General features: G+C 35.8%; 2 protein-coding genes, 1 long non-coding RNA gene and 1 pseudogene across 4 annotated transcripts in view; 1 reads left to right on the forward strand and 3 right to left on the reverse strand.

The window, feature by feature from the left end:
• Positions 1–2,559, reverse strand: part of LOC125828355 (1-acyl-sn-glycerol-3-phosphate acyltransferase 2) — a 525,228-nt gene extending 522,669 nt beyond the window's left edge. Inside the window, exon 1 of one of the 2 annotated variants that reach the window (XM_049507668.1) lies at positions 2,201–2,410. The gene's annotated coding sequence lies outside the window, so the exon portion shown is untranslated. Of the gene's footprint in view, positions 1–2,200 lie in introns of both variants that reach the window. The other variant, XM_049507667.1, reaches the window with a different exon arrangement.
• A 22,844-nt stretch (positions 2,560–25,403) lies between these two features.
• On the forward strand, positions 25,404–25,817 carry LOC125828364 (uncharacterized). The gene is made up of 3 exons (XR_007443044.1): positions 25,404–25,480; positions 25,577–25,640; positions 25,738–25,817. It is a non-coding gene; the product is annotated as an uncharacterized LOC125828364 (long non-coding RNA).
• Positions 25,818–41,751: 15,934 nt separating this feature from the next.
• On the reverse strand, positions 41,752–44,436 carry LOC125828343 (histone-lysine N-methyltransferase, H3 lysine-9 specific SUVH5-like; annotated as a pseudogene).
• Positions 44,437–70,491: 26,055 nt separating this feature from the next.
• Positions 70,492–71,226, reverse strand: LOC125828327 (uncharacterized). Its single transcript, XM_049507645.1, has 2 exons — positions 70,767–71,226; positions 70,492–70,598 (listed from the first exon to the last, which is right to left on the reverse strand). Exons 1-2 carry the CDS (start codon positions 71,224–71,226, stop codon positions 70,492–70,494), a joined length of 567 nt encoding a protein of 188 aa, XP_049363602.1.
• Between the last annotated feature and the right edge of the window lie 863 nt (positions 71,227–72,089).

Consider the following 72,089-nt stretch of genomic DNA (forward strand, 5'->3'; position numbering starts at 1 on the left):
GTTAAATTGGGCTCAATAAATAGTTGCACATCAAAATTGTCATCTTCACACAAACCCAATGTTTTGAATGGTGTTGATATCACCTTTTGATAGAAAACCAATTTGAAATGCTCTAAGTATATAAACATTTAAGAAAAATACTTACAAAGAGTCGCAACTTAAATTTTTAGAGAAATTAAGAAAAACTCAATTTTAAAAGCCTTAACAAATAAACCTTAAAGAAATGGAGAAAATGGGTAAGAAGGTTCTTATTACTACTTCAATAAGGTATTAGCATTTAAAGTAGCTGCTAAGATGCGGTTATCCGACGATTTAAATTATTTGGCTAACTAGGAAAAATAGATTAAGTAAAACGAAAGATAATTATTTTAAGACATTTGAAAAGAAACTAACTTAACACTTGGAAAAATTTGAAAAGACAAGTTCGATAAAAGGCAATTTATTTTAAGAAAACAAATCAATACAAAGAAACAAGTTCGTCTTTCGGGGAATTTGATTTAAGTTAATTAAAACCAAAGTTAGAGCAAATTACAATCAAAGAAATACAATAATAAGAGAAAGATAGATTTGAGCTCCTGCCCAAATTCAGAATATTGGGCTAACAGGCCCATTTTCATCCTGTCCTAATTCTAAATTCTTCAGTCCTTTAAGACTGTTGCTACTGCTATTTGCGTTTTGGCCTGGCCCATTTACCACACCTGCTGAAATTCATGGGTTTAGCCCATTTTCATTGTGTATTCAATGTAACACTGTTTGTATACGTATGTATATCCGCTGCATATCAGCTTCCTTTTCAACTTCATGACAATCCAATTTTAATGAGGCTGACTCAAGATAAAAACAAGCAATTGGGCCTCCGTGGCCCATTTCAAAGATGCAAGGGAGTTCGAAGGAGAGTCCGGTGGACTCAAAGTTGCTCACATACATCATATAAAGATACCACATAAGACCAGTGCACATTTAAATGAAATCAGAAAGCTGGTAAATAATGTGCATGCTAAAGCTGGTAAATAACGTGCATGCTACTGTTAGAATCTTTAAAGGAAATGAAACATCATGGTAAATAATGTGCATGCTACTGTTAGAATCTTTAAAGGAAATGAAACATCATGAATAAATGAGAAAGCATGATGGAGATTTGATCATAGCATGGGATGAGCTAAATTTAAAGATTTGACACAGCCTATAAGACAGGAAGAATTCTGTTAACTAAATAGAGACAAAAACATAATCTCAAAAGCAATTTAAATTACTCAAGGATTAATAAAATAACCATTATCAAGATCAATCTATAGAAGACCACATCAAAACAGTGATGCATAACAATAAGTTAGAACAGAACTTAAAACAGAGGAATTAACGCAGCAAGGGTCAATTGGAGACACGACAAAAAATTAATCACTATAGGAGAAGGAAGATCAAATATTTACATTGTAGCGTAAGGTTTACACTCCAAAATTGAAGAAACTATATCCTACAACTTGAATCTAAAGATAAGAAAACACACTGATCAAACTGAATCATGTAAGAGTAAGACATTAAGAAGTTATTTTTATGCACCTCTTTAAGATGCAACTAAAGGCTGCCTACTGCATCAACATTTAAGCCAACATGCTATAGGTCAAAGCAAGATGAATTAAAGCATTATGAGTAACAAACAGAGGGGGCTACACATTGAAAGTAATCAAACTTTTATCAAGCTACACTTCAATATTAAATGAAAATAGAATCACACAGAAATGTCCTTAGGAAATATGAAGGGGCTGATCATGTAATGGATATACACATGGAGAGTTCTTTAGTCGTCTAGGAAAGGAGGAAAAATAAACACGGTTTTATCCAAATCATACTCAACTAGACAGTGAGACCAAATGAGTTTGCATTTGAAATGAACTATACAGCTTACACTACCAGATTTAACAACGAGAGGAACCACACATTAGAAGCTTACAATTTCAAAGGGATAAGGTAGTTCATGAGGGTCGAAAACACGAAATCTGTATAATAAAGGAAAGCTAATAGCTAGGCCCCAAACATAAAAGTAAGCAAGTAAAAATTAAGAAATTCTTTCACACTAAACATCAAGCAAGACAAACGAAACCCCTAATCAATCTTAACACATGAAAACTAAAACACGATTAAGAACATCTAAACAGAAAATATAGAAATTAAATAGAGTAAAGCTAAGAAAAGATTTTACCTTAATCTGAAAGAATGAAATTTCAGGCCTAAACCTTCGATGAGAACAGTGTCCTCTCAACTTCGATTCGCAATGAAAACAGGAGAACGAGAGGGCTATTTATAGGGTTCGAAATTTTTGAGAAAATATACCCAAATCAATGTGGGATTCGTCAGATTTTTCGTACGAAATAGTACCAAGATCAAACGGATTTTTGAAAGGGATTTGAGAAATTGCAGGGCGTCGCTTGATTCCGGAACGGATACTTGTATAAGGCACGTGAACTGAACGAATGAGGGGGAAGACAGGCTGAGTTTGAAATGGATTCTGTTCTTGTTGGTGGAGTTTACGAGGAAGAAGAAGTTGAGCAAGGGGCGCATCTGGGGCCTTTCGTGCGTTCTTATGAGGGGAAAAAGAGAGGGGAGCTGAGGCGCGTGGCCGCGTGGGGTTGGGTGTGAATTAAGGTGTCCTTTGGTACAAAAAATTAATAACCAAATGCATGTTTTATTTTTTATCGAAGTATTTGGTTCATTACTTTCGATCTCATCTTGTATCTGGATTAAAATTGAGTGTGTCAATGAAACGGTCGGCCGGTTATTTATAAAAAAATATATTTTTCCAATTTTTTGGGTATTTTATAAAGTACAATTAGAATTAGATTTTTTTTTAAATTATCTCAACCATACCAGTTTCTCTTCGATTTTGTTACAGTTCCATTTTCAATTTTTTTTTACTTTTAAAGTATACCTCAAATTACACCATTGTTAAAATATTTTTTTCGCAAGTGTGCTCTTGAATAAGCACTTCAATCCTTCACAGAGAAATAAAGAATGTAAAATCTTGAAGCCATATTATTTTATCTTAAACTTTTAATAAGAGTGTTTGCATAGATTTGTCGAATTGTTCGATGTAGTATCTATTATAGTATATTTTAGTTTTATACCTCATTAATTAAAGGCTAACTAAAAAGCAAAAAGGTCATGTCCCGTCACTAGAGGCCTAGAGCCCAATTTATATTTATATTTACAAAAAGTTATAAAACATATTTATATATTAAATTTAACATATTTTTAATATAAAAAATACATATACATACATATAAGGTTATTTGATTCGGTACGGGAATTTTTTAGTTTTTTAATAAATTAAAAAGACCATCGAGTTGTTAAGGACGGTTATACACTTAAATTGTCACGACCCAACCCATCATGCCATGCAGGCACCTACTCTAACACCTAAGTAGGAGAACCCTCGATTCCCAAATAGTTAAAGACATGCGAAAGATTAAGAAAACCTGAGATAAAATAACATTCATGAGATTTTTATAAAATAAAGAATTTTCAACAATTCAAGTTAAGACTTGTAAAGTAATTAACACCCCAGGGATCTAGTCTAAACAGGTACAAGAGCTTCTAAGATTTACAAGGCATGTAACATAATAACAAATGACGCAGCTCCCACCACATGGAAGGAAAAATAGGAGTTGCTGGAGATTGTCTTCGTCTTCACCTATGAAATATCACTGACCCTACAACCAGACTATGCCAAAAAGACATAGCTAAAGTAGTATCAATACAAACTACACGTGCTGGTAGGCATCATCGGTCATACCCACCGCATAATATAGGGAAATCGACTAGTAGGAAACATGCAATCAAATTGTACACCCTTCGACCCTCATCCTCCTACCATTACCATTTCCGAACACCTTAAATCGCACTAGTATACTTGTCTCTAACACCTTACTCACTCCGCTCCTGATCATGACTTAGACACTTTATCTCATAGAGGAGACCCCAAATACAATCACTACCAATTCGGTCAACTCCTCATGACATACCCTTATTTGTTCCACATCACCGCTCAACCCTTGACCCCATAGTACATGTTATCAAGGCTCGCTAACTATTTCAATACGAATCTCCTTCCTAGGTACAACCTAACTACCTAACATTTACGACACAAACACCTCCCCACTACTCCACTTTTAAGAACAAAGAGATCATCTCTAAAGTAATACATAGTAACACTTGGAACCTCAATCCCCACTTACCATACCACATCCCGATTGGGCCTGACCATTCACAGTTCATTCAGTAACGAGATATATAACAAGTAAACATGACATGGTAAAAATGCACATATATACAGAATGCATAATTCAATTATCATTCAGGAGCACCATACAATCTCTCATTATCAATGACAGGTAGATATGAACAAAATAATCGCAAGTAGTTCTCTCATAGAACCCACATCCAAACTGTTAGTGTGTCGAAACGTGACACCCGATCCAATATATGTGTCGGGACGTGACACTAGATCCAATATAGGTGGTGGAACGTGACACCCGATCCAATATATGTGTCGAAACGTGACACCCGATCCAGTCAGCACAATCACAATCACAATCACATCCATAATGAACAATACTCAAATAATGTAATCGAGTGATAGGTTTATGGCATGTAATTATTCATAATTAGTCGTTCCCTTGAGTTCGGTTCACGTTTCTCTATTCTCATTCAGGTACACATAACATGGGACCAATAACAAACATGTTCACAAACTAGAAGTCGAAACATCCTCTAAACCTATCCCACAAGACAAGGTTTCTTTCTACGATGTCTATCTTACTCAAGAACTGATAGTATATATCTATAATCATCCCTTTTTCCGTACCTATAGGATTACGCATGAATTCTACCATCAATTAACAATATATTACGCAGTGAACACGGATTTAAGGCTACTCAATTAATAAACCTAGCCTATCTGGGAGCCAAGTAGTTGTAGAGGGATTTTAGCTCCAACCCTTGTTTCTAGACCTTGAGATGGTGGATTTGACCGAGAATCTGCAAGTTATCATCATCATTGCGCTAGAAATCTCTTCCTCCTTCTTTCCCAAGCCTAGAGCAACCTTTCGAGGGTTTCTGGGGTGATCCTCACCTCTTTTGGGTGTTTTGAAAAAAAAAGGATAAAATAAGGTTTTGCGTCATTTAAGTTATTCCCCGACCATCCTGCTCTGGCACTCCCTGTCCTGTTGGAGCACTACCGCCCTAGCGACATCTATCCCGCTCTGGCGGGATGATGGGCCCAGTTCTCCTGATGTTTTTCCTTTCCTAAATAACAACAGTTCGGGTCATTACAGTAGATACCAATTTAACCCTCATTCTTCCCCGAACGACTAGCGAAGGGATGAGCATGAACCCTTTTTGGGGTACTTCTAAACTAACAAGTCGGCTTATTACGGAACCACGAAGGATAGTGGTTTCCAGGTTTTTAAGCACGAAGGGTTCTTTACCCAAGGGACCAGTTAGGGAAAATGAGGCAACACACGGGAAAAAGGAACCACGCCGACTGGTCTAGTCTGACCCTGCCAGAGCGGCAGGCTTCCCGCTAAAGCGGGGCTGTTGTGGCGATCACCCTCTCGCTGTAGCGGGAGATTGAAAATAGTTAAAAGGGGGGAAAAGGGAATGGTTTCCCCATTTCCTCCCTTTCTCCCTAAAAAATTCCCAAAACCCTCTCAATCACTTTGCTCTGAACGTTAGTTTCAAGGTAATGTGTGTGTCCCTTACACTTTTTACTTCAATACTTATTAAGTACGATTGCATGACGTTAACTGATTGATTAGAAAGGCCTTGGGGTAGCTTTTCAAAATTATGAATATAGGTTGCTTGAATTGCTAGAAAAAGCATAACATGGACACTTCCCTTACGTTCACAACAACGTTCTGAGGGTAAGGATTTCGCGAAAATACGATCGAAATGATTCTGAAAAGGGTGGTGGCAGATGAATGGTTTTCTTGGTGTAAAACTAGGATTCAGACATCATTTAGGGATTATTTTGCTACAATAATTACATATTTAGGTTCTATGGTACTGTATAGACTCTGATCTACTAAAAATCTATTAAAAATGAGTTTTTTGGGGCGAAGGGGCGCCATGATCGCGCCTGAAGTTCGTCCTAAATAAAGGTCACTCTGGCGTCCTCCATCCCACTATAGCAGCCTTCTTCATCCCGATGTGGCCATTGCTTCTGTAATAACCAGCCAAACCCAAGAAACTTCTGATATCTATAGGAGAGGTAGGTCCGGGCCATTGCTTCACTGCCTCTATTTTCTGAGAATCCACTTGCATCCCTTCGCTAGACACAATATGCCCAAGGAAGGCAACTGATTGCAACTAAAACTCACATTTGCTAAACTTAGCAAATAGCTGGCGATCTTTGAGAGTTTGCAGAACAGCCCTCAATGAGTCGCATGTTCCTTCTCACGAGAAGGATATAGTGCAGAGTATACATCAGTACTTGAAAGGTATTGAGCATGCATGATAGGATGAAGCTGAACAATAAATACATAACTGAAATAGAGCATACTGATCAATGACATAGATGAACATGAAGAATATGCTAAACATGTTGAATATGAACTAACTGAATGTAGTGACCAAGTACATAACATGCTGAAACTGAATACTGAAAATGTAACTGGTAACTTGGTCAATACACTATAATCTGACTGTGGGAGCTACTAATAACTGACATAAAACCATATGAGCTAAATATGGAGTCTGATGTATACGCCGCATCGAGAGGACCGAATATACCTTGCCAAGGGTATAGAGGCATGACTGGTGTGATCACTAAGTATAATGCCCACAGAGGGGACTTACCTATGGGGGCACGTAGTTTTAGGACTATGAGGGTGATTGACCCTAGTCCAACTCGGTATTAAGCCTACTCCCAACTGATTATGTAAGTAACACATTATAACTGAATTCTGTAATACGGAATAACTCAAATATACTGACATGCTAACTAAAAATGCAACATTAATATACTGATAATGAAACATTCTTAACTGAAGCATGTATAACTGAATAAACTAACCTAGCAAGTGTAATTCATGAACTAAATAAATCTACACAACTAGGGTTCTAAGTTTCAAGCAAGAACTAAGCAATAATTCCACGAAAACATGATAATATAATTTGGATTAGTCTAACAGCTGAATCACAACAATATTCCAAAGTTCTAGAAACCCTATCGTCTAAACATCATAAGGGAATCAAGAATTTGACTGAATTCTAGGGACCTAATGGGTGAAAGGAACCCACTAGTTAAATCCCACATACCTGGTGATGAATTCCACGGAGAAATCTTTTGATTTTGGGGCTGGAACTGGAGGAAACCTTGTTGCGTTCTTGGAGAGGGTTGGTAGACTCTTTCTCCTTCAACTTGATGATTTTTTAGAGAATGAGTTGACTAGGGTAAGTTCTAATTAAGTTACTAGGCTAAAACTGACCAAAACTACGTAGTTTAGGGGTTAAACGACGTAGTTTAGGGGTCCAATGCATAGGGAAAAGACCAAACGACCCTTGACTTAAAAACTGTCGGGGCAACCGATGGAGCTGACCAACGGTCCGTGGGCTGACTCATGGTCTGTCCTGGTTAGGCCTGGCAGGGGGATCGGGTCGGCCCGCCTCGGCCCGCGACCGGTTCGAGACCCGATCCCGTACATTTTCGCGGGTTGGAAGGGGTTCGGGATAGGGGACCGGTTAGAGGCCGGTTCACTCTATGGGCCCGGTCCCGGCCCGGCTGAACTGGCCGGTTCGCGGGATCACTTTATTTTTTATTATTATTATTATTATTTTTTAATTATATCCGTTGGGGCAACAACTAGTGCCCCCCCCCCCCCCCCCCCCCAAACAGATTTATTCATTTTTTTCCCCTTTCCCAACACCCCATACCACCCCTACTTTTAATACTTTAATTTAAACCCTCAAGTTATCATAAATACACTTTAACCCATTTTTAATATTATAAATACCCCTCTATCCCTTATTATTTCTTACAAAATCATCTATTCTCTCATCTATTTTTTATATCCTCTCAATCTTAAGTCTCAATTTTTTATTCCATTTAAGTCTCATATTATATCATAATACATATATTTCAATTCTAAATTTTCATATTATATCATAATATATATAATTCTCATATTTGCTACCAAGTATTGGAGTTCCCAATTACAAGTTACAACAAACTACAAGCTTCAAGAATCGGTTATAACGTCTGCTATTAACGCAGACGTTTGGTACATTCGTTTCATAATATTTATATTTTATTTTTCGTCAGTTGGCTTCAAAGACTTGGATTTGGGTCTCAATCCACGACCCGTGGTATGACCTACGATCCATAGGTCCCGTCGTGGGTCGACCCTTAGACATTTTTCTGGACTATTTCTGGGAAGGGCTGCAGGTGGTCATCCACGGACTCCACCTACGGTCCGTGGGTGGTGCCCGTCGTTGGCACCTGCAACTTCTAAAATCTGCATTTTGGTTTGTCTAGGATACAGAGTGTTACATTATACTTGTCTTGTATTTGTGAAAGCCTTGTACTCATATTTTGGATTAGATGCTCAACTACTAACTGATGCCAGGTCTTGGGATGGTTCATGTATAGTTTTGTTGATTATCCTTTCTCTACTTTGTTCTAAGCTCTTACTTCTTGTTATTGGCTTTCGCTTGGTAGTGTGTTGCTTATGGCTCGGGCTAAGGATTAGGTTTACTTACTAGTGGGGGTGTAGTAGGTTCCATCATGACCTGAGAAATCGGGTCGTGACACTCCGTAATTATGCTCCCCTTGAGGTGAGGATCGCATGCCTAGAAGTTGGGCGTAGATGTGGACCTCAAATGGTCCAAATACCATTCTTGAAAAGTTTTAATTTAGGAGAATTAAGGTAAAAAAAAATGGAATTGATACAATGAAATATAGTTAGAACCGATTTTAGCAAATAAAAGGAAAGGGAAATACCTTTGAATCTCTGGAAATGGGCAAGAAATGATCAAAATCACCCAGACCTGAGTTCCCTCAACAATGGGTTCTTTTTTTGAAGAATAAAAAAGGAGAAAGAATTAAATCCCTAACGATGACTAAAGCTCGCAATCAGACTGAACCGGAAGAACATGACCAGTTTTACCGGAACCGGTGTCCCTAAACCAGACAAATTACCGGAACCGGGTCTACCGAAAATTTTCTGAAGTTTTGGCCCGATCCTATATCTACCGGGTTGGACCGGTACTGGAACCGGCCAACGGGACACCGTTTCGATTTTTTTAATAACTTATTAATTATTACTTTATATTATTATATAATATATACTATTAGTTATTATATTTTAATAGTATTATATTAATATATACAGTATAGTTATATTATTTAAAATATAATAACTTTTATAGTATTACAATTTACAAAAAAGTTTAATTTACTTTAACTTTTTATAAAACTTCAATTTGAAACTTTAAAGTTTAAAGTTTAAAGTTTAAACATTAAACATTAAATATTGAACATTAAAGTAAACTTTGAACTTTAAACTTTAAACTTTAACTTTTTCTAAAAACTTCAATTTGAAACTTTAAACTTTACACTTTAAACATTAAACATTAAATATTAAACTTTAAACTTGAAACTTTATACTTTAAGCTTTATACTTTAATTATAAACTTTAAAGTCTAAACTCAATTTTATATTAGGCTAATATTAAAATAGTTGAAAATTAAATTTATAAAATGACTTGCATTAAATATAAGAGACTATTTAAAAAGAAAATCAAAGCGAATAGCCGTCTATTTATTCAAATAAATAAATTGTACAAATACAAATACAAATACTAGAAAGAGTACCTAATCTACGCAACCACCTTCTAGGAAATGTTCTGTTTGAACTAGGTATCAAATATTTTACTAATAATTGAACATTTTGTGAAATTCTTTTCGTAATTTTTGTATCATTTCATAAGAAACATTTTTGGACCTTGTATTTGTCGTTCTTCCTCCATTGCTTCCATTTCATCATCACTATTATCACAAAGTATTTCATTTATTTCGTCTTCTATTTGGCTACTTAATTATGGCAGTCCATAATATCTTCTTTCGATATTGACTCAATCTCTAAACATTACTAATATTTCCAATCTGATGATTGAAGATCCTGGACCTTCCCTAATTGATGATGAACTCATTAGAGGTCAAAAGTCTATTCTTCCTAAGATAAAGACTGTGGGTAAGGATTCTCAGGTGCAACAAAATGTTGCTTATTACAACAACCTATCTCCGAGAGGTAACTTTGATTCCAATTATTTTGTAGTGGATCAAAGCAAATCTCCAAATCAAATGGATCTGACCTAGACCCAATTTTCCATGATTAATACATTATCATGGAATATAAGGGGTATAGGATCCCTCGGAGCCATTGAAGGAGTCATTTCTCTCAAACATCAATACAAGTTTCCTTATATATTCATTCATGAACGTATGGTGACTCCAGGAAAATTGACAAATTTAGGAGATGAATGGGGTACTAACTGATGAGTCTACGATTTGGACTCATTTAGGGCTTTATTAGGATAGATTTTGTGTCCTCAAATGCTTGTTTTGTGGCAATAACTGATGTAAAATCCTTGATTTCCAGGTATTTGGATTGAGGAACAAAACATGGACACTAATTTGCAAAAAAGAACAAAGTGAGCTGAAAGAACGAAGAAATGAAGGACTGGTGATCGCCGAGTCTCTTTGGCGACTTTCCTAATGGCCATTACCTTACCTAAAGTTCCTGTGTGCCGAGCCTTGAAGGAGAAAATCAAGTTAGTGAGAGAAAGGAGCAGTCGGCGGATCGCCAAATGGTTCCGCGATGCAGTGTTGGATCGCCCAAAGTTACAGAACTTGAGGATGCTGAAGGCCAAAGCAAAAAAGCGATGGAACTGACCAAAGGGCGGATCGCCGACCTGTTCGGCGAGCCCGACTTACTGCGCCGAATGGTCCTTCGCAATATATTTTTGGCGATTATAAATATGTTTTCAAACATTATGCTTAGTATCAAATTTTATTCTAAACATTCATTAGAGTAATTTTTCAGTTTTGAACTCTGAGTTTTTTAGACAACTTTTCCTTAGCTTTGAAGAATTGAAGTTTTCCATTTTTGAGAAATTGGAAGTGGTTCTTTGAGATTCTTCAACTTGGACCTTTGTAAAGACGATATTAATCTTACCAGTTGATGAAAACACAATTTTGTAATGATTTCTATCTTTTTATGATGTCTAGCTAAAACTCCAATTCTTGGGTTGTGATTATGGGTTGATTTAGCTTGTGGGTATTGCTAATTGTTAGTCTAAATGCTGTTTAGAAGTGATTTCATTCAGTAATTATGGTTTAATTTAAAGGGTTGTAGTTGCAAATGCAATTCTACCTTCATTTTTTTGGCTTTCTCGAGAGAGAGGTTTTAAAACCAAGATTACTGAATTGATGGTCTGTGAGTATTGGGTTGTCATGGGTTCAGCTTGAGAGAATGAATCCTAAACCCTTTTCTACTCATTCAGCTCAAGAGAGTGAATGGACTAAAGCGAAGGCAGTTCTTATTTGCTTGCTTGTTGGTGTTTGAGAGAAACCAACTTGATTCGGGGTAAATTGTTCGAGAGAAAGTTTATCCCCACTAAAGTCTAGCATAGTCACTGATTTATAACTATTTACTAACAGTTGCAATCACCCATTTGTCTATTTTATCCTATAGTCCAATCACATCCCAAGAACCCATCTCATTATTGTTAAATTCGTGCTATTTGTTGTTGTTGTAGCTGATAGTTAAAACCGAAACCCCCTTATTTGACATTCGTGTCACCCCTAATTTGAATTATGTTTTTACTCGTAAATGTCTATTCCTATGGCTGATTAGAACATATTCGTACTTTACTTTTGAATCTTAAACACGTACCACTCCCTATGGGATTCAACCCCAACTCATTTAGTTGGGTTATTATACTGACTAACGATCGTAGAAGCTTAGAACTAGATTAAGTGTTGTTGATAGAGTTAATCAAAATGGTGCCACTTCCGGGGAGTGGTGTTGGTCAAGATTCTTTAGTTAAGTTGAATTTTGTTCTTGTTAGTTATAGTTGAATCTACTTACTTTTAGTTTTGTTTTGTGTGTTGCTTCTTTAAACAGGGAGTATGATTGTGAACGGAAGCAATGGTAGCCAAGTGGGCCACCAAAATGACATCGGTAACCTCAACGATGTCAATGAGTAAAATGCTAATGACCCTCATCTTATGGGTGGAATTGGTGCCATTCGCTTGCCTCCGACTGAAGGGAACGTTATGTTCCATATTACAAGCACAATGTTCCAGCTTTTGCAATTGAAAGGTTTGTTCGGTCGGCTGGCTCATGAGGATCCCCATGAGCACATTAGAAACTTTGTTGATGTTTGCGGGCAGTTCTCCTTCAAGAACATATCCCAAGAGTCGGTCCGATTGAGGTTGTTCCCGTTCTCTTTGATGGGAGAAGCATGTAAGTGGCTGGTTGAATTGCCACGAGAATCAATAACTTCTTGGGAAGAGCTGGACATCGCATTTCAAGTGCAATTTTTCCCTCCTTCGAAGATGATGACTCTTCGGGACAACATTCAAAGCTTTAAGCGTTTGGAGGGTGAGCTAGGGGTGGGCGTTCGATTCTCGATTCAGTTTAATCAAATTTTGGTTCAGTTTTTTGGTATTCAGTTTTAGAAAAGTGTGCACCATATTTCATACCAAACTAGATCGGTTTGATTTTTTTTGCTTCGGTTTGGTTTAGTTCGGTGTTTTTAAATCTGTTTTTCGCTGTGAATAAAAATAAAGAGGGAATATGATAAAGTGTTAAGAGTTTCGTGTGTTTAATTTATAATTAAGAAGACGTAGCATAGATGATTCTTTAACTAGAAAAATTCAAATTTTGTTTCTGTTTCTAGACTTTCGTGGGGGTTGAAAATATAATATTTGTCAAAGCATATGATATGTTATTTATTTATAAAAAAATATGGACATAGTATGTATGCGTAAAACGAAGTATACGTGGAATTTGGTCCACCTCTTGTGCACAATGAAGAAGAGCCAGAGAAACCTTGTATTTTTAGAAGCGACTGGAAGGGAAAAGGCAAATATGCCAAAGGATTTGTTAATTAGATGGATTATTTACCCTCCCATATTGCTACATAGATGACCAACTAAATATACAGCGATAGAATCAGCAAACATATGCAGATAAATGGTAAATAGTGAAGACTGAAGACTAAAGTAACGACGGTCGGCGCTTCGTCTAAGTTGAATTGAATTGAGTTTAGTTTAGTTTAGACTTTAGGTCTTTAGGGTTTACACTTTAATGTTTTGTCATTTAGATTTTTGCTATTTAAGTTTAGGCTCTAAAATTTAAAAATTGAAATGGGCCAGGTAAATATTTTGAATCAAAATATATAAGCTTTATTAAGTAATATAATTTAAATATTTTTAAATTTATTTAATAAAACTTCAGTTCTTCGGTGCACCGTAGTTTCGGGACCCTTACACCGAACTCCGAACCGAAGAATCGAAGTTTCAAAAATAAAGAACCGACACCAAACCAAAATAGTTCGATTCGGTTTTCTGATATTTATGCCCACCCCTAGGATGAGCCAATTCATGAGACTTGGTTACGATTCAAGAAGTTGGTGCTACAATGCTCAACCCATGGTTTACCCGACAATGTTTTGTTGTAGTATTTTTATCGAAGCCTTGATTCGGTAAACAAGGGCATTGCTGACCAACTTTCTCTCAGAGGTTTATTGCAGAAACCTTATGTGATAGCAGCCCAGCTCTTGGATGGCATGACCACGATAAATCTAACTTGGTACACCCGCGAAGATCAGGTCTCCCTTCTCACGTTTAAACTGGCCAAGGAGCAGCTTGAGAAAGATCAGGAGAGGACCAGAACATGGCGAAGATCATGACACAAATTGACATTTTGTCCAAAAATATCATGGGAGCTGGTGCTCGAAGTGTTAATGTTGTGGATGTCGGGTGTGTTAACCCTGATGAGGCCAAGTTTGAGGCTTTGTACAACGAAGAGGTGAATTTCCTAGCCAACGAAGGTGGTGGTTATCGTTCAAACTACCTGAGGCTGGGTGGTAACCAAGGTTGGAACAAGGATGAAGGTTGGAAGGATCGTGGTAGAGAGTGGAGGGACCGTAACCCCACTTAGAAAGAGAGAGACAGAGAGAAGGATAGATACACTTCTCCCTACGAGCGCTAAAAGCCAAAGGATTTCGAGGGTGGTCGGTCTGAGGATATGTTATCTCATATTCTCAACAAGGTTGAGAGGTCAGACAAGATTTTGAAAGAGATGAAGGAAGATGTGTCGACCCTTAGCTAGACGGTTACTTCCCCTTCTATCTCGATCAAACAGTTGGAGATCCAAATGGGTCATATCTCGTCTCATTTAAACCCGAGACAATAAGGGGGGTTTCTTAGTGACACTATGGTCAACCCCAAGAATGAAGTTTGAGTGAGGACTTGCGTCGTGCCACGACGTTAACTAAGGCGCTGCTTGGGAGGCAACCCAAGTTTTAGTTGCTTTCTTTTTGGGTTTGAAATAATGGTGTGTTGATTTTTGCAGGTTAAAGTGTGGAAAGTGTTTGAAAAGTTTAGATTGGTGAGCTAAAAGTCCAGTCGGTGACTCACCGAAGAGGTGGGCGAGCCCGACTTGGACTCAAAGAATTTTGAAATTAGAGTTTGTAAAACTCGGCGAGCCTAGGAGCGAATTGGCGAATTACCGACCAGGTCGGCGATCTCAATTTTGTCCATCGTTTGGACCCTCAGTTTAACTGAAGATCCTGTAAAACTAGGCGAGGTAAGTACCCACCCGGCGTGTCGCCAAGTGGGTCGGCTAGCAAAACTAATGTCGCCAAATGGGCGAGAACTGGACGGTTTTAAAGTCCAAAAAAGTTTAAAATCTTTCACATTCCCTCACTTTTAAACTGTCCAACTTTCCAAACTCACACTGTGCTATATTTTCCTATATTCTTATATTTTTATTGCATATTAGTCGTCGATTGTGTGTTCAGAGTTGGATTTCTTTGTCGCCTAGCATTTCAACTGATTTATTCAGCTTCTAAGGTTGGTTTTCCGAACCCCGAACTTACATTTAGCTATTTTGACTCATTTGCAACTGTTCTTTATCTTAATGTTTTGTGTTGGGCCTCTCTGATTGTAATTATATATGTGTGTACTTGTTTTAATTCGAATATCGTGCCTAGAATGCCTATATCGTGATTTCCTGAATTTTGCATACCTTAAAATTGATCAAAATAGTTGGGCTGTGCTAAAATGTTGTTGGGTATAGTCGGGTGAAGTCTGAGTAACCCACATTTATTTGGAATGACATTTTTTGCCCGATGATGGAGCGTTTGACATAATTCCTAAGGGCTAAAGTCGTCAAATGGCCAAATTTGGCCAAACCGGGAGAAGTCTGAGTATCTCGGGGGGATGGGTGTAATGGGTCCTAGTTTAATTGAACGCGTGAATGTTTTGATTTTGTTTTCGGGGGCTGCGGGGTTGAATTTTAGAAGTTGGGTTGAAAGTAGGCACGTTGGGTCGTTTGGCGAGTTGGGTCGAGCTCGCCGAACCACTCGGCGGTTTGTCGAATCCCCCTAGATCACCTTTAATTTCATGCTATATTTGAGTATGGGTTCTGTAACTTTCGACGAGAAGCTTGAGTTCGCCGAATGCACTCGGCGACTCACTGATTGTCTTTCTAGATCGCCTTTTTTGCGCCCCTATCCTTTAAAATGCGTTGTAACTTTCGGCGGGCTAGTCTTTGCTCGCCAAATGCTGTCGGCGATTTGCCAAAAGGACCCTCCCATCGCCAACAAGCCATTTGTCTGAAATTTTTTTGAGCCAATTCTTTTGGCAAACCTGATCTGGCTCGCCAAAACGATTTGGTAACTAGTCGATCCTTTCGGCGAGTCTGTCTGCAACTATTTTTCTGTGTTTTTGCTTGAACTGTTTCTCACTTTCTACAATGTGTTTATAGATATGGCTAGACCTAAATTAACTAGTAGCGACATGTCACCCCGCAAAAGGGCCAATTGACTAAAAATTAACGAGGATGAAGTTGCATCCAAGGCTAAGGCTACCAAACTTCCCACAACTGGTGGGATGGGAAAAGGAAAGGGCAAGACACCTGCAGTTGCGTCACTGGAGGCCAGCTCCGATAGTGACAACATTTATGCCACTCACCCCACCACTTCTGAGAGTGAGGGTGAGCACCAGGAGCATCAGGCCGCCACTTTTGAGTCTGAGGATGAGCTACTAGCAGCCCAGAGAGCATAGCTGCGTTCAAAGAGGCTGAATGATCCGTCTAGGATCAGGCCATCCCAGGCCACTACTCCTTCTCCTGCTCCAGCACAGGTCGTGGTTCTAGCACCTCCTGTACAGGGTCCTTATCCCCGGTCTATGAACAGAGTGAAGACTGAGGGATTGAGGATCATCATAGAAGAGAAGAGGTTGTCTGATGGTGTCATAGACAGATACCCTGAGATCATGAGTTGCTTGAGGTCACACAAATTCCAGCTATTCATCAAGCCCCGTGGCCCATACATTCCAAAATGGGTAAGAGAATTCTACCGTGCTTACAGTGCCTTGATACCACAAGAGAAGAAGCTGGCGGCCAAATTCAAGCCAGTTGACTAGGTGGTTGTCAGGGGTAAAAAGGTGCAGTGTGATTATGCTGCCATCAATGTAATCTTAGAATGTACAACGAGACTTGAGGATGACTGTCAATACAAGATCAGGACAAAAACACTGGAAAACATGAAGAAGTGGTTGGCTCCTTTGATATTAGACGGTACTCCCAAGTGGCTTGATGATGGGGCAACTATTGAAAAGAAGGACCTCAATGTAGCAGCGAGGTATTGATTTGGCATCATCAGCAGTACCATTATACCATCCCAGAAGGAGTCGATTCTTCGCCACGCTAAAACAGTCTGTCTTAGTTGCATCATTGATGAGACGAGGCTGAATTTAGGGATGATTATTGCATATGAGATGCTTATGAGGGCCAAGCAACGCTAAACTTCCCGCCCCTTTCTGGTGTTGATCACTGAGCTGTGCAGACGGGCTCGGGTTCCTAGAGATGAGAAAAAACATATGGAAGTGATTCCCACATCTTCTACTGACATTCGAAGGATTGAGGCGGAGTACTTAAAAGATAAGACGGAGAAGAAGAAGGCAACCCCGGTGGATACATCCCAGTTATTGATCCTCAGACACTACCTGCAGAGGCAGCATCGTGTACTCCGGCCCCTAGGCCTTCAGGCTGCATTACTACAGATGGGGCAGCTAGCCCATTCTGCTAATCGTCGTGCTGCCAGACTGGAGGCCTCCATTTCGGGCATGATTCAGAAAACCCTTGTTGATGTTGTGAAACCTTTGAGTGCTACCATTGATACCCTTGCGGCTAGGATAACAGTGTACGAGCGTGGTCAAGGAGCCACCGATGAGGTGATAGCTCTAAAGGTCGCTATTACTGCGCTGAGGAGAGATGTGGACCAGCTGAAGTCCACTGACATGTCTATGATTTTTGGTACGGTAGAGATCCCAGATATGCCAGTAGAGCCAAATATGCCTCCGGCTACCACCGGAGATGATGTTCGAGTTGGGGAGGTAGCTGATCCAGAGTTTGAGGCTGAGACAGATGAGGAGATGCTTGAGGTTGTTGAGGAGGCTTCTTACGAGGGCCTTACGGAGACTGAGGAGGCCATGATAGATGCAGTTGTGCAGACATCTTTGGCAGACACACCTTTCGGCTACCCCTAGTGGACCTACTACTATTGATGTTACTCCGAGCACTGATGCCCAAGTTCAGAGTGTTACACCAGACACTAATGCGCCGACAAATAGAGTGACTGTGTAGACAGGATCCCTTTTTACCTCCCTCTCTGTCATCTTTAGTTACTTTATGGATATTTTATTTTTATTGCATTTGAGGACAAATTGCTTTTTGTTTTTGGTGGGGTGAGGTATTTTCATACCTACCTCTTGTTTTGATGATATTTTCTGTATATATTGGGTTTTGTGCTTCATATTGTGTTTTGACACTGCTTTGTAGATATTTGAGCTTATGGCTCCTTGATTTAATTGTAAATGGTTTTTGACTCTTTTTGAAAATTTTGTGCCACCTCTTGATTGTGTTTGAATGTGGTTGTTCTTTTGCAAATTTGAGTATCGATCTTGATCAATATCGATGCTCATAATCAAACAAAAATGAATGTGCGGCTACGATGAGGCCAAATAAAATTGCATAGACAATATGTGAACTTTTTGCATCTCGTTGTGGCTAGCCGGTTATCGAATGAGTCTCTTATGATGATCATTGCACACTAGCGAAAGTGTGGAGTCTTGTTTGACTTTGGTGTCAATGTGTTGTGTGATGAGCTTACCGTGAACCATTTGTGATGACACCTAGAATTTGCCACGTTGGTCCGGTTGACCAAGTGATGTGAGCTCTTGAAATGATCTTAGGCAACAAATTTTAAAGAGTAAAACAATTTGACATTATACCTCTTTTGTGGCCTACCTTATGGGTGTGTGATCTTTGTTTGAGTACCCTTTGAGCCTTACCCTTTCTTTGGAAGAAACTTGATGCAAATTGTGACCTTTCTTTATCCACTACAACAAATTTGCCCTACGGCCACACTTATTTTAGACCACACTTAAGAAACGTTGCAAAAAATATTTAAGGGCACACTTTTGAGGCTTTACTTTTGATCAAACCTTTTGGCTACAAAATAATAGACCATGCCTAAAAAACGTGCCCTTAGACAATATGGGTTACACTTTTAAGTGTTGCCCAATCATAAATAATTGGCAACACTTTTTTATATATTTTGCTACGCTTTTCAAGTGTTATTAATTTTTAATTATAATGACAACACTTTATAATTGTGCCTTAAATATTCACTTAAATTTTCAACTAAATTTATATCATTCTCTCCATATTGGGTTTTAAGAAAAATTAGCGCGGTCCTCATTATATATTCTTAAGAAAATTTTTGTCATTCATCATTCAGAAAGTGAAGAGTCACTCTCATCCCTAAAAAATTTCTAAATCAAATCTGGGAATTTTTTTTGTCATTCATTGATTAGAAAAAGAGTTTGTTACTTTCTTCAAAACTATAGTGAGGAAAATATGTTGAATCTTCCACAAGCATTCATCTTCGAGGTAGGGTTTTGAAAAACTTTGAGATTTCATCATAAATCAACGGCTTCTTACGGGTTTCATTATTACACTCGGTAATCTTAAATATCCTTCATTATATTGTTTTAATTTGTGAGCTTTTGTAAGTGTGAACAAAGCTTCGGTACATGAAACCCATAAAAATTGTGAACATAATTTTTTAGGGATTTCTTCTGGGTTACAACTAATATTATGTTAGTTTGTCAACTGGGTTTTAGAGTTTCTATTTTTCCATTGTGATTTCTCGATCTGCTTTACTACGTAGAAGTTCTTGTATTTTTCCTCAATGTTAATTTTTGTAAGTATTTTCTACAGGTTTGTACTTGTTATTATATATATCTTGATGTTTAGATTTTTTCAGTTTTTGCTTTAGCAGAAAAGATTATTAGTCTTTGGTGGTGAGCTTGCTACTTATAAAAATAGTTTTCTGTGAGCTTGGTAGCCTATGGTGCAATGTTGATAGTTTTTTTGTGATTTTGTTAGAATTTTCTCTGTGAGTTTGGTAGCATATTTATCATGTGAGCTTGGTAGCATATTGATTTTGAATAATACTAATTTTAATTTATTTTTTCTCCTAGAAAATTATCCTACACGTGAGAAGATTTAGTGGACTTGAACTTGAATTTTGACTTAATGTAATTGTCATGGCTGGGTAAGAACTTCTTATCCTCTATTTTTTCTTATTGTTCTATTTTTATACTATATATAATGTTGAAGAATCAGTTTCAATTTTAGGATCTATTTATATTGTTAATGCATAAATTAATGTATATCTTGGAGATTTTACATCAGCTTTAAATATTTAGGATCTCAAATAATTTATCTAAGTGTTGGATGGATTATCCAAGGTATAGTAAAGAGTATACTGATTGTGTTCAATCTTTTTTGGACTTTGCTTACTATGTTGGAGATCCTCAAGAAAGAACAAATTCAATACCCATGTTCAAAGTGTTGTAATATCCATTGGTATCAAAGGAACGTAATATATGATCATTTAATATGCTATGGCTTTGTTCAAGGCTATACAAGATGGATCAATCACGGGGAATGGGAAATACCAAAATATGTTGATTCTAACATGGATGAAGCTCACTCATATGATGATATTGATGTATTGTTGAATGATACCTTTAGAGATATTGCACAAGATGAAGGAGCTTATGAAGGCCCAAATGAAGATGCCCAAATTTTTTATAATTTAGTTGATGAGGCAAGCCAAGAACTATATCTAGGTTGTAAAGGTTTCTCTAAATTATCATTCACAATTCGTTTATACTTGTTGAATTGTCTCCATGGATGGAGCAATGCTTCTTTTACTTCTCTCTTGCAGTTATTGAAAGAAGCGATTCCTGAGTTGAACATTCCTGAATCTTACAATAAAGCCAAGGCCGTGGTAAGGGATTTAGGTCTTGACTATAAAAAGATTGATGCTTGTCCTAATGATTGTATGTTATTTAGAGGTGACTATAAAGATGACGAGTATTGCCATGTTTGTGGAGCTTCTCGATTTGTTGAACATCCTGAAGTAGATAGTGAGCTTGACTCTTCTAAGAAACCTCATCGTGTTCCTATTAAAATTTTGAGACACTTTTCGTTGATTCCTAGACTCAAAAGGCTATTTATGAGCTCAAAAACAGCAGAATCATTAAGATGGCATGACGAGCAACGTTCTAAAAATGGAAAGTTAAGGCATCCTGCTGATGGACAAGCATGGAAAGAATTTGATAACATGCATCAAGAATTTGCAAAAGACTCGTAATTTGAGACTTGGCTTAGCAAGTGATGGATTCAATCCATTTCGAACCATGAGCATATCTCACAGCACATGGCCAGTTATGTCAATGGTGTATTTACCTCCATGGATGTGCATGAAATCATAATAACTTATGCTTTCTTTGCTTATACCTGGACCGGGATCACCTGGAAATGACATTGACATTTATCTACAACCATTAATAGAAGAGTTGAAGGAGTTGTGGGAGTTCGGGGTAGAAACATATAATGCTTCAAGAAATTAAACTTTTCAAATGCGAGCAGCTCTTTTGTGGACAATACATGACTTTCCTGCATATGCTATGTTGTCCTGTTGGAGTACAAAAGGAAAGTTGTCTTGCCCTTGTTGTAATTATGGCACTAACTCGTTCTATCTAAAGCATAGTTGAAAAATGTGTTATATGAGCCATCGTGTTTTTCTACATATGGATCATCCGTGGAGACCTGACAAAAAGTCTTTTAACGGAAAGACAGAATTCAGGTCTCCTCCTCCTTTATTGCAGGGAATAGATCTGCTTAATAGCCTACAAAATGTTGAAAATGTATTTGGAAAAGTGCAAAAGAAATCAAATAACGGCCCATGGAAGAAATGATCAATCTTTTTTGAATTGCCGTACTGGCAACACAATTTGCTGCGTCATAACCTTGATGTAATGCACATAGAGAAGAATATAGTTGATAGTATAATTGGAACACTTTTGGATATTTCTGGCAAGACAAAGGATCATCCAAATGCTCGTTATGACCTCAAAGAGATGGGCATTAGGAAGAGCCTTCAACCAAAAGATACAAAGGATGGTAGGAAAGTAAAGCTTCCAACAACGTGCTTTTCAATGTCTAAGGGAGAAGAATCTATTTTGTGGTGTTCTCAAAAAGGCAAAGTTGCCTGACGATAGTGCTTCTAATACTTCTGGATGTGTGAAGCTAGCAGAAAGAAAAATATCTAATTATAAGACTCATGATGCACATTTGATGTTACATTACTTGCTGCCTATACCTATTAAAAGCATATTTCGTGATCATGTTGTTATTCCTTTGATTTGTCTAAGTTCCTTCTTTCGTTGTTTATGTCAAAAAGTTATCACATTGGAAGAACTGGATCGTTTAGAACTAGAAATTAAAGAAACATTGTGTCAGTTGGAGCGAATTTTCCCCTAGCTTTTTTGATATAATGATTCATTTGTCTGTTCATTTGGCGAATGAGGTAAGATTAGGAGGTCCTGTACAACTTCGATGGATGTACTCTCTGGAAAGAGAAATGGGCACTTTTAAGTCATATGTTTGTAACAGAAGGTATCCAGAAAGATGTATTGTAGAGGCACGTCGGGTTACAGATTGTTTGAATTCATGCTCTAGATATTTTCATGAGGGTGTACAAACCAAATTTAACAGAAGACCCCGAAATGATGATGAGTGTGGATCACCAGATGTGCAAACTTCTAACTTGTTTCCTAATAGAGGTTGTCCACTAGGTGGAAAAAATGGTGAGCCAACCTTTCTTGATAACAAGTCACGACATCAAGCACATGGATATATACTGAAAATTGTGATGAAGTTCTAGAATATATTTGGTAAATTGATTCACTAGTATTATATCATTTATTGTATGTACTTCTTAAATTATTTTACTCATCTGATTGCTAACAAATAACAATATTTGTTTTGTAGAGAGCATGAACTTGAGGTTAGTAATCAGGGAAAATGATCTAAATGGAGTAAGGCCAAAAATCATAGTCAAAGCTTCTCTCAATGGTTTGAAGCTCGTGTTATGCATGAGGATGTGTCAGATTTGATAAAACAGTTATTGAGAGGACCCAATTCAGTTGCTAAAAGATATACAGGGTATATTATAAATGGGTATAGATTTCATACAAGGCGACGTGAAGCAAAGCGTAAAACACAAAATAGTGGTGTTACATTAGTTGCTTTATCTACGAGTTTTGCAAGCTCTAAGGATAAAAATCAATTGATGCAAATCTAACTTATTATGGTAAAATAGTGATATCCTTGAGTTGGATTACTATAACCATTTTAAAGCTTGTCCTATTTAAGTGTGAATGGTATGAGGCTAAAGAGGATATTTATGGCTTTACTTATGTCTACTTCAACAAAAGGTGCTCTCAGGAAGAGCCTTTTATATTAACATCTCAAGCTCATCAATGTTTTTATGTGAAGGATCCATATGATGATGATAAGCATTATGTTATGAAAATAGTCCCAAGAGACTTATTTAGTATGAGTGATGAAGCCGAATCTGATGTCCCCCAAAGTTATATAAATGAGCCATATGACCATTCAATGGCCCTTCTATACCTGAAGATAATAGTGAAGTTGACTTAGTGAGGTGTGATATACCAGCCACAGTTATTAAGGTGTATCCACGCGAATTTGTTGCTGAAGAACCTGAACATGAATCTGAGGATAGGATGAATTTGATATTGAGGATACATCATAAGTCTTTCTTTTATTCTACAATTTAACTCTGCCTTACATAGTTAGCTTTAAGTCTTTGGAATTAGGAGTTAAAAATGGTTCAATTTACAAAGTTTTTAAGTTTTTACGTTTTATAGCTGTCACTTTGTTTTCTAATTCTCCAATAAAGTTATCACTGATTGGCTTCTTGGTCTGAGAAATCTTTGAAGGTATACAACATTTTATCTTGTTTGCACTATATTTCTGCATTTCTACATTGTTTTATCTTTTTGCACTATATTTTGCATTTCTGCATTGTTGCACTATCTTTAATTTCTACACTATGTTTCTTTATTTTCTGCTCTGTATTTTTATATTTTCTGCAAATTTTTCACTGCAATTTTGTATTTTCTGCAGCGTCTTATATTTTTTGCACTATATTTCTGAATTTCTGCACTATATTTCTGCATCACTGCATTATCTTTAATTTTCTGCACTATGTTTCTTTTTTTTTGCTCTGTATTTTTACATTTTCTGCACACTTTGCACTGTGGTTTTGTATTTTCTGCATTGTTTTATATTTTATGCACTATATTTCTGCATTTCTGCACTATATTTCTGTATTTTTGCATTGCTGCACTACCTTTTAATTTTCTGCACTATATTTTCACTGCATTTTTATATGTTCTGTACTAAATTCTTATTAGTTGCTATACTAACTATTATTTTTATATGAAGAATGAATCAAGGAGCAGCCTTTAAAGAAAAAGGTTCTGAATTCTAACAACGGTTCAAGTCCAATAAAGAATGTAAGTTTTGATTATCAATTTCGATCAAGTGCTAAGCTGCGCAAACAATTTCAAATTAAGAAGGAAAAACTTGACAATGAACGCAAGAATCTAGTTATGAAAGGAAAAAATTCCGATCAGCCACCACCTTATAAAAGGAAGAATTGTATGTCTGTTACATCAAATGCAAGTGAAAGACAACCTATGCAGAGATCAATTCAGTTTGAGGAGTCAATTCAAATGCAAGAGAGGAGTAAACTACCTATACATAAATCTGTGACCCAACTTTTATCAAGGAAAGAAGTTAACACTTCCCATATGACTGAAAGAACACAAGGTGAAGAAGAAAATCAATTTGATATTGAGGAGCTACAAAATTACAAAAAAGCTAAGAAAAAGTCACTTGTACCAGTGATGAGTCTTAATCATTTTCTAGAAAAAAATGGGATACATGTGGGTGAAGAAAAACCTTATATTCAGCCAGCAGATGATGTTAGATCTATGCCATCTCCATGTATTAATGAAAACAATATCGAAGTGGCTGATGGTGTTGTGCCAGAAGAAGTTGATGAGTGTGTTCGAGATAAAGATATGGACATAAATTGTTCAAAAGATGGTATGTTTTAAATCTTCTTTTGATAGTTATATAAGTTTACTCGCATTGTAAATTTTATAGTTGTATAGTATGTTTTATCTTATTTATTTAATATAACATTTAATCATGAACTTTGGAGAAGAAAAAGGTTCGAGGACACACAACATGTAAGACTATTCATGCAAGAAATTTTTAAGAAAGAGAGGAGGTGACATTTGATCATGGACAAGTTGTCGGACCAATTGGAAAAAAAGTGTCTGATTTGAGCAATTTTCTAGGAACAATTGCTAGGAACTCTAGATTCATCACCTTGTTGTATACTGGTTGGCCTGATGTGCCAAAAGATACTAAACTACGCATGTGGGAATGTGTCAATGTAAAAATACTCAACCTTTTATGTATCTGTTTTTTATGTGTATTTTACTAGTAACATTTAGGTTATTTGTGTAGACCAAGTTTATAATTCCAGCAGAAGAAGAAAAATTGGTGATGGATGGTCTTTGTTATGCTTGGAGGCGAAATAAGAGATATGTTAAGGAGAATTATTTTGATAAGTATAAAACACTGGAAGATAGGCTAAAAAATTGTCCTAGTTGGATACCAGAAGTTCAATTTCGCCAGTTGATAGAGTATTGGGAGCTTCCAACTGTTAAAGTGAGATACAAATAATGCATTTAATTATTTAGCCCATATATATTAATTACTTTTTCTTAAATTACAGGCCATGTGTTCTTTAAATTCTCAAAACAGAAAGAAACAAAAATGAAGGCATCGAATGGGGCCTGTTAATTTTGGAAGAGTACGCATGGCACTGGTATCATTTTAGACACTTTGTAGATAAATATTTTTTTATCTTTTATATTTTGTTAGATTACATGTTAGTTGCTTATAGTTTTTTACTTTTTTTGTAGCGTGCAACCAAAGAGAATAATGAGGAACCATCAAAGGCTGAAATGTTTATTGCAACTCGTACGAAGAATGGAAAACAAGTTGATCCTGAAACTGAAGTTGTAATAGTAAGTAATTCTTTTGGCCGTTAATTGCTTTTCAAAGCCCTTGACTTTTCAACTAAGTAATCATGTATGTACAGTAATTTCAATGTGTTGTTTCTTTCCTGCTTATGACAATATTCATGACCTTAATTTAAGGCAGTGTTTGACTTTTGGCTCTCATCTTGCTTTATCAAGACAATTGCTAATGCATTATTTATAGGCTGAACTTCAAAATCGTCAAAACTTGGGGGAAACAACAGATGACTCATTTAAGGCAGTGTTTGGAAATGAGCAGCCTGATCGAGTTCGATGCTATGGTAGATCTGTGACAAGAACTTCTTTAAAAAGAGATGAGGAAATCATCAAAATCAAACAAAAACATGCTGATGAAATCAATTCATTTAAGGAAGAAGTTAAAGAATTGAAGGAAGAACTGGTTGAATTGAGAAAGTTGGAAGGATTGAAGGAAGAAGTGCAAGAATTGCAACAACTGCGACATCTCATGAAATTGTTGGTAAAATATAATCCTGGACCAAACCTTGAGGATGCAGAAGGGTTTATCGAATCTAACCAACCATCTCCGGGTGATTCTAGTAGTGCACGGGCTACAAGAGGCGAAAATCTTCCACGTTCCTCTGGATCAACTCATGGCCCGACTCTTGGAAAGGTATTATCGGTTTGAGTATATTTAGGTACAAAATACTAAGATATGTACAATATTTTTCATTTATGCAGCGTTCTTATTTTCTGCATTATGTTTCTTCAAGTTTGTTCTATATTTCTGCATTTCTGTAATCAATACCACATTTTTCTGCATTTGTGTGCTGCATTTTAGCATTATTTTCATGTGTTTCTGCATATCTATGATTTACTGCCTCCCACATCATAACGAGATTGTAGATTAATATTATATTTTTGCATAATTGCAGTTTCACATATTATTGAATTATAGTTTTACATTTTCTAAGTATACTTACTTCCTATCTAATCAAGTTTCAATTTCACTTTGAACCTGTAGGAAACTTATGGCGATGCAATTGGAAATGGTGGCCGAAAGTTGAGTTGATTCGGTTGACCAATTTTATCCATTTATGATTTAATATTATTCATTATACTACATGAATAGTTTGGATGTTTTAAATTTTATTAAAAGTACTATAGCACACTTTGAAGTAGTTTGCATTACTAACTGTTGATGTTGAATATTAGAATATTTCAAAGTTTTTGTATTGTGAAGATATTTTTGGTTCTCTATTATTTAATGTGATGCTTTATATTTATTATTTAAAAAGTGGTTTCAAGATACATATTATAATAATAATTTTTTAAAAAAATATTGTTCTTATATTTTTAATTTTTAATTAGAAAGTTGTGGCTTAGCTTGTATAAATGTGGCCACATAGATATATGCATAACTACCTTTACCAACATTTTTATAGTGTGGCTGAATGTTGAGAAACAAGCAATGAGTTTAAAGTGTTGCCTATAAAGAATGAAATGTGACACTTCAAAAGTGTTGTTTTAAAGCATAAAAGTGTGCCCGTAGATGGTATACAGAAGCATTGTCATAGGTGAATGCAAAGGCAACGCTTCTTGTATGTCGTAGCCTTTTCCTCTTAAAAGTGTTGCCTTAGGGAAAAGGTTACGCTTGTTTAGGCCACCCCCTTAAAAGCGTTGCCATTGGTAAAAAAGTGTGGCCTTTGATCAAAGGCAACATCTATTTATAGTTTAGGCCACATTTTCAATTGTGGTTGGAGGGCAAATTTGTTCTAGTGATCCCTTCACCCTTAATACTCATGAGATGTGGTTGGTTTGAATAGCCAACTTAGGACAAAAGCCTAAGTTGAGGGTGTGGTGAAAAGAGAAGGTAAATCAAGAAATGCAAAGAAGTCCCTCTTGATCTATGGTTGCGAAAAAGATGGAACCCCTCAATAAAAAAAGAGAAAGAGAAAAAGAAAAAGGATGAAAAAGTTTTGAAATAAAGTTGCATAAAGAAATTGGGTGTCCAAAGTTTCATGGAAAAGGAATAATGGGGTGACTAATGAGCATAAATAAGAATGAAAGAGGTGAAGGAAAGGAAGTGTTGTTCACACCACATTTCATGAGGATAGCAGCCATTGAGTCTAAATGACCATACATTTACACTCAGCCCCGTTACAAGCCCTGAAAAGACCTTTTTGATCTTGAGTGAGCTGAAACAAATGTTGATTGGAAAATAAGGGCAAACCTATGGGTGAAATCATGCATTGTATTCATCTTTGTGAGTGTGAGTGTTGATTGTGATTTCGAAGCTATTAATTGTTGAACCTTAGTGTGTGAATATGGAATCATCTTTGTGTGAGGGCATTTGAGTACCTTTGTTGAGCTTGAACTTGCATTTGAAGCAAGTATTGTGAACTTGAGAATCTTTGATAACGGTGAGTCATAACTTGAATCTTTGAGTGCACAATTGATCCTTGCATGAGTAAGTTGAGTCTTGTTGTGTGCATTCATGATTGACTCTTGTGTAGCACTGTTTGAGGCATCCTTTTTGAACTGTTGAACTTGAGGACAAGCAAAAGTTTAAGTTGGGGGTGTTGATGAGTCCACGATTTGGACTCATTTAGGGCTTTATTTGGATATATTTTTTGTCCTCAAATTCTAGTTTTGTGCCAATAACTGATGTAAAACCCTTGATTTCCAAGTGTTTGGATTGAGGAACAAAACATGGACACTAATTTGCAAAAAGTAACAAAGTGAGCTGAAAGAACGAAGAAATGAAGGCCTGGTGATCGCCGAGTCCCTTTGGCGACTCGCATAACCATTACCTCACCTAAAGTTCTAGTGTGCCATGCCCTGAAGGAGAAAATCAAGTTGGCGAGAGAGAGGAGCAGTCGTCGAATCGCCGAATGGTTCCGCGATGCAATGTTGGATCTCCTAAAGTTACAGAACTTAAGGATGCTGAAGGCCAAAGCAAAAAGGCGATGGAACTGACCAAAGGGCGGATCGCTGCCTGTTCGGTGAGCCCGACTTACTACGCCCATTGGTCCTTCGCAACATATTTTTGGCGACTATTAATACATTTACAAACATTATGTTTAGTATCAAAATTTTTTCTGAACATTCATTAGAGTAATTTTTGAGTTTTGAACTCTGAGTTGTTTAGACAACTTTTCCTTAGCTTTGAAGAATTGAAGTTTTCCATTTTTGAGAAATTAGAAGTGGGTCTTTGAGATTCTTCAACTTGGACCTTTGTAAAGATGAAATTAATCTTACCTAGTTGATGGAAACACAATTTGGTAACGATTTCTGTCTTTTTATGATATCTAGCTAAAACCCCGATTCTTTGGGTGTGATTATGTGATTATGGGTTGATTTAGCTTGTGGGTATTGCTAATTGTTAGTTTAAATGCTGTTTAGAAGTGATTTCATTCATTAATTGTGGTTTAATTTAAAGGGTTGTAGTTGCAAATACAATTATACCTTCGTGTTTTTGGCTTGCTCGAGAGAGAGGTTTTAAAACTAAGATTATTGAATAGATGGTCTATGGGTATTGGGCTGTCATGGGTTCAACTCGAGAGAGTGAATCCTAAACCCTTTTCTACACATTCAGCTCGAGAGAGTAAATGGACTAAAGCGAAGGTTGTTCTTATTTGCTTGTTTGTTGGTGTTCAAGAGAAACCAACTTGATTCGGGGTAAATTGTTCGAGAGAAAGTTTATCCCCACTAAAGTCTAGCTTAGTCACTGATTTACAACTATTTACTAACAGTTGCAATCACCCATTTGTCTATTGATGAGTCCACAAATTGGACTCATTTAGGGCTATATTTTAATAGAAATTGTGTCCTCAAATGGTTAGTTTATCTCAATATCTGATGAAAAGCCTTAAGTTTCAGGTATGTGAAGTTTTTAGGAAAGCATGGACACTACATCGCAATAAAAGAACGAAAAGGTTGAAAAGAACGAAGAAATGAAGGCCTGAGGATCGCCAAGTCAACTTGGCGAGTCGCCGAAGGGTCTCACTTCGCCTTTTGTTCCAGTGTGCTGAGCCTTGAAGGAAAGGATCAAGTTGGCGGAAAAAAGGAGCAATCGGCGCATCGCCGAGAAGTTCTGCGAAGCAGTACTATGTCGCCCAATGACCCAGAGCACGACGATGTTGAAGAATGGTGCAAAACAGCGATGAACTACACCAAAGGGCGAATCACCGAGTTGATCGGCGATTCCGACTAACCTCGCCGAACGATCCGCTGCAGCACATATTTTTTGAAAACTATAAATACGTATTGTGAGTTATAGCTTAGTATCAGATTTTTAGTGTGAGAAACAATTAATATAATTTTAGTACTTTTTATTTTTGTTTTGAGTCTGAGGGTTTTGAAAACTTGAAGAAGAAGAGGGTTTCATCTCCAAGGATTTGGACTTGAGTCTCTTGATTTCTTCATTCTTTGCCTGTAACAAGACTTAAATCTTCATACCCATTTGAATGCAAGCTCATTTAGGTATAAATTTATATATCTTAATGTGTGGCTAAAAACCCCCATTCTTGGGGTGTGATTTAGCGAATATGGGTTAATATTGTTGTTGGGTCTTGCTTGTTGATAGATTAGATGTAGTTTAATGGTGATTTCACCTAGTAGTTGTGGTTGGATTTAATGGGTTTGTAGTTGCAAATACAAGTCCACCCATGTGTTTTTGGCTTGCTCGAGAGAGAGGTCGTTAAACCAAGACTGCTAGACTAATGGCCTAAGGAGTGGGTCGGCATGATGCTCAGCCCGAGAGGGTGAGCCCTAGTCCCATATCCTAACACTCAGCTCGAGAGAGTGAGTGGGCTAAGGCGTAGGCTGGTCTTCATGCGCAAGTGGGTGTCCGAGGGGAACCCATTTGAAACGGGGTAAGTTGTTCGAGAGAGAATTTATTCCCACGTATAGCTTAGCCTAGTCATTATTACTCTATAAATTCTCTATCGAAAGTATGTACCGAATAATTTAGATTAACCTGTATTCCGGTCACATCCCAAGAATCCCCCTCTCATTATTAGATTTTCTTATTGATTTCACTAATTTTAGCTTACTTGTGATAAAACCCCCAAATCGATATTTGACACTTTTGTGTTTCCCCCTTTAATTTAAAATATTTTTAATCGTTAATGTCTTTAGCTACGACTAGTTAGAACCAAATTTTATTTTTCTATAAATTCTCAAAAACCACTCCCTTGGGACAATCCCAACCCTCGGTTGGGTTACTATATTATCGACGATCATAGACACTTGAATCGGAAGTAGTGTCGTTGGTCACGATAAGCATCATCTATTTTAGCCTATAATCCAATCATATCCCAAGAACCCGTCTCATTATTGTTAAATTCGTGTTATTTGTTGTTGTTGTAGTTGATAGTTAAAACCAAAACCCCCTTATTTGACATACGTGTCACCCCTAATTTGAATTATATTTTTACTCCTAAATGTCTATTCCTATGGTTGATTAGAACATATTCATACATTACTTTTGAATCTTAAACACATACCACTCCCTGTGGGATTCGTCCTCAACTCATTTAGTTGGGTTATTATACTGACTAACGATCGTAGATGCTTAGAACTGGATTAAGTATCGTTGATAACATTAATCACCAACATTGTTTCCATCATACTTCCAACAAAATATGGACCTTCTGGACCAATGGATATCAACTAGACATTATTGAAGATAAAGTCGAGCATGTTCTAGTACAGATTAAGCCCCTCAAAGATCTAAATGATTTTCACTTATCCATTGCTTATGCCAAATGTGTGATGAAATCCTTAGAGTTGAACTATGGGATAACCTCTAGGATATAGCGTCATGAATAAATGGTCCATGGGGAGTTGTTGGAGATTTTAATGTTATCATAGATGCTGAAGAAAATATCGAAGGTAGACCATACAAAATTGAAGAAAGTTTTGACTTTGTTGCATGTTTGAATGATTGTGATCTACAAGATGGAGGGTATCTTTGCTCCAAATTCACTTGGTATGATAATAGGGACCCTCCAAATACTATATGGTAAAGACTGGATAGGCTTACCTATAATTCCTAGTGGTATGACAAATTTAGTGAAACCATTGTTACTCACCTAGCAAGGACTTGTTTGGATCATACCCCTCTCCTAATTAGATGTATCCTTGAGGTTACCAATCATAATAAATATTTCAAATTCCAACATGTGGATTGAACACATATATTACTTAGAAGTAGTACAAGATGTTTGGAGTGATACTGAAAAGGGAAATCTTCTACACACTCTGCATCAAAAAATCAAGAAGATTTCCAAATCTCTCAGTACTTGGTCCAGAAGAGATTTTGGTGATTTTTGTGAAGAACCAAAGAGACTTGAGAAATTTATCAAGGATTTAGAAGAAGCTTCCATAACCAACAACAACCAAGAGAACATATAAAATTTGTCTAGAGATAAAGCTGAGTACACTAGATTCCTAAATTTACAGGATAAAGTATTTAGACAAAAAGCTAGAGTGAAATCGCTTGAACAAGGTGATACTAATTCAGACTTATTCCACAACACCATCAAGGACGGACAAAATAAAGAGACTCACTATTCATAAGATCAAAGATCAAGATGGAAACTGGGTAGAAGGAACCCCTCAAGTTGCTGAAGTAATCATTAAGTTCTTTGAAAAGCTTTTCCAAGTAGAAGAGACTAGTAAAGACAATGCTATTATTAATATTTTGCAAAGATCAGTTACTATAGAAGACAATGTTGCTCATACTATGATTCCGACCCTACAAGAAGTAAAAGAGTGTGTCTTCTCCATTGACCCAGATAGTGCCCCTGGACCTGATGGTCTAACTGGTAAATTTTATCAACCTGCTTGGGAAGTCATTGCGAATGATGTCCATGCTATTGTGGTTGCTTTTTTCCAAGGTGCTACCCTTCCTAAAGTTTTCACACACACCTGCATTATCATGTTGCCCAAAGTTAATTCTCCACAAGACTTTTCTGACATTAGATCCATTAGTTTATGCAATACTAGTAAAATTTTTCTAAACTATCAATGCTAGACTTTCTAAAATTCTTCCTAAATCATTAGTCATAATCATAATGGTTTTGTCAAAGGTAGGGACATTACTGAAAATATCCTCATTGCCCAGGAAACTGTTAATGACATTAAGAAACCAAAGCAAGGTGGTAATGTTATCATTAAACTTGACATGTCTAAAGCATATGATAGAGTGTCATGATCTTTCCTCTGATTTGTTTTAAGACAATTTGGTTTTGCTAAAAATTGGATCGACATCATTTACAGATTTATCTCTAATAACAAGTACTCTCTTATTGTGAATGGTAGCAAACAAGGTTTCTGTAAATCAGGGACATGTATTAGACAGGTCGACCCTCTTTCCCCCTCCTTATTTGTCCTTGCTGCTGAACTGCTCTCACAAATTCTTAACTCTTTGCATAATAATACTGTATTTAAAGGTTTCTACATTAACATTCAGGGTCCACTTATTAATCATCTTTCTTTTGCAGAGGACACAATCATTTTCAGTAGTGGGAACAAGGCATCCCTCAAATTAATTCTTAAGACTTCGGAATCCTATGAGAATATATCAGGGTAACTTATCAACAAAAATAAGAGCTCATACTCACTAGCTCCTAAAGCACCACAAAGGACCATTAGAAGAATTGGAAGGATGGTGGACATGAGATTTGAGAATCTCCTCATGAAATATTTAGGGTGCCCCCTTTATTTTGGGAGGAAAATCCTCGACATATTTTCTAATATGATCAACAAGGTTATTAATAGAATCAAAGGATGGCAGCTCAAGTTCCTCTCCACTGGTGGAAGAGCCACTCTTATAAGACATGTCCTCCTAGCTTTTAACATTCACACGCTGGTTGTTGTACATCCTCCTAAAGGAACCATAGAGAGCATTGAAAAGTATATTGCTAGATTTTTTTGGTCAGGAAATGATGAAGGTGGAAAACACCACTAGATCTCGTAGGAGAATTTTTTCTTCCATACAATGAAGGAGGTGCTAACTTCAGAAATTTAAAAGACATCTGCAAAGCCCTTACAACTAAACAATGGTGGAAATTTAGAACCTCCAATTCATTGTGGACCAACTTTCTGAAATCCAAGTACTGTACTAATGTTCATCGCGCTACAGTCCATTAGTGTCCTTTTCAATTACACAGTTAGAAGGTTATGTGCAAGTTGAGAGACACGGTGGATGACCTTATTTGGTGGAGAACAGGCAAAGGGAGCATTAGCTTTTGGTTTGACAATAGGACCACCCAAGGGCCACTTTACTTTCTCATGGAGGATTTCACTAGATATCAAGATGTTAATGTGAATGAAGTTTTCAAGGAAGGTGTATGGGATTGGGCAATACTGATACCTCATCCAAATGACTATATCAAAGAAATTATAGCTAGGTTCCCTATTACCATCAATCAAAACAAAGAAGATATCACTGTTTGGACGGTCTCTGAATTAGGAGCTTTCACAGTTTCCTTTGCTAGAGAAAGTGTTAGACAAATGAGAAATATTTCTCAGTTTGACTCAAGACTATGGTACAAAGATGTTCCTTATAAAATGTCATTTACAACTTTGAGAGCTATTCTCTCTATACTACTTACAGATGACGAAATTTCCAGATTCGGAATTACATTATCTAATGATTGTTCTTGTTGTATTGGTGCAAGTATGACCCCAAGATCGGAAAGCTCTTAGCACCTATTTTGCACTGGTCAATATGCTCAAAGTATTTGACAATCTTTTGTTGGGGATATGGGCATCAACTCTAGAAGCACTAATCTTAGAGAACTCCTGTACAAAACTTGGAATTTCAAAGGACATAACTCCATCGCAGCCTATGTTATGAGAATTTTGCCAATGATTATCATGTGGGAGCTTTGGAGATCGAGTTGTAGCTCAAAATATGAATATGAGAAACCTTAAATTTCAAATCCACCTCTATGATATCTTTCAACATTTTCCAGCTTACCAAGTTCGCCATTACAAACTTGTTTATTCCAGATGATTGAAAAAGCTTACTTACAATACCAGACACCAACCTCCGAGAAACTATTGTTATTCCAGTCAAATGGATCATGCCCTCACTCTTGTTTGTGAAAATGAACTCAGATGTATCATGTGTTGGTAATTCATGTGCTGATGGGGAGTAATCAGGGATTCATTGGGCAGATTCATCAATGCCTTCATTCTCCCATTGAGCCAAGGCTCTACCAACTTAGCTGAAGCCTCTTCCTTTCTTTTTGGGCTCAAGTGGTGTGTGGACAATGTTCATACCTTTATCTTGGGAGAAACATATTCACTACTCCTTCAAAATTGTATAAATGACTTATGGAAGGTACCTTGGAGGATACATGAAGAGGTGCATGATCAAGAAACTAGTAATAGACCATGTAGTGATTACCAGTAACTACTTCAGAGAAGCTAACAAAGTAGTGGAAACTCGCTTCTATGAGCCATAACACTGATGTAATTAAGGTATAGACACAATATAAAGACTTATCAACAGCTAGAGGTTTGCTAACTACTGATAGATAGCAATTTCCATCATTTAGAGTCAAGATGAGAAAACTGGGAAGGCTCCAATATGAGCCTTCTTGAAGCGTTTCCTTTTCCACTATTTTGGGCTAACTTTTTTGGTTTCCGTCATATGTATACGTCTTCTATAGAAGGCTAGCCCTCCTTCTTCATATGTAATCATATTTCAGTGACAGTCCAATCAATTTTTGGGGAAAAAGGAAGAAAACCTCAATAAATGCACTCATTCTCAAATAAATAAGACAAAACATAAGTTTAAAGGTAAGATAAGTTGATAAAAAATACCAACTTATCAACACCCCAAACTTAAATCATTACTTGTCCTCAAGTAAGTTAGAATCAAAGCACTAAGAAACTTTCTCCTTTCAAGCACAAAAATATCTAAGTTGTTTCCAATTCATATATATCACTTAAGCACAAGGAATATGACTTCGGTTGGTACTAAAAATTAATCACTACATGCAAAATTTCATCAAATGCTTTCCTTTCTTTCACAACACACTTTCAAGAATGCAAAAGATTTCTCATGAATAACCAAGTGACAACAACTCATTCTCAAGAAACGACTCAAAACCACTAGTTCTTTCGCATCCTCATTTTACTCATTTTGAAAATTTTCAACATCACCACTTTCCTAATTCACAAGCCCTCACAAGAAAGAATGTCCCCATTCACAAGCTATAAACAAAACAACGGCCAAATGCACAAGCACTTATACTCACAAAGAACTTCTCATGCACACAGGTACCATATCATATGCTTGCCCTTATTTTCAATCACCATTGACTCAAATCACAAAAGAATTTTATCAAACTAGTAATGTAGGCTTAGGGAAGGTTAGGATAACATTTGGGTAAAAATGACTACACCCTCCTTGAACACTATAAAAAAAAAATTCATTTGTCTCATCACCATTTCTCTTTATTTTTTTAAAATACACATTTTTTCTCATTTTATACAAGATGCCCCACATGTAACAATTTCACACTTTGGAAGAATTCTTTTTCTTTGCTCTCTTCTTTCATTTTTTTCTAAGCTTTTCTTTATTTAACAATTTTTCCTCCTTTCATTGACTCATTTTTTTCATTGTTCAACTTCAAGCCCTCATGTGATTAGCATCTCCTCTATGAGTTTCATGAAAACCCTCAAACTTAGGCTTTAAGCCTCAACTTTCTCAATTTCAGAGTTCAAGGAGGGAAGTGTTCAACAAGAGGATTCATTTTCTTAAAAGGGGTGAAGTCTTGTGATGTAGTTGCTAAAGAAAAGATATCAAACTCAAAATGGGTCAACTAGAGATACATTTAGTGTAATAGTAAGTTGTTTAGGAAAAGTGAGTTCCCAAAAATCACAAAGAAAGCCTAAGGTCATTTCTCTAACTAAAAACAATCAAGACCGACTTTGAAAGACTAACTTGGCAAGTTCTGAATAGCACAAGTGAATATAAGAATTTGAATGCACAAGTGAACATAAGAATTTATTCAACAAAACTCACTACACGTGGCATGGAAATTACTTAAGATGGCTCATTTTTTTACGTCAAATGGCATCTCACTTTATAACCGCTAATGTCAAAAGTCATAAAAAGAGTCACAAGAGTTGTCACAAGATCATTCACATCATGCATTTATTTTCAAAAATTTGAAGGGGTATGCTCAATTTTTTTTTATAATGCAAGTCTACTTTATTAGTACCAAACAAGTCATATCCTCTCAAAAAGACAACAATTTGCTCTGAAGAAAGACGTTAGCCAATCTATCATCAGGCAAGTTCATACATTTCTTTGAGGTATAAATTCAGACTTTGCCACACAAACACACTCTCAACTAAACACCGATTTGCTCTTAAGAAAGTCGTCACTCCATCTATCATCCAACACTTTCACTCAACACCATCACAAAAGAAAATAAAGAAACTACTAAGAGAAATGAAAACTAACAAGACAAATAAGAAAAATGACTTAGTCCACAATTCAATCAACACATGCCCGACAAGGGCACACAAAACAATCCAAGCTCGACAGGGACACAACATAAGCAAACAAATGAACAAAATACAAATCCCAAATGTATCAACTATGTCAACATAGACAACACGCTAGCAAACTACCCCACCAGAACTAAAATAGCCGCATTGTCCCCAATGCGTACACAATAACACATAACAAGAGGTAGAGACTCCATGAATTGCCTCAATCGGAACTGGAACTACTAGAGTTCTTGAGGGCCCTATCATCCTCGTCCTCATCCACATCATCTTCAGTTCCACATAATTTTTGAAGAGTGTCCAGCATCTTTGTCAAGAATTTGATTTTCTTCTTCTCATCTTTTCTAATTTAATCCACTTAATCTCAAAAAAAAATTAACATATTGCTATTTATATTTTGTAACCACAATTTGAATTCCAACTCAAGAAAATAAAAAAAATAAGTTATTGATTTTGAAGTGGAAAGTCACCAAACATTACATCAACCAAATAGTCATAATATTTAAGATGACTCACTCAACATGTGTTCTATGAATTTTTTTTTAATTTCTTTTGATTATTTTTGGATTAATTCATGTTTATTTTTCTTGTGAGGTGTCGGGCCAGATCATTTCGGTTCAAGAAATTTCAATTCGGCCAGTCCTGGGTACGGGAGACCGATTTCAACCACGTTGGGTTAATTAAGGTTTTTAGGCATGTGAGGGATCAATTTTATATTAAAAGAATATTTTTAAACTTAATTAAATTTATTTTTTCAAGTTAAAATAGGTCTGGACCTCCACCGATTAAACGATTCAAGTTAATCGGATGGGATTTTATCGGGCTTACAAGTACGATCGGTCCAAGTCTATCAGCACCTCAAAGGGATCCGTAGAGGTCTCATTTATTGTATAACCTAGCCCAATCTTGCCCCTCTACGTTTCGGATCAGCCCGACAAATATTGTAGGGCATATGGGTTTCAAAAGAATATGAAAAACAGACTGAACCTAACCGAACCGAACCGATTTATGCCATTTTTTCAATAAAATCATGGACTTTTATTTAAGTATATAACCGTCCTGAACAATTGGAATGGTTTTTTTAATTTATGAAAAAAACCAAAAAATTCCCGAACCTAATCGAATAACCTTACATGTATGTAAATATATTTTATATATTAACAATATGTTAAATTTAATATATAAATATATTTTATAACAATTTTTAAATATAAATATAACCTAGGTCCTAGGCCTCTGGTGAGTAGTGATTGAACGGCTTTGAGTCTTTGCTCTTTAATCTTTAATTAATTAGGTTTAAAATTAAATGATACTATAATAGATATTCTATCAAACAATACACTTAAACATATGCAAACACTCATATTAAATGTTTAAGATAAATACGGCAACAAGGTTTTACATTCTTGACTTCTTCGTGAAGAACTGAAGTGCTTCTTCACGAACATATTTGCGAAAGAAATATTTTAATAATATACTTCAAAAGTAAAAAAAATAAATAAAAATTAACCGAACCGTACCGGTACCGAAGAGAAACCGATATGATTGAGATGATTTTAAAATGTCTAATTTTGATTATACATTCTAAAATACCCGAAAAATTGGGATGACATAATTTTTTAAAAATGATCCCAAACCGTCCGATTGACACCCCTGCATGATACCCCTACAATATATAATTTCTTAAGGTTAAACCCATCATAAAATTCTAGCTACAAATTTAACCAACAGTGTAAAGAAAAGAAAATTACGCCAAGGAGATTAATCTAAATAATTTCAAAACACCAAGAATAGAATCAACTTACTTAGCTGTGATTTCAAGTTTTGGCTGGCTTCATAAGATGAAAACACTTTTTAAAGCCAAAAACCCCACAACACATAAAGGTTGCCATGAACAAAAAATATTAATATGGAACAAGGGTATGCCAATACAAAACTCATATATTTACTAATAAAAAAGTAAACGCACAATAAGCTATGTCTATTCAAATTGGGTTTCTTTAAACCAACTACTTACCATAATTACTAATTATAATTTAAGTAAAACTCTTAAGTCGGCGTAGTTTTTTTTTGTTTGGATAGCCACGGCTACATCAAGCATTATGACAACTCTTCGAAGGATTATGGTTCAAGTGGGACTCTTCTCTGTACAACCAATTCTCAAGACTCCCGTTGAGCATACACATTCGGTATCAAATCTCTTGCATACCTTTTTGGCCACCAAAGTTCCACTAGATAACTTTCTTTGTACACAGAGTCATAACCTCCTTCATCAATTAAATGGATCCATCAAAACTATTTGTTGCTTGTTGAATCTCGTGATAAGAAACTAATTGACGAGTCATCTCCGGTACCTTTTCCGCATCTTTGCACTTTCCTTTCTTCTGTCATTTCATTATCCAAATTGAAACCAACAAAAATATCAGAAAGGATGAAATAACTATTTTTTGGCACAACCTCCTTAAGCTTTGATTATTGTCCAGGAGTAGCAATAGCGCAAGCAGGCATATCCAATATGTGCATCCTGTATATACCTTTGTTCTGGAGAAATGATTGTAGAGTGGAATTTGCAAACACACCTCCACTCGGCATTACACCTTCTTAACCATTAAATGAAACATTAAAGCATTTAAGGGATGTGAATTTTTCCAAAGACATAGGAATACTACCTGACGATGATTTAAAGACGAATTCAGGAATTTCAAGCTTATCAAGTTGTAAATATTAATTGTTTGATAGGTCAATATACTGAAGGTTTTGGAGTTCCCTCACTCTGCTTGGTATCATTCCAGAGAAGCGTGGTTACTGGAAAGACGTATTTCTACAATGACTTTCAGTCCTCTAATATCTGATGAAACTTCTCCCTCTATAGAATTTAGTGACACATGTAGAAAGAGAAGAAAACTTCTAGATATCGCAACATCCTACATTCCACCAAAGAATTGAAGAATCTCAACTCATACTCTCTTGGTTCGTTGGTAAGTTGATCAGTATGTAGGAGCAGATATCACAGCTCACAAAGATTTCCCAAATTAGTAGGAATAGTTCTTTTGAGTGTTATTTTCTATCCCCAATATCTCAAGCTTGGAAGCATTTGTTATGAACAACGGAATTTTCCCTTTGATATGATTGACTGCCAAGACAAGTTCCTTAATGTTTGGCAGATGAATATTTCCAAAGAAGATATGTTAAAAATTCCCTCTGGAGCACTTTGTTTGTTTAAGATAGAGATGGAACGTTAAATAAGACAAAAAAATAATACTTTGATGGTATATCCAGGATTAAGTTTGGGGTTACATTAATCTGTGTTTGATTAATGACATAAATTTATCTGCTAACCAAATACTGTATAAATCTAATCCCAAACTTAATCTTGGATATCCAGCCCACCTTATTCCATTAAACATGAGATTATTTTATCCCAACCCATAAATGAGATGAATTAGTCCAACGATTTAATCTCAAGACTATAATCATGGGATAATTTAGTCTGCTACGACACCTAACGAATCATTGTAAGCTACACTAAATTTATACAGAAATACTAGAAAAAGAAACGTAGAAAACAATAGCAGTAAAACAAATGCTGGCTAAAGAACTGTTACTTTCCTTTCTAATTTTCTTATAACACTGGTGCACGAAACAAAGAACCGAAGTAAAAGCTTCTAAACTTTCCAAAATACAGCAAGTCAAAAATCTAGTTACAAAAGAAACGCGAGTTCAATAATCAACACCAAGAGCTAAGCTGAACTACAAAACTTCAGTTCCTTAATACAACCATGTGACAAGCTGGTATTTGTTGCTACTAGTCCACGAAAAAAATCATCCACTGATAAGTAGTTCGAAATTTCAGGTTGTAGTAACAAAGATTAAACAAATCACTTGATTAATTCACACAACCATTAGCATACATGACAGAAACTGAAAAGAATCAGCAAAGAGCATAACTGAACAATAGTCGGGTTGATTCAATGAAGAATTTTACTTATGAATTGTAATGGCGAAAGAATGAAGTGTTCCAATCATGTACAAATTTCACTACTTGATAGGAAAATAGACATTTGCAATTAAGATAAATATTTATTTTAAGGATTTTGGTCCAGCCTGGGTGGTAAGTACGCCTTATTTCAGCATGTCTAAAACTAAGAGGCCGAATAACTGTTAACTCCCAAATGTGGTTATACAACCATTTAAGTTTTTCTACATTCAAAGACCAAACAAAAGTCATAAAAAGCAGGAGATGAAGCATAAATAATGTTACAAGAGATCAAAGTTTGCACAATTAAACGTTAATGGAATAACACAGAATAAAAAAGTTGAAATGACAAGTGCACAAAGATTATGAAAATTATTCTTCAAATATCACGTCAAGAGAAATAGTCTTACATGAGTAGTTCTTTAGTACATTCTCCCCTCGCACTTCCAGGAACCACATCTACAATTCTTTCTCTTCATATTGCCATTTTTATCGTAAACATGGTCAATATGGTAGTTGTAGTGATAAGTAAACTCCTCTAATGGAGCAATACTCTTAGAAGCGAAAAACATTATATGAGGTACTCTCCGATCACCATGGTAATACATGACATTTTGAGCATAAAGGTTTGGTGAGCAACTATGGTTGATAAATCTTCCAACATTTCTGTATCTTACCGCATCAAGGGTAAAACCATCTTCATCCTTCCTTTGCAAAGAATTTGACTCAACTTTCAGGTTATTATTACGCATAGCATTCCTTTTAGGAATTTCTTCATCATAGTTACCAACATCAAACAAGTACTCATCATTATCTGTTCTACTTTCAGCTTCCTTTTCATCAAGCAACTCCCCAACATATTCACATATAAAACTTCCGGATGAGACATAATCTCATGACCTCAAATCTCATCCTCTTGATTCGATCTTGAAAACCTCCAAATGGTATCGAGGACCATGTTGGCTAACTCTATTTTTACAAGAAGGGGGACATTTGCAAGATGGACCACACTCATAAACAAGAGGTTGTGCTCTAATAGTAGAGCCTCTTGTGTTTAATGGAATCTCACCTCCGTTCCTAGAAGCACAAGAGCATTGCTTTGAATCCGAGCATCCATTTGTGCAATTGCAACCTTGAGGCCTGGAGATAGAATACCAATATGGATATTGCATATTGGTAATGTAAGTAAATGGTGGGGGTCTATCATCATTTATTGCATTGACAACAGGGATCAGTATCTTCTCTTTCCCTTGTGAGACATCATAGTCCACAACAAACTCCGACTGCATAATCGACTTTTTTTCCTTGTTAACATGAAAATGATTTTCCTTGATTAAACTTGCTGGCTGTGACACAACTTCATGATTAAGTTTTGGTTGGCCAAGATTTCTTTTCAGTTCAAACTTGAAAACATATTTTCCAGTTGGAGCTCTTTCTTCCCAATACTTAGTCACGGTGTAGAGCCCATCGTAAGTGTATCTCATATCAACCACAAATAACCCTCACTGGACATCCCATGTCCATGGAGTTCTTCAAGGCAAGATTACCCCCTTCAAGCTTTTGATCTTCCACTCTCACATTAACATATACTTTTGGATTCCCGTCTTGACCTACATAAATGAATGTTTCCGAAGATATTGCCTCGTTCTCATACCAACCAGAATTAACAATGCTAGTCGCAACATCTTTTTGTCAATATTCACATAACTGATACCCTTGATAAATTGGTGATGTAGTCCGATTGTAACAAGTTCTGCCCTGAACCCTAATTGATCCCCAATTTCAACTCTAGGAACATGTCCAAAAGTCCACCCACAATTCACCCACTTTTTCTGATTTTTCAAAGTTATTGTTGCCTCTATATGGATTCTTTTTTTTGGACCGTCCTTCATGTTTCTCTGCTTTATCTTCTAGAAAAAGTTTAGGATACACATCATCAAAGAGTTTCAGAGTCTCTCTAACTTCTTTCACTTTCTGAATATGTTCATATTCAATTAACAATCTGTGACCAGAAACACCACACATGACAGCAGAGTTCCTTAAATCTTCTTGAGGAACTCTGAGATGAATTATCTTCTTCATGACTGCAGATTCATATTGATCCCAATCCTTATTGAAAAATACTGGCCTTTGTTCAGTTCATCGTGTTGCTCAAGACGTATGGGGTTGGGCGTTGGCTCAAAATTGTGTTGGGGTTCTGGAAACCTAACTGCTTCTTCCTGCTTGATCTCATCCTTGCCACCTTTCTTACCGGCATTTCGGGCTTTGAGATCTAATTTTAGTGAGTTCCACTCGGAGCAGGATAAAATGCAAATTTCATCATCATCTACCGGACTATTTGGTTTATCATTTCAACCTTCAATTAGATTTTCTTGTGAAAAAGTAACAGGCAATTCTGGTTCATTTTCTATAGGCTCGCCTTTTATAAACCAATCAGTTGACGGCTTTTGGAGAAGCTCCAGGACTTCATTCTGTTGAGTAGACTCATTATGCATAAGATTTTCTTCTTTCAACTTCAAAGGTTGATTTCCATTAGTAGGTGTAGATGAGGTATTCAAATGACTTGAACCACCAGCCTCTTTTGGACGTGCTCCAGTTGCAGCCATATCTTTTGCCTCAAAATTACTTGGTACAAAAAGACTTATAGGCTCAGTTGACTCAACCACATTCATAGCAACTTCAGAGCAACTTTTGCCCTCAGCATCAACAGAGCATTGAGTATCACTTCCACTCCACTTTTGAGGAACACAGGGGCCACAATTCTCAGGAAAATTCCTTGTGGCATTGTCTTTCACAGGCTTGGTAGTGGATGTAAATTCCGGGTAGATCTCGCTGGTTCCATTGTTTTCACAAACAAATGGACCACAATTCTCAGGAAAACTCCTTGTGGTCTCAACTTTTACAGGCTTGGTAGTGGAAGGAAATTCCAGGTAAATCTCTCTGCTAAAATCGTTTTGACGAAAATATGAACCACAATTTTTTGGAAAATTGCGGGTAGCATCAACTTTTAGGTGCTTAAATGTGGAGGGAGATTTAGTATCAGCCATATGATGAAGTTTGTTCTTCCCTAAAACCTTTGAGGGACTCGATTCCGCTAACACAAACATCTACAATTTAAAAAGTATGCACAACTTAAAACCCATACTAGAGAAAACAATTTTTCCATAAAAACAAATACTTTCCTAATAAGGCGAGGCATTACGAATGTAGGAATTGAACAAAATAAAGAAGTTACAGCAAAGGAAACTCACATTAGGGCTGAAGGAGAGCATAAATTCTGAAGAAAAATGGCAGTTTGTAACCCATCAAAATTTGAGAGGCAAAGTAGAAGGCATTTTTTAGATTGGCAGCAAAATTAGTTCAGGACTCAGCTCAATCTATTTTAACCCATCAAAATTTGGGTGGACATATAAGCTAAATTGATTTATGAGAAATATTGTTAAAATATTTTGAATTAAATTTGGTTTATATTATATATAGCCATAAAAAAGTAAACGAATAATTTTATTATGTACTAAAGAAATATTTTAAAACATAACAAAAATTGGACGAGCTGGATTTTGAACACATATTTCAACCCTAGTAATTATTAGAAGGTTCAATAACACATGCATTTATTAATTGTGCTCATCTTGACCCGTTTAAATTGAAACATGTCAAGTAAAATGGTCCCAAGTCCGGGAGACCGATTTCAAGCTGGACCAATTCAGTTCAAGAAAAATTTGATTTGGCTGGATCAATTCATGTCTGATAGACCGATTTCAAACCGGACCGGTTCAGTTCAAGAAAAATTTGATCTGATCGAACCAGATTACAAAAGACCGATTTCAAGATAGACCAGTCCAGTTCAAAAGAAAATTGAGGTGTCGATGTACTAGGACCGGTCGAACTTAACTAAAATTTAGGTTTATCAGTCCGATCGGTCCTGGTCCATCGACACCTCAAATGGATCCATATGAGTCTCATTTATTGTATAACCTAGCCCAGTCCTGCCCCCACTGCGTTTTGGATAAGCCCAACACATTAGATACCCTTAGGTGAGGCCTTACACAATCACAAAATAAGGTAAACCATACCCTCGGTGAGACCTCACACAGTCACGAAAAAAGATAAAACATACCCCTTAGGTGAGGCCTCACACAATCACAAAAAAAAAGAAAACATACCCCCTTAGGTGAGGCCTCACAGAATCACAAAGAAAGGAAAAAATACAAAAGATGTAAGAGAAAACAATCATCCCCAAGGATCCGAACTCAGACTTGGGGCGCGGAAGAACTCTTTAATCAGAGGTGAACCCAGGAAGGAAGATTTTGGGTGCACCAATAAACTTAAAATAATAGCAAAGAATTAAGGATCTTGCTAGATTCGAACCCTGGTCTCGCACAAGGATACTCTATGCTTCTCATTGGTGCACGGTTAATTATATCCTAGTTTTTGCCAATTTCTCAAGATATGTATACATATATACACATGATTTGCTTCGAAGTTAACGAGTGCACGTACAACCCACATATGAATGTGGGTCCGCCTATGCTTTAGAGACAACACTTAACCATGGCACTCGAGGCTTATTTATGTATTTTAGGTGCCACTTTAACTATGTATCTAAATTTTCGTAGATATCTATTTAGATATATTATAGGGAAATCTTAGTAGCTTAATTGGTTAAGTACCTGAACTTTCACCTTATTGGTGAGAGTTTGATTCCACATCCTATAAATTGTAATCCCCTTCTTTTATTCCCGATTCAAAAAATTAAAATAAAAAATTTAGATACTATGAATTTTAATCAAAGCATATCATAAAATTGTAGCTACAAACTTAACCAACACATTGAAGTAAAGAAAATTACGCTATATAGATTAAACTTTAGAAATTTAAAATACAAAGAAAGAAACAGCTTACTTGAATTGAAGTATGATTTCGAGTGTTGGGTGGCTTGATAAGATCAAAACGCTTTATAAAGCCAAATGCCCCACAACACAAAAGGTTTTCATGGACCAAAAATATTAGTATGGAACGAGGGTATGCCAATGCAAAGTCCTATTTATACTAATAAAGTGAACGTATAATAAGCTATGCATTTGATTCCTATTCAAATTGGGTTTCTTTAAACCAACAAAGTTACCATAATTACTAATCCTAATTTTGGTAAAACTCTGAAGTCCGCCTATTTTTAAAATTTGCATAATCCCTTTCCTATTAAATATGTGTTTGGTTCCACACGGAATACAAGTGCAGTAAGGGTGATAAAATCAAATCCAACCCATTCAACCCGCTCAACATGTTTAAATTTGGACGGGTTAGCTCAACCCATTAAAAAATTTGTTGATATATAACTTATATTGACTCATGAGAAATTTTATCAAAATACTTTTAAAAAGCTTCTTTTCAAGAAAGAAAGAATTTTGGAGAATAGTTTGACCCATGTACTTGTTATAATTGTGGAAAATTAGGACATATAGCTAGAGATTGTAAATTACCTAAAAATCCAAAGAAAAAACAAATATCAGAAATAATAATAGACGATGAAAAATATACACAAATAGAATACGTAGATTATGAATTAGAAAGCAATGATAATATATATGAATTATTGGAAAATGAAATAGATAATGACATAGAAATAGAATCAAATAATGAATTCTATAATATAACAAATGACTGAAGCAGATATACAAACAATAAATAAAGAAGAACATCAAGACGAAGAATATTTAGAACAAAAAATAATATTTGATAATAGTATATTTGAACAAATAAAAGGAAAAGAATTAGACCTAAGCGTAGCAAAAATATTCGAAATACCAACAGTAAGAAACTGGTTTAAAGGACAAAAAGAAGAATATTATGTAGTAAGTCAAAGAGAACATATCATAGATTGCAAATACACTAAAGGAAAGTCCAAAATACCATTAATAAATAAACGAATAATAAATAAAGAAATACAAGATACTAAGGCTAAAAATTCAATTAAATATGTACATTTAGGAGGAACATAAATATTAATAAAAGCATGTTTTAGAGAAGGAATAGATACACCCATAGAAATATACTTAGCGGATGATAGAATCATACAACCCATAGAAAAAAGTATAATAAATGCAGGAAGAGGTAACCTCGTATACCAAAAATTTAAGTTTATAATAAGTGCTAACTACTCAGTAGCAATAAATGACAGAAATATAGATAAATCACTAGTATTATACTGGCGAATGTCAGGGATAGAACTAGCCCCAGGAAGTAAAATATTTACAGCTAGATGTAAAAACTTATATGTTCTAACAACAAAACATAAAATAACAGCAAAAAATAAAATAGACAAAATAAAAATAGAAGATCCCTTTGAAAGAATAGTTACAGTCATAGATAAAAATGATTATAGTTATAATGAAATTGATATAGAAGAAGATTTAGAAATAGTAAAAGAAAGACTAAGCACATCGAAAAGAATAAACAATGAGATACCCCAAATATCATAAAAAATGAGTACCTCAAGGAGAATAGATAAAACCCCACAAAAATCAATGGAAGAAGATATAAAACCACATCATTACTACATAACCGGAATAATGGAACAACGAAAATATTTAATATTAATAGATACAGGACGAGAAGAAAACTATATCACAAGAGAATTAGTGACGGAAAATGAAATAATAACTATTGAACAATCATGCTCCGAACTACCAAAAACATTAATGTATACCGAAGAAACTACAGAAAAGGAAATAATCATCGGAGGAGTACCAATAGTGATAAAATTCAAAATATATCAAGGAAATGAAAATATCGTTTTAGGAATAAAATGGTTAGAACAAGTAAAACCATATAATCTAGAAGACAAACAGTTAACAATAAATTATGAAAATAAAAGAGTAATAATAAAAAGGACTTTGGTATGATAAAAATATGAAAATATATATACTTGCAAAGATAATAATAGAAGGATATTACAACCGATATTATATACCAATGATAGATACGGGAGCAGAAGCTAATATATGTAAATATAATTGTTTACCAGAAGATAAGTGGGAAAAATTAAAAACACCTATAGTAGTAACATGATTTAATAATGAAGGAAGCATGATCACATATAAGGCAAAAAATATAAAAATACAAATATGGGATAAGATATTAACTATAGAAGAAATATATAACTTTGAATTAACTACAAAAGATATGCTATTAGGAATGCCATTTTTAGAAAAATTATACCCACATATAATAACAAAAACACACTGGTGGTTCACGACACCGTGTAAACAAAAAATAGGAGCAAAAAGAGTAAATAATAAAAAACGAAAAACAACAGAATGGATAAAAGGAAGTGAAAAAATTACACAAAAATTAGAAAATATAAAAGAAGAAGACCCTAAAATAGAATTAATTATATTCTCTATAGATAAAATAAAAATAATTCAAGATAAGTTAGAATTATTATATAGTGAGGATCCTTTACAAGGATGGGAAAAACATAAAACAAAAGTAAAAATTGAGCTAATTGATAATAACCCAAAAACCAAAAACCATTAAAGTATAATTTTAATGATTTAACCGAATTTAAGATACATATAGATGAATTACTAGAAAAAGGATATATACAAGAAAGCAATAGTAAGCATACAATCCCGACATTTATCGTAAATAAACATAGTGAACAAAAAAGAGGAAAAAGCAGAATGGTTATTGATTATAGAAATTTAAATGCAAAAACTAAAACATATAATTATCCAATACCAAATAAAATACTAAAGATAAGACAAATACAAGGATATAATTATTTTAGCAAATTTGATTGTAAATCAGGATTTTATCACTTAAAACTAGAAGAAGAATCTAAAAAACTAACAACATTCACTGTACCACAAGGATTTTATGAATGGAATGTATTACCATTTGGATATAAAAACACACCAGGTAGATATCAACACTTTATGGACAATTACTTTAAACAAATAGAAAATTGTGTAGTATACATTGATGATATATTATTATATTCTAAAACACAAGATGAACATCTAAGATTATTAGAAAAATTTATACACATCATAGAATATTCAGGTATAAGTCTAAGTAAAAAGAAAGCAGATATAATGAAAAATCAAATAGAATTCTTAGGAATACAAATTGATAAAAACGGAATAAAAATGCAAACACATATAGTACAAAAAATAATTAACTCAAATGAACAACTAGATACAAAAAAGAAATTACAGTCATTCTTAGGACTAGTAAATCAGGTAAGAGAATACATATCAAAATTAGCAGAGAATTTAAAACCATTACAACAAAAATTAAAGAAAGATATAGAATATCAGTTTGATAAAAAAGACCAAATACAAATACAAAAGGTGAAATTATTATGTAAAAACTTACCTAAACTATAATTTCCAGATGAAAACAAAAAAATTACTTATATAATAAAATCAGATGCGAGCGAAAAAAGTTATGGAGGAATATTAAAATACAGGTATGATGACACTACGATAGAACATCATTGCAGGTATTATTCAGGAACATTTAATAATACAGAAATAAAAAGGGAAATAAATAGAAAAGAATTATATTCAGTATATAAGTGTTTATTATCATTTGAACCATATATTGTATATAACAAATTTATTATAAGAACAGATAATACATAAGTAAAATGGTGGCTAACAAGAAAAATACAAGATTCGGTAACAACAAAAGAAATAAGGAGATTGGTATTAAATATATTAAATTTTACATTTACAATTGAAGTAATAAAAACTGATAAGAATGTTATTGCAGATTACCTATCACGACAAAGCTACTCAGACTGAGACTGAGGAAGAAGATACAATCGAAAAAATACTCAAAGCTATTACTACACTTTGTACAAAAGTGGATAGTATGAACGACGAGATACAAAAGCTAAAGAATAATGAAGATAATCTGAAGTCTAAAGCTAGTCAACAACATGACTATAAAAATGCGGAGCTACGTCGATCGGAAGACGGAAAAAAGCCAGAGCTAAAAGGAGACGATGGGAAACTCCTTAAAATCCATAATGTTTGTTTAAATACAGCTGCAGGTACAAGCAAACAAGTTAGTGATAAACAACATAAAAATGTGAACTTAAACCAGCTATTTGCAAAACCATTTACCCAAAGGACACCTAGACATGTGTCCATAGAACCACTAACATCTACATACGCAGATAGTTTGCAAAACCAAAATGAGAAAAAGACATATAACTACATCACACGAACCTATATTGAAAATATCCACAAAATCCAAACCTATTTAAACCGCAACCCCAGATCAACTACAAAAGAACCAAACCAACATTATTTGACACAAAAGTTACAAGGATATAACAAGTTAATTGCACAACCGAAAACTAACGCTAATTTAGTAAGAACATGTTACAACTATGGACTGTTAAATACCGTATACACATACGACGGAGAAGAAGTTAGTGAAATACCAGAACTACACAAAACATTCATCACATACAAAAGAGTTACAAAAGGAAATTTATTTTATATAAAATTCTATACAGCGCCAACGGAGATATTATACGAGGAAATAAAACCTCCAATACAGGTTATCAAGATAGGATTAACTAAAGATATGATTATACCCGAGGATATCGGACAACAAGAAGAGATATGCAAAATAGAGATACCAAGTTTTTATGCCAACAAAAGGATAATTGGTATATCAACAATTATACAAGAGTTAGCAAATAATTATTTAAACGGAAACGCTATATGGAGCTACTATGCAAGAGACCAGCTAATGATTTATTCCAATTCAAGGGAGCTAAGGAAAGCAGATATGGATGAAGTCCAAAGATGGATTTTATCACTACTAAAGCTAGAAGAACGACTTACGACACGAGCACTAAAAGAAGGATTTATTTCAACAGAATTATTAACCAGATATTGCAAGCTAATTGGTCATAAATACCCGGACCATATATGTTCAAAGTGCAACGGAGAAGATAATATAATTCCAGACGTCCAGCTGGAATAATCAACGAGGAAGAAAACAAGAAGGAGAAAAAGATATGAAATGGAAAAAGTTATGTGTAAAATAATGTAAATGTAAAAAGTCATAATAGTTTGGTGTGTGTCATAAAGTAAGTATGGGTCTTTCAAGATAAGTGTACAAATAATGACAAGTGTATGTGGTAGATAGTGTACATTATTGATATGTGCAAATAAGTCGTAAAGAGGATAGTGGTAGACAAAATAAGAACTATTCATGAATAGTAGTCATGAATAGTAATAAATAGTAGTGGACAGATGTAGGATAAGTATTTAGAATAGTAAAATTGTATGTCTATATATAGACTTAGTAGTAAACATTGTAAAGCAGGCAATGCCTGATAAATAAAAACTCTCCTTTCAAAAAACTCTCTTAAAGATACTAAATACTTAAAAGTTAATGGATAAATCTGAAATCCAGTCAGATATTTCAGATAGCATGGCTAAGCAAGAGGCAAAGGTATATTGTTCAAAAAATATGCGGAACTAATTTCATATATTCCTGAATATCATATATATGATTGAATAAATTTATGTTAGTTATTATGTATTAGAATTATTTGAATCATGATTTCTAGTTTATTAGCACACTGAAAACATGGAGAAAACTTCTATACTATGCCATCCTAATGTTGAAACCGGTAGGCGTGGAAAGCCGTTTAGGGGAGTAAACAAAGTTGAGGCGCTGATAAGAAGAAAGTATCCGCTAAAGTACGATGCTAGTAGTGACAGGAAAACATGATAAAGATAATCTAGTTCATAATGATCTAATATGAATTTAATCAATTATGAATATGATAGGAAGGAATAATTTGAAATAAAAAATCTGCATAATAAAGAACATGACTACATACATGCATGATGAAATGATAAAAAGCTACGAAACTTTAATCTTATATGTACTTAAAAATATAGAAATAATCGAATTAAGAAGAATAATATGGGAAAAAATATTTAATGATTACGAATCAGAAGATATATTAAATCAAGCATGGTATGAAATAGACCTACATGATTTAAACTTCGAAAGAATAGAATGGTATGATTTAGAAATAAATTCAGATTAAAATGAACTACGAATATTTACAATATTGGATAAAATCTATGGAAGATATAAAACTCTTAGAACAATTAATGGAGGAAAATTTATATATGTACCAAAGAACTGAAGATATGTTATATCTAGAATACATCATAAATAATATTAAAGAAATATTCAGATTAAAACAACTATCGGAAGAATATTACAATAAATATTATTACATTTTACCATGAATTTCACACTACCAAAAAATAACATTAAAGGGATATCAAGATTAAGACACTTAGCAAAAGAATACTACAATAAAATCTTTAAAATAAAATACTCACCTACCACACTACCACCTACCACACTACCACTTTCATGAATCCCCCAACTACCAGTTTCGCACCGAAAGTTGGACAAGTTGTTGAACTCGAAATTCCTTTTCACTGGGTGCCACAAATCCTTTTAACCAACTCAGATTAAAAGACAATCAAAAACTTTCTCGTGGTCCTTTTTTTGCTTTTTACTAGGTGTGTGGTTGTATAATTTTTTTATTTTGTTGGAGAAAAAAATGAAATATAAATCAGTTTATTTAAATGTGAAACATCCATGCGAGCATCTTTAATAATTGGTTGTTTAATGTTTGACTTGTTCCACCATTAATTTCTATACTTTTATAATTATTTTTTTCCTAGTTACATTAACTAAAGATCAAACAAGTGTTGTAACAATGATTGATCGCATTACAACCGAAGGCATTGATTTCCCTTTAGGACCTCATTAAAACATACCGAACATGTTTATTACCATCTCCTGTATTGCACCCGATGTACTAATAGGATGGATATTTTATCTGAAATACATTTTTGATTAATTTTACATTTTTTTTACTAACGTATTTTCAGCTCCTACAATAATTGCAAAAAATAAAATCATTTCTTGAACGTCATGAACAATTCTAGAAATAAAAGATTGATGTCTTTTGATAGACTTAGTAAAGAATACTTAGATGGAGTATAAGATTTTTTAAATCATGCATTTTCTAAAAAACAAGTAGGAGAGAAAATTTCATGTCCTTGTATCGAATATGTATTTATCCTTCAAGTAAATCGAACAACAACTTATGATCATCTTGTTGTTAATGGTATTATTCCATCATATCATAACTGATTTTGTCACGGAGAGTCTCTAGAGGGATTAGACAATACTGAAGTAAATAATCCAAAGCAGGCAGGTGATGATATGAGAGGAATGATACATGATGCCTTTGGAGGTTGTACGGAGTTCATAGATAGTGACATCAGTGAAAGAGGTGAGATGGAGCAAAACGTACAAGAAAATGCTAATCATCCATCTGAAAAGCAACCTCATCCAGAGATGGATAAGTTTGAACGTCTCATGAAGGAGGAAAATGAAGAATTATATCCTGGTTGCAAGAAGTTTAGCAAATTATCCTTTTTGTTGCATATTTATCGTACAAAATGCATGTTCAAATGGTCAAATGAATCCTTTAATTCATTGCTTGGACTACTGAAGGATATGAATTGCCTTCTTCTTTCTGTGAGACCAAAAAGATAATTGAAGGTTTGGGCTTAAAGTATGAAATGATTCATGCTTATCCTAATGATTGTATGCTTTTTAGGAAAGAATTTGCCCATAAGGATGTTAATGAATGCAAAATTTGTGGGGATTCTAGATGGAAAAATAATGCTAAAAAAATTCCAGCGAAGGTCCTATGGTATTTTCCTTTAAAACCAAGGTTGCAAAGATTATTTATGTCTTCAGAAGTTTTTAAAGCAATGAGATGGCATCATGAAGAGCGCAACAAAGAAGGAATATTTCGACATCCTGCAGATTCTGAAGCTTGGAAAAGTTTTGATAGTACGTATCCAGAATTTGCAAAGGATCCTCACAATGTACGTCTAAGATTAGCTTCTGATGGGTTTAATCCATTTGGCACAATACGAATGGCTCATAGTACATGGCCAGTGATTTTAATACCATATAATCTTCCACCATGGATGTGCATGAAGCAAGAGTTCTTCATTCTGTCTTTGATGATACCTGGACCAAAAACTCCTGAAAATAATATTGGTGTCTTTTTGCAGCCTTTAATAGAAGAGTTAAATGAATTATGGGATGTTGGGATAGAAACATATGATACCTCTACTAAGGAGATGTTTCAGATGCGAGCAGCTCTCATGTGGACTATAAATGATTTTCCAGTATATGGTACTCTTTCTAGATGGAGCACTTCTGGTCGGTTTGCATGTCCTTCTTGCAACATAAATACTCATTATAGAAGACTCACATATGGTAAGAAGTTTTGTTTCACGGGTCATCGACGTTTCTTGAGGTCGGACCACAAATATCAAAATGAGTTAAAGTTACTTGAAGAAAGAGTTCCAGAAATATTGTCAACTATGGAGAAGCTCTTTCCCCCCGAATTCTTTAGTATTATGGTACACTTGGTAACTCACTTAGCAACAAAGGCTAGACTTGCGGGGCCAGTACTTTATTGTTGAATGTATCCAATTGAGAGGTACAAACAATATCATTGAATCTTCACTGTATTTTTTTAGTTCGTAAATCTTATACTATCAAACGAATAATAATACCTAATACTATGGGTACTTGGGTACTTTAAAATCATATTTTCGTAATCTTGCATGCCCAGAAGGTTCAATAGCAGAAGCATACATAGCGAATGAGTGTTTGACATTTTGTTCACGATATTTAGAGGGAGGAGATTCAAGGTCTTATTGTTCTAAAACATTTGATGATCAAATTGAGCATGATACTAATAAAGAAGAATGTCTTTTTCCAACTATTGGGGAGTCAAATGGTGGAATATATGTATTTAAGTTGGATGAGAAAACGTGGTTACAAGCATATAGACATGTGTTATTCAATTGTGAGTCAGAGGTGGTTGAGATTTATAAAAAGTAAGTTTTATATCTATCTATCTATCTATCCATCTATCTATATAAAAGTGTTATTTGATAACAAAATTGATAGATATGAGTTATGTTAATAGTGAAAATATTGCTGAAATCATGAGATTACATTGTAAGTGTCGTTTGAATCAACATCAACTTGACTGTCTGCATTTCGATACATTTTCAGAGTGGTTTAAGGAAAAAGTAAGTAGAACGTCTAAGTCATTGGTCAAGCTAAATTCTTGTCCCTGTACATATATTGTATTTATAATTGTATCTTTCAATTTTGTTAGGTATATGAGTTAGAGGCTACATCTAATATCATAAAGGATGTTAGAGTCCTCGGACAACGGCCGTCTTTTATTGCAAGAAGATACAATGCATTCAATGTAAGTAATGGTTATTGATTCCGAAGTAAACAAAGTGTCAAGGAGACACAAATTAGTGGTGTTATCGTTGTTTAAAAGACCGAAAGTTATGCAAGTACAAGTGACAATGCTCCAAAGACAGCAAATATCACATATTATGGTAGATTCAATGATATTGTGGAGTTAAACTATTATGAAGAATTTAAGGTTGTCTTATTTAAGTGTGATTGGGTTGATGTAACCAAAGGTAGAGGAGTTAAGGATGATGAACTGGGTTTCACACTTGTGAATTTCTCACGCCTGACAGACACTGGCAATCGAGAACGTCATGAGCCTTTTATTTTTGTAGAATAAGCTCAACAAGTAATATTTGTTCAAGATCCTGTAGATCATGAATGGTTTGTCCCCCGGTGAATTAAACCTCAAGACATTTTTGATATGGGAGATGAAAATAGTGTGCATTTTGAGTCATCAATGCAAAATGATCTCACAGACTTGTCTCTCTTAGAAACTGCTTGTGTTCTAGAGAATGAGTGTGATGATTGGGTTCGAAGTGGGGTCGATGGGATAGTAATTGAAACAAACATACATTCTCTTACTTCTACGAATGATGGTGAAGCTAATACTGACGGAGGAAATGACATATATAATGAAAGTGATTCTTAATAAGATAGGTAGTACTTATAAAATAAAGTTTTTACAAGTTTATTGAAGAACTTCTATGGATTTGTTTAATTTAAATAAAATATCTTTGTTGCTTTCAATTTGAATAAAGTTTTTGCAAGTTTATATTTTGTTGATTGCAGCTCTTGGATAGTGATATGATAAGGTGTTCTTATCATTGGATAACTGATTTTTTGGTACACCAGTTTCTCTTATAATTAGTTACAACATGAACTAATTTGAAAAAATGACTGTCATTTCACATTGTTATTGACCACTTTTTTTGGTTTCTGCTAAGTGTGTATGGTTGTATTTTATGTTCATTTTGCATTTCGAGAGAAAACATGGAGCGTAAGTAGTGAGTATACAACTATGGAACTCTAGTATTCTCAATAACAGGGGATTTCCTTTCTACTAAGTGTGTGTAGCCTTATTATCTGCGCAATTTATGAGTGAAAACAGGGGGTACATATAAAAAGTTTTATTACTTGCTTAGTTTTGGAGAACAACCAGCTTTCTACTATTGTGTTATAACTTGATTTAAGTGTCAATTCTTTTTTACTTTGCTGCATTAACAAAATATATCATGGATCCTGGGTTGCTTTTTAGTGTTTCTGGAATCATTTTCTGTGAATGGATTGTGTTAATGCACATGCTACTCAACACCTGTAAGTCCTTTTTTCTTGTTTTGATCACATCTAGTTAGTTGTCCACTAACTTCTTGTTGGCTAGCTGTAGATGTTCTGGTTGATCCTCGGATAAAAATTATGAGAGGAAAGTGTGCAGGCTAGTATGCACGGTAGTGAACATTACCTTTTAGTATAATCCCATTTTGCTATGTCCATAGTCTGGCCAATGAGTAGTAGAATTTGAGTTGCAAATAGGTAGAGAAACATTAAGGCTAATGCTGTTGTGTTGATTATAATCAAAGATCTTTGCAAATAAACACCTAACATGTCTACTTGCTTAGCTCCATATGCTTGTCCACAAAGTGTTTCTAATGCACTTCCCATTTCTAACTATTAGGAAAACAACAAATATTTTTCGTAAGATTTTTAACACTAACTGTAGCAAAAACATTTCCTCCATTTCAAAAATGAAAGTAAAACACTTAAATTGAAATAGAAGAAGTAATAGATTACCAAAGCACCATAACATAGTCCAGCAATAACAGAGTTTTCTACAGATACATCAGCAAACTGTAGGACTCCAAGAAGGCCAACAAGTCCCACATATAAAGTAAACAAATTGAGCAAGTGCCATGAGCCAGCATGAACCATTTAGCACTACAGCTCCAACCACTAGCCCCAAATAAATTTTAATCATGAACAACCAGCTCAACAGAGTATGGCAAACTTTCTCTTTGGGATGGCAACAAATCTCTTTGGGATGGCAGCAAATCTCTTTGGGAGAACAACGAACTTTCCACTTTTGTGTTATAGCTTGATTTAAGTGTTAGTTCTTGTTGATATATCTCACAACACATGAACATGTTGCACAATACCTAGAGTATTCATGATCACACACGCAACTAGAAGGAGTATTCACGATCACACACATAACTACATATTACATAGGGAGTGGGAAAACTGGTATAAAATAAACTCACCTTATAATCCATCAAACTAAACTCATCAGTTACAACATGAACTAATCTAAAAATAAAGGACTCTGCCATTTCCCATTGTGATTGATCTCCTTAAGTGAAGGCTAATATGAAGAGAACATTAGCTTTTTAAGTGCTAGTATTAGAACAATGCTAAATGCCCTGAGTTTATTATTCTAGAGCATCTTTAAGGTGTCTAACCATATGTGTTTTTCCATTTGATGACTGTCAAATATTATTTTCATTCTAGGTAACTTAGCGACAAGAAAGCCTCATGGTCCTACTTTACTAAAAGATGTTTGGAAACTTCCTCCCAAAAAGACAATTGATGTGCCATTTAATAGTCGTAACCAATCTATTGGGAAAGAGGGGAGAAAGTTTGCTAGCTTTCTTGGAATTGTTGCAAGAACTCCAGAATTAACACCTCTAAATGTAGATGATTGGAGAAACTTTTACAGCGAGAAAAAGAAGAAATTGGTGGATTTTGTAAGGGTATGAGTTAGTATTAATACTATGAGAACAAATTCAATTTGTACATGATATTATCTTTTATATATTGACTTTTATTTTGCAAAAGAAGTTCTCTTTTCCAAAACGTGGAGAAACGTTTGTCTTAAAGTCACTAGGAAAGAAATGGAAGGACTACAAGTGTGAAATTAAAGGTGAGTATATGTCAAAATATAAGACTAAAGACTCTTTGCTAATAAATAGACCAAATTGCATACTGACAGATCAATGGAGTGGTCTAGTCTCTTATTGGCTTTCTGATAAAGCAAAGGGATAAAAAAATCTTGACAACACACCTACTTACTTTTGATTTTAGTTATGCTACATTTTTTTTTATAATTTGTAAGATATTATTTAAATATTTCAACAACAAAGGCATACCCAAAAAAATAGAAACAATAGGGCCAATCAAAAGATACATCACACAGGAGGATCCAAAAGTATTGCTACATTGATGCATGAATAGGTAAATTTGTGAAACGTATTTTTAACATTTTCTTGTCACGCATATTTGACATCAATTCTATTGCTTAGGCTGAAAATGGAATAGAGCCTACATGAGCAGAAATTTCTTATTAACTCATAAAAAAACGTGTGGATGGTAGACCACTGGATGATGATTCTGCCAAGGCAATCGTAAGATTTCTTCTTAATGTTATTTTTTAAATCATGAAACAATTAAAAATAAACATTACAAGTAAACAAGCCAATTTCAATTTGGATTAATTGTGTATTTTATGATCAGGACATGATAAATGAAAGGATGAACAATAATGAAAGATCTACCGACCAACCTCCTCACAATGTTGCTTGGGAAAGTGATGTGTATTCTCAAGTGTTGGTAAATGAAAAAAGTGGGTATGTTCGTAGTTTAGGACTTTGTCCAACTCCTTCAGTTCTATGGGGTAGTAAATCTTCAGTAGAAAATATTGTTGTAAAAGATTCATTTAATGAAGCTGTACAAAGGTTAGAACAAGAAATAACTGAGTTAAAGGAAAAAAACAAAATGAAGAAATGGATCTGATGAAACAAAATCATGAGAAGTTGCAATCAAAATTACTCTGAATGAGACAATTCATGCAAAAATATGCTCCTAATGAATCTTTTCCTCAAGATATCAATGACACCTCAAATGAACAGGTAACTAAATGTTACAAGTCTTAGAAATTTTTAATGAAATGTTAATTTATAAAAGGATTGTTAACTAATGTCTTAAAACTTACAAGTTCCCAACCATAATAGCGGTCAAGAAAGAGTACCACAATCATCAAGAATATCTAGTAATGCTGAAATTACTCTACCTCATGGTACTACTCATCTTTATCATTTGACATTATTCTTGAGTTTTCATTACTAGTGTTTCTTGTCTTTGTTTTTAATAGATCTGTCCACCAATTGAACTCGCAATTTATAGTAGTAGTAGTAGTTCTTCTACAAGTGTAGACTATCTTTCTGGTTGCATTTGTCTTATCGTCTGTAATCGAATGCTTGGAATTTGTTGTTTATTAGTGGTAAGGATCTTTCCAGCTTCAGATGGGAGTTCCTGAGAGTTATTGTATTGAATAGTACCTGCACAATCAAAACCTCTAATAGTTAAAAAAATAAGCAAACTAGTTCCCTTCTCTTAGAACATGTGACACTTGGACATATAGCTAGGTTTGTATTTTTCAAACTTTTGTAGGATGAGTGGTCAAGTGTTAGAGATCTCTTTTAACCAACTTCTGAGGCAGCGTTTCTCGGTTTGTCTTGGAACAAAGAATGATATGAGCGGTTGTATGTGAAATGATGAAATACTATTCTAAATCAGTTTCTGGGCTTCGATGTGACCTAATCTTGTTCTAAAAGCTAGCTAAATCTCTGTCTTGTTTTTCTCGAGTTTATTTGATGTTCGTTTGGTTTCGATTTTGAATGCACAAGCTGTACATTTATGTTTCTTTACAGTTCACTCGTAGTCTTGGCTATCTTTTGAGAAGAAGGTTCAGTACCAGGTACTGTCTTGTACTATTTGCCTCTCCTCCGCTTAAGTTTTTTCTTTGTCCTAGTCATCTTCTTTTGGTTGTTCAATGGGCTGATCCCGTGACATTGGGTCAATAAAATTGTTATGGGAAGGGTTCTTATTCATACATGCCTGGACTTGAGAGTTTCTTTGTGAAGTCCTTTGTTGTGTTGACTTGAAGTTGCAATATTTCCTCCATTAGCACTCTCATCTGCTGCTACTTGGTTCTTCATGTTCTGTGTTTTGTTCCTCTTAGGTGTGAGGTAGAGCTTTAGTACTCTTTTGTTTTCCTATCCCTTGAGTTCTAGTCTGCTACTTGATTTTTCACTCATGATCTACTGCTACTTGGACACTGAAGGACTACGAATGTTGTGACATACACATACAAGCAAGCTAAAAACAGCTTTCAGGAAAAATTCAAAAAGAAAAAGTTTATCTCCAGGATAGTTCTCAAGACATTAAAGTTCACACCATCTCTATTTCTTTCGGCCTCCCTCTAGGCCACTGTAAAAGCTGCACCCAAGTTCCAAAGCTACACACTGCAAATATCTTGTCCAGTTGTATTACTGATTAAGACAATACTGATCAAGACTCATAAGTATCATGGTACTCCAGACACCTTTTTAGTGATGTAGAATGTACTGTGTTGTTTAATTAAGCAAAGCAAAAGTCTAGATGGTAACTGTAACTCAGAATGAAATGCATCTATTTGAGCAGATGTCAACCTCTTTTCCATAGTCAAACTAATGAGCTCGTGAAGCACTACAACTACTCGCTTTTGAGATTTAAAATCTTTAAGCATTCAAGTATGGAGAAGGAACTCCTTCGGCAATTTCTGAACTTCCTTAAGGTAGTTCATGTTCGACCTAAATCCTGCAGCATAATGTATTTGAAACGCGAAGGGACCAACATAGTTTCCATATTTCAGTACTTTAATCTTCTCTTTTGAAGTCAGGACCTCTTCACACGACAACCTTTCCTCCCAGGCAATGACACCTAGAAAAGAATGTCAACTCCACCTCCATCAGCACTCTGATCTGCTGCTACATGATTTGTTACTGTCTTTTGAATATCACAGCAGGTAGACCTTTCTTAGTAGTGACTTTAGGGGTAGCCAAATTTAGAGGTGTTTCATCCTCTAAAAAATAATTCACTTCTTCGATTTTTTCATCTCTTTGATTTGATGGCACAAAAATGAAAATGGATGTTTTTACTTGTAATTTTCCAGATTAGTCACACTACTTGCAATATTTTTATACTTTGGATTCAATCTATTGACACATTTTATTTTTATTTCAGGTTATACAATCTGAAGTTCACAAATTTCATATGTGGGTGATTTCAATGATATTATTCCAAGAAGAGTAACAAAGCTTATTTTAAGACATTATTCAGTAGTTTGAACAATATACGTTCATTTTTAAAAGTTGTGACTGTCGTATTTTGGATCAGTACTTCTTTTTGTTTGTCTAGATTTAAAGCGATATATTTTATTTTATGAATTAATAGTAATATATATGTTTTCACCATTAGCGAATATTGTTGTTACTATGAGACTCTCTTTTGCTAACATGTTTGTTGGGTTTTATATATACATTTTATCAATAATGTAGTAGATATTATTAATGGCGGCTAAACAATTGCCGTTAAACGTTATGATATTTAGCGGCAATTCAATGGAAATTATTAACCATAAAATAGACGTTGAAGGGGCAAACTAAGACATTTTTAGAAGGGGTATTGTAGCCATTAGTCACCATAGTAAAATTGTCGTTAAAACTACTACCTTTTAGCAACTATTTCTTTCAATTTATCGACTAAAACAATGGACACTAAATGACCACGAATAGCCGATATGAATTACCTTTAGTAGCCAACATAATTGCCGCAAAAAATCGCCATTAAAACTACTAAATTTTAGCGGCTATTTATTTAGATTTATTGACTAAATAAATAGACGCTAAGAGATCATAGTTAGCCGAATGAATTACCTTTAGCAGCCAAGACAATTACCGCAAACAATTGACATTAAATGTACTACCTTATAACGGCTATTTATTTAGATTTATCAACTAAATTAATGGACGCTAAAATACAATAGTTAGGCAGTATGAATTAACTTTAGTAGCCAACATAATTGCCGCAATCAATTGCCTTAAAATCTAATGTTTTGTAGCGGCAATTCATGCTACCCATTACAAGCAATTTCCACAATAGCCGCAAAAGACTTTGTCAACCCCAGCATTGCCGGCAAAAGTTCATTGGCCGGTATAGAGTATCGCGGCAAATGTTATTGCCGCTAAAGCCCTATTTTATTGCCGATAAAAGGCCCTTTTGTAGTAGTGTGGAAATAATTTTTCTGGCCTTAAGGTCAGAGATGAATCGACCCATAGGCACTAAGCTACTACCCTTCCACTCTAAGACTGGCTCATTTGGAAACTGAAAAGGAACGATCCTAGTTCTACAATTGACTGAGGCATAACATGAATGTAACCAATCCATGCCTAGAATGATATCAAAATCTACCATTTTTAACTCTACAAGATCTGCTAAGGTGAATTTCTAAGAGACTGTGACAGGGCACTTTATGTATACCAATTTAGCTATAACTGGGTCACCAACTAGAGTGGAGACTGAGAAGGGTTCTGAAAGTGTTTCTAGACTGATGCCGAAATTTAGTTCTATATAGAGAGTTACAAAAGAAAGTGTCGCCCTTGGATCCAACAATGCATAAATATCTAAATGAAAGACTCATAATGTACCAGTGACCACAGGAGAATCTTCCAGGTCCTGGCGAGCCTGGAGAGCAAGCAACATGTTCTGGCGCTAACTGCCACTTATACCAGACAAAGCACCTTGCTGAGTTGGGTGACCTTTTGTTGTTGCTGGAGTTATAGATTGAACCCTATTATTGTTACCTCCTTGCTCGTTCCAGGCAGAAGGGCAATCCTTCAACCTATGGGCAGACTGGCCACACCAAAATCACCCTTCCTTGCCTACAAGACACTCGACCGGATGGTTCTTACCACACTTTAGACATGTTGGGAAGGTCCTGTTACCTAAAGCACTCTCCTGAGACCTAGAGCCTGATTCCCTACCTTTTTTATCCTATCAAACCTAGGGGATGGAGCACTAGCTGATGAAGGTGTTGGGGCTGTAGACCTTTGCTGAAACTACGAGTGATTTCTACGGTCACAATTTTGCTGTGAGTACTCATAATTTTCTGGTCTATCCTTTTTGTTTTCCTTAGTCAATTCCCTAAGATTATCCCCCTGAACCTGCTAAGCATAAGTCATTAGTCTGTAGATATCCATATCCCCTAGAAGCATAGCATTCCTGGACTCAGTCTTCACCAGATTGGATACCCCAAACAAGAATTTACTCATTTGTGCCCTTGAGTCGGCAACCATGTGTGGAGCATACCTGGAGAGCTGGGTAAACTTCAACTTGTACTCTTGGACCAACATAGAACGCTGCTTCAAGTTTATAAACTCTTGTGCCTTAGTTTTTCTAAATTCCCTTGGGAAGAGTATGTCTAGGAAAGCTCCAATAAAACAATCCCAAGTCATAGGAGTTGCATATGCACCCCTGTTATAATTCCACTGAGTGTACCACATATGAGCCACATCCTTAAGTTGGTAGGATTCCAAATCAACACTCTCAGTTCCAGTCACTTGCATTACTCCAAGAATTTTATTAACCTCATCAATAATGTTCTATGGGTCCTCACCAACCTCGACCCTAGAAACTCAGGTGAATTCATCCGAACAAAGTCTCAAACCCTATCTACAGTTGATCCACCACTCGTGTTTGCATGAATTGTGGCTTGCTATTTGTTCTAATTGGTTACACTCTGAGCCATGAGTTGGATCGCATTCCAAAATTCTACATTCGTAACCTCATAGTTTGGGACTGGAAGAACTGTGTTAGCATTGAGTGCATTAGAATTTTGTGTGTTAGCTCTACGAAGAGGCATGATCTGAAATGCATAACGACGGATTAGAAATGAGAAGTTGGATCATACCCATGTACGATAAGAATAACAAATAAAGTGAAGTTTTTCTTAAAACACTTCGTAGCCTCCCTCTCATAGATGTGGTGCACTTTACACCCATGAAAAAGAATCTACTTAGTGTGGATTTAAGACATCATAGGACTCTTGAACCTAATGCTCTGATACCAAGTTTGTCACGCCCTGAGGATACCCCCTTGACGTAACATAGGACCTAGGATCACGAGTGACCCCAAGTTAACCCTGTGTCTGGCATTTATCAAGCATAATGAGAATCACTGAATGAAACATGTACTATGCGGAAGCTAAAACATGGATAACTGAAAGTGGGGAATACCTAACTAGTCTGAATGTATAAAACAAACTAAGGGTTTAATAACAACCGAAAGATTAAACTTAACAATTCAAAATGATTCAACTACTATTTCTGAAAAGCCTCTAACTGAGTTGAGTTGCTGGGACATGCCCCGGCTAACTCTAACAAAACTGAAAACTGAAAGTAAAGACTAAAATGAAAGCATGTCTATTGTCCTTGGATTATGAGGACTCACCACGAAAGTCGTTGAATACGGACCTAGAATTGATCTAAGAATGATATGGATGCTGAGTACCTGAACCTACATCATGAAAGGATGTAGCGCAGAGTATGCATTAGTACTTGGAATGTACTAAGGATGCAAGATATAGATACTAATCTGAACAAATATATGTAAGATGAACAAAACATAACTGACCAATGACATAAACTAAGAAAGAATGTAAATACTAAAACATAACTGAAAAGCTAAGCTGAATGCAATGACCAAGTACTAATCGTGAAAATAACATGTTGAATGGAATGCTGAAGTATATATTGAAACCTGGTCAAATGCACTAAGAGTCTTACTATGGGAGCTACTATTAACCGATATAAAACCACGTGAGCTAAACATGGAGTCCGATGTATAAGCCCCATCAAGAGGACCCAATATACCTTGCTAGTGGTATAAAGGCATGACTGGCGTGATCACTAAATTTGATGCCCAATAGAGGGAACTTATACTCCTACGGGGGCACGTAGTTTTAGGACTATGAGGGTACGCTAAACCCTAGTTCAACTCGGTGCTCAGTCTACTCCCAACGGAATATGTATATGATACAAATGCAATTGAAATGTTGAATTACTGAATAGCTCAAAAATACTGACATATAATATGAGAATGCAACATTTATATACTGATAATGTAACATTTAACATTTGGAGCATGATTATCTGTTCAACTGACCTAGCAAGTATAATTCGTGAGCTAAGAAAATATATTCAACTAGGGTTATGAGTTTCATACAAGGAATTAAGCAAACTTTCCAAGAAACAAGCTTTTTTCGATTTAGGATACTACAACAGCTAAATCATAGTAAATATCGAGGGTTATAGAAATCCTAGGTCTAAACAAGATATAGAGAATCAAGGAACTGACTGAATTCTAGGGACCTAGTGGATGAAGGGAACCCACTAGCGAATCCCACATACCCAGTGATGAAATATACGGAGAAATCCTTCGATTTCGGGGCTGAAACTTGAAGCAAACATCCTGATTGTTCTTGGGAAACTGACGCCTCTTTCTTCTCCTTTTTGCTCTAAGTTTTGATGGTTTTTGGAAAATAAGGGTTCTGGGTATGTCAAACTAAGTTTTTAGGCTTAAACTGAGTAAAACGATGTAGTCTAGGCATTAAATGACTTAGTTTAAGGTCCCTAACGCATAGGGAAAAGACCTAAATGATGCTAACTTAAAAAATGACGAAGGCAATCCATGGAGGGACCTACGGACCGTCGTTTGGACTAACAACCGTCGACTGCAGTGGTGGTTCTTGGTCTTCCAGACATTTCTTCACTAAAACGAGCATACATTTTTACTCGGAGCTGGGATTTTAGCAAACTCGGTGGAGTTGGAAGAGGATTCAATTATATTTAATTTGATAGGTCATGGGCCACCTAATTCATTTTGTGCTAAAAGATAATACCGTTTGAAGTTGACCCAACAACCATTTCCCTCCAATTAGCTTCTTACCCTCACCCACGGTAGACCTACGGTCCATAGGTCCAACCACGGACCGTACTGGTCGATCGTGGGTTAGATCATAGACCATCAACATTTGGGCCTTACCAATGGAAACCCACCTACAATCCGTGGTTCTACCTATTGTCTGTGGGTGGTTCCATCGGTACTGGCACAAATTTTTTCTGAAAACTAGGATTTTCTTCATTTTGAGGAGCGAGGTGTTACATTACTCATCATGTACTAAAAGTTATGGTCATTTGAAGTTGACCTAAATCTCACAATTTAAGACTAACTTGCAAAATTCTCAGTTTGGCTCTTTCCAAATTGGTTTTTGCTAAGATTAGTTCTTTCGAAATCTGAGGTGTTGCAATATCTCCTCCTTGAGAACATTATTCCTCGAATGATATTACTCTAAATAGAACTAAGGGTGGCAACATCTAACACCTAACTCAAACACCCAACATGCATTTTAACATAACTGAGCATACCAATTTAAAGAGTGTTTTACAAAAAAATCATTACCTTGGTCTAGAATTTCCCCGGAAGGAAAGAGATGTGGTTATATCTTCTTTATATCCACCTCAGCCTCCCAAGTAGCTTCCTCAGCAAACTGGTTCCTCCATAAGACCTTGACTGATGCAACTTCCTTGGTTCTCAACTTGCGAACCTGACGATCAAGTATCTCAACGGGAATCTCCTCATAAGATAGGTTGTCCTTAATACCAATATTTTTAGTAGGTAAAATAAGTGAAGGATCGCCCATACACTTCTTCTACATTGAAATATGGAATACCGGATGGACTATTGCTAACTCTGGCGATAGCTCAAACTTATAGGCTATATTGCCAATCCTCTCGGATATCCTGTTACGACCAATATACTGGGGACTGAGCTTCCCTTTCTTACCAAATCTCATAACACCCTTCATGGGTGACACCTTCAAGTAAACCCAATCACCCACCTCAAACTCCAAGTCTTTTCTCCTAAGATCAGTATAGGATTTCTGACGAGTTTGAGCTGTTTTTAACCTTTCTTGAATGATTTTCACTTTCTCCATAGCATGATTAACTATGTATGGCCCTATCAACACAGCTACACCAACTTCAAACCATCTAATATGAGATCTACATCTTCTCCCATAAAGTGCCTCAAAAGGATCCATCTAGCTACTAGAGTGATAACTGTTGTTGTAAGCAAACTCTATGAGAGGTAAGTGATCATCCCAATTATCCTTGAAATCGATCGCACATGCCTTCAACATATCCTCTATGGTCTGAATTGTGTGCTCTGCTTGACCATCAGTCTAAGGATAGAAAGCAGTACTAAGGTTCAACTTCAAACCCAAACCTTTCTGGAAAAACTTCCAAAATTGTGTGGTACATTATGCAACTCTATCTGAAATGATGGACAACGAAACTCCATCAAGTCTGACTACCTCTTGAATATATAATCTGGCATAATCGTCAGCTGAATAGGTAGTCTTTACCGTCAAGAAATGGGCTGAATTAGTCATTTGATCTACAATCACCCAAATCCAATCATGTTGTCTTCATGAACACGACAAACCAGTAATGAAATCCATATTGATCATCTCCCACTTTCATTCCGAAAGATCTATGTTCTGAGACATACCACCAGGCCTCTAGTGCTCTACCTTGACTTATTGGCAATTCGGGTACTTAGCAAAGAACTCTGCAATACACCTCATCATACTACTCCACAGAAAGACTTTCTCAAGTCATGATACATCTTTGTGGAACCCGGATGGATAGAGTATTTGGAGCTATGAGCTTCTTCCATGATCCTCTCTTGGAGTTTATCCACCTTTGGTACACACAATCTACCTTGATACCTCAATACACCATTTCCCTTAAAAAGCCATCACTTTCTGCTTATGAGCATTGCCTTCAATTCAAGTAAAACAGGGTCTTGATCTTGTTTCTCTTTCACTTCAGACACTAGTGATGATTCAACCCCGTTCATCACCACCACTCCACTTCCATTGGAATACAACAACCGGAATCCCAATCGTGCACGTTTGTGCACATCTTTGGCTAATTCTCTCTTTCCTTCCTCCACATGGGTAGTACTACCCATAGATAACATGCTCAAAGCATCAACAACAACATTATTCTTACCTAGGTGATAGAGAATACTCATGTCATAATCCTTAATTAACTCCAACCAACTGCTTTGTATGAGATTAAGCTCTTTATGAGTTAGTACATACTAAAGTCTTGTGATTGGTGAACACATAAACATGAACACCTTAGAGATAGTGACACCATAATTTCAAAGAAAACACTACAACAACCAACTCTAGATCATGGGTTGGGTAATTCTTCTCGTGAATCTTAAGCTTTCTAGAGGCATAAGCTATAATTTTGTCATTCTGCATCAATACACAACCCAGTACAACTATGGACGCATCACAATACACCACAAAGCCTTGTGTACCCTCCGATAAGGTCAACACCAGGGCAGTAGTAAACCACATTTTCAATTTCTGAAAGCTTTTCTCCCAAGCTTTCGAACATTAGAACTTTGATGTCTTCTTAGTCAAATCTGTCAATAGGAAAGAAATAGATGAGAACCCCTCGACAAACCTTATATAATAACCAGTCGATCCTAAGAAACTCATAATATCAGTTGGAGATATGGGTCTGGGCTAGTTCTGCACTGCCTCAATCTTTTGATAGTCAACCTGAATCTGTTCTCCAAATACAAAGTGGCCTAAGAATGCCATTGACTAAAGACAAAACTCACACTTGGATAATTTGGCATACAACTCCCTATCTTTGAGAGTTTAGAGAACTACTCTGAGATGACTAGCATGGTCCTCCTCATTCTTAGAATAAATTAGAATGCCATCAATGAACACGATAACAAAAATATCATAACATGGCTTAAAAAAGCTATTTATAAGGTCCATGAATGCTACAAGAGTATTAGTCAAACCAAAAGACATGACTAGAAACTTATAATGACGATAGTGGGTCCTGAAAGATGGCTTTGGAATATCACTCTCTCTTACTCTTAACTAATGATAGCCCGATCTGAGATCTATCTTAGAAAAGAAAGTGGCACCCTGAAGTTGATCGAAAAGATCATCAATTCTCGGAAGGGGATACTTATTCTTTATAGTAACCTTGTTCAATTGGTGATAGTCAATACACATCCTAAGAGAAGCATATTTTTTCTTCACAAATAAGACCGGAGCGCCCCAAGGTGAGACACTTGGTTGAATGAAACATTAGTTAAGGAGATCTTTCAACTGCTCTTTTAACTAAATGGGAGCCATTCTATATGGTGGAATACAAATAGTTCGAGTGTTAGGAAGAATATCTATACCGAAGTCTATTTCTTTCTTAGGAGGGACTCCAGGAAGATCAACTGGAAAGACCTTTGGAAATTCACTCACAACTCGAATTGACTGAATAAGTGGTGTCTCAACACTAGAGTCATTAACTTGGACTAAGTGATAACTTTCTGGCTTTAAGGTACGAAATAAAACGACACTTAGGCAATTTTGAACTACTCCTCCACTCTATAACGGGCTCATTAGGAAACTAGACCATAACTACTCGAGTTCTACAATCAATTGAGGCGTAACAGGCATGAAGCCAGTCCATACCTAGAATAACATCAAAGTCCACTGTATCTAACTTGACTAAGTTAGCCATGGTGTCCTTGTGATTCACAAAAATGGTATAATCACGATAAACTCTCTTAGCTAGAATAGACTCACCAACAAGTTTTGAAACACTGAAGGGCTCAAGAAGTTGCTCAGGAAGAATATCAAAATTCATAGCAATATATGGAGTCACAAAAGCTAGACTCTCACCTGGATCAAACAATGCATACACATCAAGAGTAAAGACTTCGATCATACAAGTGACAACATTAGGTGAATGCTTTTGCTCTTGGCGACTGCTAATAACATATAGAGGGTTTGCTCCTCCGCCTGTCCCTAAAGTAGCTCATCTAGTTGCAACTCTATTTGACGGATCCACTGAAGAAGATTGGGCTCTATTGCCCCCATTACCACTACCCTTCTTGTTCTTAGGGCGCGCTCCCATGAAGTGACCTGTCTAACCACAGTTAAAATAACTAGTGGAGAAATCACGACACGCTCCTAGGTGTTTCCTACCATGCATATCAGATGCAGGAGTCCAATTGGCCCCTTGTGCCATACTACCTTGAGACTGAGAAGGTCGAGCTTTAAAGTTCTATAAGTTCTAATTCCTGAACTCACCTCTGTTCTTTAATTCAGGTGCACTAGCAGATGATGGAGCAGGTCCACTTGATTTTTGTTGAAAAGATGACCGGTTCGCATTGTTCTTTTGCTGCCCAGACTCATTACCTATGATCTTAGCCTTCTTGCTGCGGAACTCTTCCCTATCGCTCAACTTGTCCTCCTTAACCTTCTGCACGTGGATCATAAGCCTTGCTATGTCCATGTCCCCTATCAACATAGCAACTTTATCCTCTTTGATTGGCAATCGAGAAAACCCAGACACAAATAAGCTCTTTATGCTTCTCATATCAGCAACCATCTCCGAAGCATAACGGGACAGTTGAGTGAACTTGAGGTTGTACTCATGCAAACTTATGGATTCTTTCTTAAGGGTGAGGAATTCTCTTACCTTTGCCTCTCTCAGCTCACGGGGAAAGAAACGCCCCACGAAGGCACGTTTGAACACAACCCAGCTCATAATTGGTGCCCCTTCAGCTCAACTGTTCTTCCATTGGTCGTAACAACCTCTAGCAACACCCTTGAGTTGGTATGCAACTAGTTCCACATGCTCAACATCTGCAACATGCATCACCTCAAACATTTTCTACAACTCTTCCACAAAGATTTTGGATCCTCAGTGACACTTGAACCGGTGAAGTTTGTAGGATTCATCCTCAAGATCTCATGGAATCTGGATTTATAACCCATATCCTGTCGAACCCCTCTTTATTGCCAAGCTTGGTTGGTCACAACTTGACTCAACATCCAGTTAGCATCCCGAAGCTCAGCATTAGTGAACTCTCCTTCGAGTTGCACTTCTGGTGCATTGGGGACCCTTTGATCCAAAGGATCAACATTCCTCCTACCACGACGATGTCAAACAACTCTTCGTGGAGGCATGATCTGAAAGATACGTGCAAGCACTAATTAGAAAGAAACTTTTATAGAGGAACTCTATAGCACTAAAAGTTTATGAAAGAAGTGAGATATTTCCTAAATTTCATAGCCTCTTAATTATAGATGTGGCGCGCTTCACACCGATAACTAAGACTCTATAGACACGACTTCATAGACAACCTAGAACTCTTGAACTCTGTGCTCATATACCAACTTTTTCACTCACCGAGCCTACACCCTGGGCATAGCCGACACTCGAGAACCATTGTTCTCCCCAAGCAAACCCTTGGCCTGACTCATCTCTTAGCGGAAGACTTACTCAACAATAAAGTCCCCTCAAATATAACTCAACTCATAAAGACAACATTACTAAAATTAGTTTAGCTCAATATAGTCTGAAATAGTCAGTAACATAACTGTTCAACTCAAGTGTTAAACATTTAA

Source organism: Solanum verrucosum, unplaced genomic scaffold, assembly GCF_900185275.1.
Source record: "Solanum verrucosum unplaced genomic scaffold, falcon-dt-bn FXZP01000048.1, whole genome shotgun sequence".
In the NCBI taxonomy this organism is placed as follows: domain Eukaryota; kingdom Viridiplantae; phylum Streptophyta; class Magnoliopsida; order Solanales; family Solanaceae; genus Solanum; species Solanum verrucosum.

Bases quoted from the DNA above. Each gene is read 5' to 3' on its own strand.
- LOC125828327 (XM_049507645.1), bottom strand. From the start codon at position 71,226: ATGAGCTGGGTTGTGTTCAAACGTGCCTTCGTGGGGCGTTTCTTTCCC. The intron at 70,599-70,766 runs GTGAGTTCAGGA...GTGGTTAGACAG, and splicing joins ACCTGAATTAAAGAACAGAG to GTCACTTCATGGGAGCGCGC.